The sequence below is a fragment of the Lonchura striata genome, chromosome 3, assembly GCF_050655825.1.
Source record: "Lonchura striata isolate lonStrDom1 chromosome 3, ASM5065582v1, whole genome shotgun sequence".
Classification (NCBI taxonomy): Eukaryota; Metazoa; Chordata; class Aves; order Passeriformes; family Estrildidae; genus Lonchura; species Lonchura striata.
Genome location: NC_140705.1, coordinates 35,204,335 through 35,271,609, shown reverse-complemented (window position 1 = coordinate 35,271,609; position 67,275 = coordinate 35,204,335). Strand labels below are relative to the sequence as shown.

The following is a 67,275-nucleotide window of genomic DNA, read 5'->3' as shown; positions in this document are numbered from 1 at the left end:
GGTCTCCTCGTTTTCCTTCAAAAGCAGTTTTTTCTCACAGTGCTTGCATTTAAAGACAGAGAACTGAGATTATTTTATGAATATATTTGCTTATTTGAAATACTGATTAAAAAATTGCACAGACTTTTCCATTAACAGAAGATGAGTTGTTTAGTCAGTGGGAGCAGATGCTTGTATTTCAGGCAGAACATAAATGGAGAAATGTTTGTGAATATGACCCTTAGATAGCATTGTTTGGCATATCTGTGTTTCAATTTCTCTTTCACCTCTGACTAACATGGCTGATGTCCTGATTTTACTCCAGTAAGGGGTTTACTGATGATTTTACTAGGCACATTCACTGAATGGTAGGTCAAAGTCCTTTAAATTTGGTTTGCTTTTTCAAGGTCAAAAAAATTGTTGCTCAAAGAACTTCTTACAGCCTTGAGCATGTCTGTGTTAAAGCTTGTGACAGGTGACTAAGTAGCCACAGAGATGTTAAGGCACTGAGTAAGACTTTGAAAACCAATCTTATGGGAAAAAAAAAACATTTCAGTGTATGAATATACTTGTTGCTATCTTTCAGAAGCTGATTAGGAAATTGCAACCCACAGCATTTGTTTTGACTTAAAACAGTGATTGACTTAAAGCAGTGCATTTTACATTATGTGGTGAAGTGTCTTATATCCCAAATGGTACCTTCCACCCCCACTGTCCCATACAAATGTCCAAAGAAGGAGTAATGGGAATATCAGTCCACAGCACCTCCAGCCAGCAGGTTGACACCAGCAGTGTTGAGGCAGGAGAACACACAGTGTGGGAAGTTGGAACTGGGCAGGATCATTCAACTCCTGCTCCCCTTTGTTGTTAATGGGAGGTGCTGGACTGAGACATCCATTTATCATGCTGGCTGTTAATTAGAAGTTGGCAGTAGGATTCCCTATTTGACCCCCCATGGGGCTGTGTTCCCAGCTGTACTCATCACTGCTGCTCCTACTGCTGCTTTCCGTTGCAAGACAACATAAGAAACTGAAACCTGACCTCGAGGTGAAACAAACAGAGCCTTTCAGCAAAAGATTTGGTACAATAGTCACAAAAAAATGCCTGGGGTCTCTTGCTAAAAGGTTGACCATTTTAAAGAATAGTTACATTTACTCCCTAAGGCTTTCTGGGTTTCACTCCCTCAGAGAGTGAGAGTCTTGAGGTTATATTTAATTTGAGAGATTTATCTCATGATTAAATGAATCTCATCTGCTGTCACTCCTAATGCAAACAACTTTTTTATTTTTCTTGCTGCAGGGAAATTGTAAGTCAGGCAGAGTATCCTCTTCTTTCACCTTACAGCCTATGTTAGTGAATGATTGCTTTATGGAAGCTCTTTCTAATTGAAAAGGAGAAGAACAAATTAAACCCCACATAATGCTGTGACTCATGGAAAACAAATAAAGGTATCTTGTTATGGACTGTCATTTCAGGCCACAGGTTACAGAAATTGTTAATTTTTATTAAACACGTATGCAAGACTACAGTTGTTGTTTGATTATAATAATAAAATGTAAACATGAAATTTATATTATATTATATTATATTATATTATATTATATTATATTATATTATATTAATCATATCATATATCACATCACATTACATTACATTACATTACATTACATTATATTAATTATATCATATTGCAAATACTGTAGCATAGGGCTCATGGCCCACCTATGCCTTCCTGCTAAGACACTCTTACATGTCTTTGCTAATAAAAGTACTTGTGTCCCATGAAGAAAGCTTTCTTCAGTGTAATTAGCAAACAAAATTGAATGTATTATAGATATCTCTCTATGTCTTAATTGTCATAGAAATCAGAGGCACTGAATAAGTGCAATTAAAATACAATGATTCAGAAATTGTTTCCTTTTTCTGGTGATTTTTCTGCTTTTTACACTTTATGTTGTTTCTTTTGTATCACCATAGAATCACAAATCACCCATCCACCTACCACTAAGATGTATAAAATCTAAGATAAAGAGACATTTATCTAATTCTCTCTGCCAGATAACTTCTGATTATGTGCAGGCTGCCTTCTTTAACTGCAAATGAATTGGAAAGAAATACTGAAAATAATGGTATAAATATAGGGAAAAAAAAGTCACAGGCTCCAAACACTCTGCCTATAAATGTTTATTTTTGGCAAGTATATGTGGCAGTCTTTCAACCCCATTCATTTAAGAGATCCCAGCTGAGCCGCTGACTGCAGCATGAGCTTAGCTGCAAGCAAGCCTCTGGACACCTGTGTTTGGAGACTTAAATCCTGTGTCTGCATCCTGAACCATATTCAACCCCAAAGACAGATGAGATTAATCCAGAACCACAAATCAGGGTGGTTTTTTTTTTTTACCTTTTGTGACCTCATTAGGTAATAAAGTTTCTTCCACCTTTTCCTCAGCTTATGACACATTTTCTATCTTAAAACTCACAGAATGGGTTTGTTCATGTTTCTCTGTATCTGGAGCAATATGGAAAATGCATTTATGTCTTAAATCTTAGAAGAATATAAGTCTTCCTCACATGCTTAAAACAAATAGATTGTATTAATTCCAAGTCCATGTTCTCAGTCTTTCAGGCAAAGAAGGGCAGGAGGCAGCACCACAGACTCCCATAGATACATGATGGACCTGATGTCAGTGCTGTCTGCAGTAGTAGTTTTATTAAAAACCATTGCAGAGTTGTGTCTTCTCACTTCTGCCTCTGAGAGTCAGATACATTGCTTCCACCAGTTCTCAGTTCCAACCTGGAATTTATCCTCACTGAAAACTGGTGTCTAAGACAAATGGACAGATCCTTGCCTGTGGGAATCTCTCTTCCTCTCAGCTTTGACCACAGTGGGGGCCTAGACACTAGACTGAGCTAGATATCTCAGTTCTAGGTGAGTGAGTGAGCTTGGCCCCACAGGAGGTATCTCCAGTTGTGAGCACAGAAGAATCAGCCCAGCTGTGCTGCTGCTGCAAATGATTGCCCCTAGAAATGTGTTTGACTTGAGAGCGTTAGTGATTTCTTATGTCATTAAGATCAAATCCTGCCCCGTTGTGCTATCAATAGCACACAGCAAAGCAAAGCATAAATAACCCTTCAGATGGATGTGAATGCCTTGCACAAATTCCTTACACTCAATAGAATGTCAGGAAGAATTTGTCCATTAATGCACATTGAGACAATTCCATGTTTATATTTATAGGATTGCAGGATAGCTGAAGCTACCTGGTTGGATTGTATTGTAAATATATAAGTCAAAGTCTGCTAAAGAAATCCTAAACTTTACACTTGAGAATAACTATGTTTTGAGTATTGAAGTTCTACTTATGATGTAGACTGCAAAACAAATTTGCACTTCTAATTAAGGCTGCCTAAAGACAGAGTAATACTAAATAATAATATTAGCACAGAAATATTAGTAATATTAGTAAAGAAAATTTACTTTAAAAGAAGTTGGCAAATCAGTAGAGAAGGCAAAGATTAATCCTGATGCAAAGAAACAAAATATGCAGTAACTTTAAAGTAGCAGAAAACAAAAGAAGGGAAGACATATCAAAAGATAAAAGTAATTACTTGAGAAAAGCAAGACTCGTTACTGTACCAAAGCCTACTCACTGTCTGATATTCTTATTAAAAAGAATTTCTTAACTTGCACACGTTTTTACATTGACAAGAGTAGGAATTTTTTTCAGCTATGAAAAGGGGATAAAATTTTTTGAATCAATAATACAGCAATAATTGCACTTAACAATTTGTCCCTAACCCTAGATGTAAATACAAATTGTAGTGTCTCTCAAGTCATGTTTTGTTTCACAATACCACAAATACTGCATCACTGTGTGATGAAGAATAACATCAAAATATGAAAAAAGCTGTGAAGCCTTTAATCAAATGTTGAAATTATGAAGTGAAAAGATAGTAAAAAATTGCACAGAAGTTCAAATTGGAAATTGCTATATATAAGAATGAAAATATAATTTGAAAGCTTCAGGTTTTCTTGGGAAAAAAACTGTTTTGACCAAATGGAGATGAGTAATTAACATTTGGAAATTTCTTATTTTAATTTGCTACTGTGCTTCCTAATTATTCAGATAAATTACAGAAACAAATTTGGAGCAACAGTAAAACATTCTTTTTCTTTTGACATTTTAGCCTTAGCAAGAGTAAAGGTTTCTTAAACTGCCTAGACCTGTCTTTCCTCCATGTCTGGGCAGTGGCAGTCATGCTTGGTGGAGGAGCAGTCTCTTTTGGCATTATGGGAGAGAGGGATTATGGGAGGAAAGAGAGTCAAATACAACCCTCCAGAGCTCTCTGCTCACAGATTTTTCCTTTTCTCCTTCTTATGGCCATTATGACTCAACTAAACTCTGAAGTTTCCCAGCCTTAGGCTGACTGGGAATTCAAAATTTAGACAAATCAACAATAGCATGGGTGAAATGGACAGGAATAGCTTACTCTTTTTACTAATACAAGAACACAGACACATTTGCTAATTGAGCTCAACAGAGTTTAACAAAAGGAGTATTTCTTTCACCTGGTATGTAATATATAATTATATAATAATATAATATATAATATATAATATATAATATATAATGTAATATATTATATATTATATATTATATAATATATAATATATTACATATATTATATATTATATATTATATTACATTATATATTATATATTATATATTATATATTATATATTATATATTATATATTATATATATAATATATAATTATAATTGTAATATATAATAGCTGAAAAGGTAACAAATATAAATGAGTTCATGAAAAAAAGTGACACCATCTATACACTATTATGCTCTGAGATCCCTAAGATTCATATGCCTGTAAGAAAATCCAGTACCCCCACCTTGCTCCGTTATCTTTCCCCAAGGATTCACTGTTTTCTGCTGCCAGAGATATGCTCCTGGGCAAAAAGACCCAGTAGAGCACTGCTTATGCCCTTGAGCTAGTGGACTGGTCATCAGGATAGAGAATGAGCATTTTTCTTGTAATTATTAATGGAAATAAGGGTTTTTTCCTGCTATGCAGTCCCTTCTCCCAGGACTATGTAACTCCAGTGCTGGAGCCTGCATGATCCAAATGCCTCTACTAGCTCTTGCAAAGTGTCATGAAGAAAGCAGCCAGAAAATGTAGGAGACTGATGGAGTGAGTGGAATCATTAAGTCCTGGTGATTTTCTGATGACATTAGGAGATCCAGAAGCAAAGTAGATTAATAAAGCAGGTACAGCTGGGACAGAAAGGTGAGGGGAGAAGGAGGCAAATGTTGAGAACCTTGTTTGCTTACATAGGGGGCTTGCAGCTGGTCACTGTGGAATAAGTGCATCCATTTATGAGTGAAAGGCAGCCTACCCTAATTTTTCCAATACCCATAACAGTGGAAACTGGATGGTACTTGATGTATAAGCACTGTGGCCTTTTCTACCACTTTTTGCACCACCAGGCACTTCTGAACCTGTGTGAACTCTGTCACAGAGCAAACTCACCTCCTGTCAGACAGTGAGGACCATAAAGCCTCAAATTTAGACTATTTTAGATCCAAAAGAGGATCCTTTCTCATTTATCTTTTTAAAAACAAGTACTCTGCAAATGTACATATTCTGATTTGGTGTTCCATTTATTTCAAGTGTCAGGAATGGTATGAGATAGCTTAGGCTGAAATTGCAGGACACAATTTTCACTTACAGATTATTGAATCATTACTGGGATTTTGTTCATTTTTAAAGGAATGACTCTTTAATTCATCTATATGCATAGTTTTATTTTCAGCTGTATTCACCCCTGTCAGTAGGAAAACATGTATAAACCAGAGGCTAGGATCAGTGTTGAGATATCAAAAGGTTAGCATCCCATGTTGGAAACAAGTGTCAGCATTAAGGATCAGTCATTCTTTTTCTCTCTTCCACTTTTATTCTTTTTAATGATGAGTTAGTCTGTATTTCCTCTTCAACAGTTTTACATCCCGAGTTGGGCTGAAGAAATTTGCTCTCATTTCAGTATGGCAGAGTGAGTAGTAAACTTCATTGATGTCTATTTGGTTTACATCAGCCTAAATGATAGCTCATAAAAATGCTTTAGCTCAGCTAGGAAATATCCACAAAAATTAGGCTAGATTGAGTTAAATCAATAAAAATAGCTGCATTCAATCTCATTTATATTGCTGAGTCAGAATTTGTGGCACTAGGGGAAAGGAACTTACCTTTTTTTTTTCCAAATAAAGATTCTGAGTTACTGATTCTATAAGGCCATAAAATGAAATCTGTACAAGTAGTTGCTTTTGGTAGACAGCAAAATATGCAATCTATATCTTCAATATAAAAAATGAGGATTTTTCCTGGTAGTACTTCTAGCTGAAGTTTGCCTCTTAGTATGAAAACCTTGTGAGGGCCAAACACAAGTAATTTTTGCTTTTACATAATTTGATGAATAGGCCATATGATGTTAATTAATTACACAAGGTCATAAAAAATGTTAAAAATAAACCTGTTTGCTACTGGAAAGTAATGCAAAAAGATAGATTAAGTCTTTGATACAAGGTTTTGTTCTCCAGTTAGACAGAACACCTTAAGACCATACCAGTAAATATATGTCTAGATGACATAAAAAATGCTTTCAAGTTCATCTGTATCTGTCTTTTGCTGCACTACAAAATCGAAATAACTCACACATGCACGTTAGATGCAGAAGAGGGAAAAAAAGTAAAAAGAGTAAGTTTATTTTCTGACTCTGCAATATATAGAATTCTAAAGGTGACAGTGGATTGGAGGGTGAAATTTTCACCTCTCCAACCACACTGGTTAAACTAACAGTCCATCAATTCTCTCTTCTTACAAAGAAGAATGTAAAACAATCATTATTTACATGGACAGCATGAGAAAACTCCAGTAGAAATATGTAAACATTAGAAGGTATAGAAAACTTTTAGAAGAACTTTAAAACTTTCAAAAGAACAGGACGACAGTCTTTGTCTTGAGGCCTTTGCTTTTTTGAAGGGATTACCCCAGCTTCCTGCACATTGGTGCAATTTCGGTGTGACCATAGCAGATTTCCAGGCATCAGCCTGGAAGCTCAGTTTAGAAGTTGCCAGTGGCACTTTCAGCCACAGGGGGACTCCAGGGCCCAGAGCCATCAATGATCAGCACCATGGACAGCTTCAAACCACACGCAAGAGCCAAATTTTTCTCCAAGGGGCTGGAAAAATCTAATCCCAAGGGAAGAGCTGGATCCACCAGCAGTGTACACGTGCAGAGCCATTGCCAGCTGCTTCATTCCCTTGATCCACTCCTTCTGTGTGGAATCATTTCTATGAAGGCACAGCCCCTGAAGTTTTCTCAGTAAATAGGACTCACAATCCGGGCACCCTTGGTTCTGTGAACAGCACAGTTTCTTGCTAGCAAACACACGGCCATCGGTTTTCTGAGGTCTGGCAGGCAGGTGGCAGGGCTGCCTCTGGAGAGTTTGAGGAGGATTGTCAGGATCAGGCTTTGTGTGCATCCCTGGGGGAACGTGAGATCGTTTCAATATCATCAGCCCATTCGTGTTCCTGCCTGGCACAGCACTCAGTGATCTCGCATGCAGATTGAACTAGACATCAGATGGTGTTTGTGTTTTTTCCTATTTCGTCATTTATTTTAAACATGTACTGTTTCAATGAGGTCCTGAGGAGCAGCAAGACTAAGGAGATGAATGTTGTCTTTAGTGGGCTGTAAACAAGAAATCATCCTGATTTCTCAGAGAGGTCAGGGACATGGATCTGTCACTTCCTATTCCTGTGCCTCATCAAAGGACCTTAGTAGAGAGGTCTTAGAAGAGTGCATGACTTATCTAGCAAAAAATGTTGCTTACAGTGAATTCACACAATAGTTTTTGTTTTGTTTAAAATGTCTCTACGTTTTTTTTATCTACCTGGTAGTTGGCAGACTTTCAGTTTAGATGCAGCATTGTTATGCTCGAATGCAGCAAATTTCAATCTTTTGTTCTTGAGCAGAGGGGAGGCCATGAAAATAGGGAGGAGAAGGTTCAAAACACAACAGTAATTTTTATTGATTAAGCTTTCAAAATTGTTATACTTTTTGGTATAGTTTTACATATATCAACAAATTATTAAAGGTTAGAACTATTTTTCAGTAGGCTGTATTAACATTTTAATGTTAAGAGCTGGTAAATACAGATGAAAAATTCACCTTTTATTTGCCTTGAGTGCAAAGTCTAATTTTAGATCATTGAGGGATTTGTTTTAAGGCATTTAGTGGAAAGTGTTCAAAGATTTATTTTCATGAAAGTTTCATGGCAAAATCTAATATGATGGTAAGTCTTTCAGAAACTTAATAAACACCTTATATTGCAAACGAATCTGTAATGCTCTGATCACTCAGCCTTTTTATTTCTCTGGCAAAAAAGTTAACTGGAATCTTAAAATAAAAAGTAGTGACATTAAGTTATTATCACCTTGCCAAGGATACAGTGTTATTTGTTGGGGGTTTTCAGGGGTTTTTTAGAAGTCTTGATGTCTATAGCATCCATTTCTTTTTTAGGTGACTGCTGACAAACTTGGGATCTGCAAAATACACCTCCTGAGACCTGATATTTGATCTCAGCAAACAGGAAATTGCTATTTCCATTCACAAATAGCAACATAATTGCATTATCATAAAAGTCACATTGCTGTTGGCTGTATTGCAAGTGCCCATGAAAGTCCTCTTGACCCCAAAGGTGGCATCTAATGTAAAAGATTTTTATATAACTGAAATAACTGCCTCTGCTCATGTCTGCAGGAAGCAACAAAAATCAAACCATAACTATACTTTAACATCAGTAAAACCACCATTCAAAGGATCTTAAAATGTTTATTTTGTTTTAAGGTCACAGTAACATAGAGAAAATGGTTACCAGTAAATAGAAAGGAAAAGTTTCTAATCTCAGCTACTGGTGTGAAAATTCAGACTCACTCCAATAAAACAAGCGGAAATGTTCCACTGTCCAGTGCTGCAGCTGGAATCAGAATTGGGATCAAAATTCAAACTGCATCTTTTAAAAATCATGAGCAACAGCAAAACCAGAAATTATAATTTTTAGCCTGCTTTCCTGAGGAGAGAAAGCTCACAGAAGACCTCTTGTATCTTCTGTCCCATCCTCAATAACCTGGAGGCCACTATTTTAAGGAGATTTAACAAAATAGTATGAATTTCAAAGATGTTGTGTCTCTGCTGTGTTTTCCTGAAATTAGACAAATCAGATGTTTAACCCCAGCCAGCAACTAAGTACCATGCAGCCACTTACTCAGTCACCCCCCAAACCCAGTGAGGAGAATCAGAAAGGAAGTAAAACTCATAGGTAGAAATAAGAACAATTTAATAATTGAAACAAAATAAAATATTATAATGACAAGATAATAACTATCATAATTATAAGATAATAATAATCATAGTAATGACAAACAGAGAGGCAGAGGAGTAAAACTCAAGAAAACAAGTGATGCATGGTAGTTTTTCAATACACTCTGACTGATACCCAGCTCATTCCTGAGCAGTAATCATCCTTTCCCAGCCAATTCCACCTGGTTTATATACTGAATGTGAGATTCTGTGGTACAGAAAATCCTTTGGCCAGTTCAAGACATCCAACCCTGACCATGTTTCCTCATGATCTTTAAAGGCTCATGGCTCATGACCTCATGGCTTCTTGGACACCTGCTCCATGCAGAGCATGGGAAACCAAAAAGGCCCTGACATGGTAAGCACTACTGAGCAAAACCTGAAACACCAGTGTGTTATCAGCATGATTCTCCTACTGAATCCAAAACACAGCATTGTACCAATTAAGAAGAAAATTAACTCTATCTAAGCCAAAACCAGATCAGTGTGTTACACAGGACCTAATAAAGGTGCAGTCAGCAGCGGAGTTGGAACATAAATGTAGAAGCTCAAGTCACAGCCCGCAAGCTACAGGCAAACTATTTCATTAATTCCTCATGAGCTGCTGTGGGAGAGAAGTTTGTGATTTGTGAGAAAAATGGAAAAGTGCACAGAAATTTTCAGCAAGACTGATATATGGCAGTCAATAAAAATCCTGTAAAAGCAGCACTCATAATGTATTTCTGGCAGCACTTGGTGGCCCTTCTTAGCTACAGTTCAATACGCACAGCCCAGATCTTTCTTTTTCCAGGGAGTTTGGGGTTTACAGCAGCAGCACCGATAGGACTCCCTGCACAGTGCAATGCACTTCATGCCTCAGCAATAAACAAAAAAGACCTGTTAACCTCCAGGATGTTGTGCTGGTTTCCAACCCTTTTCAAATCTCCTCTTGGTTTTGCCACAAGCAGGGGTGCTGCAGGGATTTGTAAACCCCTATCCTCAGACAGGGAATTCTCAGTTTTGCATTGCCTTCCAGGACTTGGTTCAGCTCCCCTAGGGAAAAGCTCTGCCCCTGTCCTAAAGCACAACTTTGTTCCCAGCATGAGGGAAAGCACTGCACTGCAGCTCCTTGTGTGCCACCACAGGCAGCTCTCGTGGACTCATTCCCTGCAGTGGAGGTGCAGAAATCATTCCCAGACATCTTAGTGCTGCTGTTTGGTGATGTAAATCAGGACTGGAGATGTAAATCAGAGCTGTCGCTCTGCCACGGCGGCAGGGCTGTGCTCGCAGCTGGAGGTGTGCCCCGGCACCGAGCGAGTCCCATCCTTGCTGCTCCACCCGGGCGGCCGCAGCACTCCCGGGGACCTGCCAGCAGTTCTGCTAACAGTGTGCAGCTTCTTCTGTGGCTGCTGCTAGATAATTTCTGCTGTACATACACCTGTCTCTGACTCCTGCAAGAATGGAAATTAGTTTATTTCCCAGAACAGACGCCAGAGAATTATAATTAGCAAGTGACTATGGGGTCACTTGCTCCGTATGACTTAATTTAGTCAATTATTGTCTACGCTGTATCCAGCAATTACTTAATAAAAATACTCTATTTATTGAAAAGGCTTTGTTCTATGATTTTTATTTTTTTTTTTTCAGTCCTAAGATCTGATGCCCTTCCTCAGTTTGAGCTCAGTGGCTGCCCTTATGGTAGTGATCACCATGTCCTGACTAGCCTCTTCCCTTGCTGCCTGATGAGGGATAAAGCATCCCACTCTTGTTCTTGCATTTCCTCCTGCAGACTGCTGCCCTGGGCAGCTGGAAGAGATGGACAGGAGCAGCCTAAGGTGGGAAAAGGCTGCTTGAGGAAACCAGCTCCCCACCACATGTGAGGGAGTGGAGCTAAAACCAGGAGCTTTGCAGCTGGGGACCAGTAATAGTGCAGCAGGCTCATGCAAGAAGTGTTGCCTCCAGTTTCAAACAAGTAGGGCTAATTTGAGTATGATTATATGTATTCATATGCTTTATTTGTTTTCAAAGTGCCTGTGAGACCCTGCTTTATGTTGTGTGCTAAAGGGTACTACCTCTGTCATCTTGTGGAGGGTCAAATGTCCCTGTGTGCCTCAATGACCTGTCTAGTTAGCACAGGTGACACAACCCACAGCCAGCACAACACGAAGTAATAAAATTGCTCACAGCCTGTCCTAGTTTCCATACCCACATTCCACAAGCTCAGGTTTCTCCCAAACACTGTGACATTCTCAGTAGTCTCCAGGGGTTCTGCTCCTGCCAGAAATGACCCCCACTTCCACTTGAAAGGCTAAAACCTTATCACAACCAAAATTTCCCAGAGCTTGTTGGGTGCCATAAATCCCTGCTTACTTTACTCAGGTGGGTGGTAATACTGCTTTTAACACCTTTAGTACTATAAGGAGTGCAAGCAAAGGGCTCTGAGCAACTTATTCCAGTTCAAGATGTCAAATTGAAGGCGGGTTGGGCTAGGTGACCTTTAAAGGTCCTTTCCAAACCAAATTATTCTATTTCTTCACTCAATTTCATATAAGCAAAAAATATGAGCCATTCCAAACCCTACTCTTATTTCTGGCCTTCAGATTAGATGGAAATTTGTGCCCTATATTTAAGATGCAGTGTTGAATTTCTGCCTTTACTATCAGAATAGTCCTGTCAGCTAAAGCATCTCTTGGCATACTACAGCAATTATACATTTATCAGCCAAATCTGATATTTTTTCTCTCAACTGGAAACAGTTGAGAGAAAAAATAGATTTTGCTTGGGAGCTTCAGAGTATTTTAAATAGTTGGGCAATTCCCTAGAATATACAGATGAGCAATTACCACCTTTAAATCATGCACTGTATGTTTCTGCTCCCATGAATAATGTATGTGCCAGCCAGCCAGCATTATAAAATAAAATGGTGCTACATCATAATCTCCTCCAGGTGACCTAAAGATACTGGGATCCTTGACAGAAGGGGGAGAACATAGCACAACCCTCACTCTGCCCATCACCAGGAAGCATTCATAGCAAGGGGAGAGCTCTGCCATCTAATGTCAGATTCTGCAGTGAAGAGGTCTGAGCTGGTACCACTAGCTGGACACTGCCTTTTATAATCACTGAAAATAAGCAATTTCAGGGTGCAATTTCTATGGTCAGTTTAATGTTTTCTTTATGATGACATGGTGCAATGAATCTTATCTACTCACTCTGAAAATGTGTTTTGAGAGAAGGCTCTGAGGAAAGGGCTTACCCTTCTTTTCCAGACCTTTTTTCCCTCTAAATTGCTTGCTTTCCTTTCTTTCCTCACTGACTTCAGGGAAATATCTTTGAACCAGTGGGTTAGGATTTGATTCTTTCCAACAGGTGAGATCTGCCCTGTAGGGACCATGCAGACGAAGCTGTCAGCCACACAGGCTGTTTATCAGCCCTTTGTCCTATACTTCGCACCTTTACTATTTCCCATAGATTGTTTTAAGCAAACAGAAAAATGTAATTTCCTGAGGAATTAAATGGCTTTCCAGTCAGTAAACACACAGCTCACAGAACCCAGGTCTTTTGTTGACCTGCCACACCCAATGCACATGGGTGTGGAGCAGATCCTCAGCTGGTGTAAAGGGAATTGGTGACATAGATATCCCCACTTTGTGATCTGCACAGACATCCTCATAGCACAGATGTCCCCATTCTGTGGTCTGCATGGATATGCCATGGTTTGCATGGGTATCCCCATGTCCTGACCTGCATGGATGTCCCCATATCATGATCTGACAGCATTTCAGTCCCTCGGCAACAGCAGGTTAGCAAGTCCTGCACATCAGGGTGATTTGGCATTGAGAACTCTTGCTGATGTGAAATTCAAATCCTCAAGCAAACAACTAACTTTTGCTTGTGGAAAAGGGACAAATGGATTTCTAGAGAACAATATTCACTGACATTTGTATCATTCAGAGAGCTATCATTTCCTGATGTAATTGCAGTAACAAGGAAAGGAAAAACATCTTTTTCTTGGGAGAGAATCAGAGAACCCAATTAAGGAAAATGCTGTCTGTCGTGGTTTGACATGGAAGTGAATTTTCTCAGGAAATGGGGTCAAATCAATCAGTGGTCAGGTCTGGATATTGGCACCTGGAGTGACCACTGAAGGCATGGACACACCTCTGAGAACTCAGGGGGTTAAAAGCAAGACCTCCCAGGAGAATGGTCTTTGGTTCCAGCCACAGGAGAGAGCAGACCTCCTCTACTCAACCACGGGCTGGGCAGGGGAGGGGAGCCACGTGGCCTGGGGAGGTAGGCCAGGGGGTGAAGGGTCTGGAACCGAGTCAGCTCCTGCGGACAGAAGGGTGGAGGAAGTCTGAGATGTCTTTGTTCCCCCCAGCCCAGAGGGAAAGAGATAGAGAGCCTGAAGGCACCTGGAAGTTTGCCAGCAGAGGAGGAGAAGAGGGGGAAGGTGCTCAGTGTGGGAGTTGGAGTCCTGGGCTGAGATTTCAGCCATCCGGGGAGTCGGGACTTTTAACACTTTCCTGGGAAATGAAAGCTTTGTGAAATATTACTCCTCCTTGATTTGACAGAGAAGAGAGACAGTTTAGGATTTGAGATATTAGGAAAAGAAGGTTGGGGGGCTTTTGGCTGGACTTTTCTTGTTAGCCATAGACTGAACCAAATTCTCCTGCAACAGATACTGCATCTTAGGCGGATGCATGGTGAGCCAAGAGACCTGCTTCAGCAACTACCAGCACAGGAATGGAGTGGACAGAGAAAAGCTGAGGAGGGTGTGATGATGTTGTCTGTCTTCAGGAAGATGAAGATCTCTGTTTGCACCCTCAGCCCCAGGGGAGGAGGAAGATGGGGGGGACTGCAGTCCCAAAATGAGAAACTGAACTGTTGTTTCTTTTGGTTCTTGGCAAAGCATCCTTAAAAAGGAGCCTTAAAAAGCACCCTTAAAGGAGCCCTATGAGCAGTCTGTCCATGCACAGTGGTGAGAGCACTGTGACATGGAGAGGGCAGTGTCACACTGGCAGGATTTCTCTGGGTGGTGCCGTGAGTGACATGGAAACACAAGAGGTGGCAATTGTGTTTCCTGGGGGGTCTACGGTGCAAGAAAGGCTCCCTTGATGAACTGAGCATTGATTATCTGAAGCGTGATGACTTGATTGAGAGTCCAAGTTGTGTCTCATTGTGTTTTGTTGGAGTTTGGGTGGGGGGAAGAGAAATGTTTTGGAAGATTTTCATTGCGGATTTAGTGTGTGTCTTTTATCACAGTAGTAGCTTAATAAAGTTCTTTCTCCTTTATTTCTAAGTTGAGCCTGCTCTGCTCTGTTCCTGATCACATCTCACAACACTTATTTGGGAAGGTGTATTTTCATGGGGATGCTGGCATTGCGCCAGCATCAAACCATGACACTGTCATAAAGGAAGTAATTTTCAATCAAGTAGCCAATCATGCCAAAATGGAAATAAAAGTGTTTAAATGACAGAATAATTAGAGCTGTAATAATTATAGGCTATAGTAGAAATTCTGAAATGTTAAAACATATGAAAAACTCAATTTGTAACAGATTAACATAGTGCTGCACATCAGGTTAGACTAAAAAATAACTTTTCCTGTTCAAACAATGGGTTGTTTTTGAACAGAAGGGAAAGTGTAGGTAACATGAAAAGTCAGGATTTTGGTACAGTCTGAAAGAAGTACTGGTAAAAAAAAAATCTTAAGATGCAAATATTGTCCTTTTGAAAACAGTGCCAAAGGGGTACCAAAGAGGAGGAAAAGGGTCTGGATACTCAAATCCTACAGAAATTCCATTATCTCTGATGCCAGAAATCAGATTTACAAGGACATGTTTGCACTTATCAAACTTCCTTGCTGACTCCCTCTGGAAACTCCAAGCTCCTAATTTTCTAATAAAGCACACAAGGGAGTTTGCACAAGCCTTCTGCAAGTTGAAGACTCCCTCACAACTTTCATGTTCTTCAGTCTTCCTACTGCTCTTTCTTTGTCTCATTAACTTGTATTTCCCCATTGCAGACAGCCTCTCCAAGGACCCCAGACTGGGCAGAAGCTGGGGTAGAAGGTGAAGCACATTGAGTAAATTCACTCTGAAGAAACCAACCATGGCACACATTGGTTTGTGGAGCCTCAGGTGCTCCACAAAACTGATGTAAGCACAAAGGTGAGTGTGCATCATCAGACATCCCTTCTGAAAGAAAAAACCAAGATACAGCCACCACCTCCCACACACACACCTGGTGACCTTCCTGGTCATATTTTAAATTATTGACACAACTGATCAGGAAAAAGGTCAAAATCAATCTCAGGCAAACACAGTAACAAAGTTAATCTCATGCAAAAGTCAAGATTTTCAATTAATGTGTGTGTGTTTGTGTGTTTGTTTGTTTGTTTGTGTAAGTTATCTACTTTTATATCATTTACCCAGTTAAAACAGTGCCATTTCCTGCATCTTCCATTTCTGAACATAATCCACACAATCCACCACAGGAGCGTAACTGTTCAAGGCTTGACCAGTTGATACTATTGACATAAAACCCCACTGCTGCCCTTAGCAGGGCTGTCCTGCACTGCTCATTCAGCCCATTTGCCATGGATTGATGCCATTTTGTGAGTGGAGGTGCTGCCACAGGATACCTCAGTGTGGCTCTGTCTGTGTTTGTCTTCTCAAACAACTCCTCCCTCTAAATTTAGAGCACTGCCAGCCTGCCTTATCAGCTAGACACATAAAAGCTGGGATCAGTTTAATTAACATTCACACAACCGTGCTGCAGAGAGTCCCCAAAGTGATGGGAATCACATGCAGACAGCAAACACACAGATATAAGAGGGAGTTCACTCCTCTTTTTTCTCAGTGTTGGCAGGGTGGTTCTTGCAGCCCCTGTGCCTCATGCACCCCTGATCCCACTCTGGGTTTGGGGTTGTCAGCATCGTGGTGCTTCTCCAGCCTCCCTCCCAGTGGCTGCAGGCAGGGACAGGGTCCAGTCCTGGGGGCCTCTGTGGTATGGGACCAGTCGCAGCAGTGATAGTGACACTGCAATCTTTGCGAGACAAGACAACCAAGAAGGAGATGAAGCATGAAGTATCAGCACTGAGGAAGACCCCAGATTTTAAGGAAATTATGTGTGCTGCCTCAGGGACAAGTTTGGGATGCAGATACAGTGTGTTGTCCGTAGGCAGGCTCATCCTCCTGCCTCAGAAGCTGCTGACATTGGCCAGCCTGCCCTTTTCCTTGGGGCTGCAGCATCCTACCAGGGTTAATAGCCAGGCTGATGGATGCATACAGGCAGGGACAGTGCTTTGCTTCACTTCAGCTCAGGTAGCCCACAGCCCATCCCAAGGCATGATGTGGGTTTGGAGTGATGCTATTTGGTGAAAGCGAAAGTGTCAGGCTGGCTGTCCAGAAGGAGAAAAGAGGAAAGGGTCACCCTACTGCTGTTACTCCCTGCAGCTGATGTCTCCTGCAATAGGGATTGTATCTACGTTTGATGTTGGGATTTGTGAAGTAATCTCGTAATTCTGAATTGCCAAAGAGAAAGTGTTCAGCTATTTCTGTGTAGTAAGGATTTTACACTAATAGCATGGCATTAGGCAATATGACACATGGGTAAAATTATTTTCACTGTTTCATGTGCTCAGTCCAATTTTAAAACCACAATCAACCAAACAGAATGACACAGAGGGGCAAAAATGAATTAAAAAATTAATTCAGAGGGAGCACTTACACCAGGATTAGTGATTTAATTCAATGCAAGAATTACTGTAGGCATGCATAATTCAGAGTCAACTGTGTACTTCAACTCAGAAAGGAAAAAAGAAATTCCAATGCTTGTAGTATGACAAACTGTAGTGAGATGTTCTTAACTTTTGCACTTGAAGTATCGGTACTACTTGAATTTCTTCTGAGACTGGGAGCCAAATGAAGGGCAGGATCTGTGATTTTCAAGATTTCAGAACAGCTCAATGGCCACCAGTGTTATGAACCTGGTTTTCACCAGTGATTTCCATGGATGCAGTGAGTAACTCACAGAGAGAGCTGGGAATGGTATCAGTGGTGCTTTCAATGTGGGCAGTGAGGACTTTGTGAGGTCATCTGGGAGAGACATTATGGGCTGGCAGCAGTCCACAGAATCAACTACTTTAGAAACCACTGATGTAATTTGTAGCATAAATAGGTTTTTTCTGCAGCCTTGTAACCTTTCAGAAAATAAATAACACTTCATTTTATGGATACACCTTACAAATCTTTCCATCAGGCACATGTATTTGGGTTATACAAGATAGGCAGTAATAGCCCTTAAGGGAGCCATCACAACATTAAGTGACTTTTGACACCAAGAGAAGTTTTTATGCCAAAAATAGGAGGTTAAAGTAAGTAAATATTCATCATATCAAACATAAATTGATCCTTAACCTATGAATATTTACTAGTAGCTGCTAAGAGAGTACCAGCTAAGCTATTAGACACAGTAGAGTAAGTGCATGTCAGGAAGGGATGGAAACTTTTCCTCCAATTTTAGTAATCCCTTGAACTCAAAGATTGTGTTTGGAGAGTTGTGTATTGAAGTTACCACCAGTTCCAAATGTGACACCACCATGTCAGCACTAGGGTTTTAATCTATACTGCCAGGCTCTCTGTACTTTTGGATCTAGAAATTCTCTTTTCTCTCTGCTCCTGATACACAAACAGAGGGAGGGAATTTTTTTAATACCAATTACAAAGGAAAATATCATTGTTTAACAGCTTGCCTGAAAGTTCTTTGCAAAAACCAAAAGATCTCTCAAGATCAGGGGAATTTTTATGTCGTTTAGAATTTTATGTAGAATAAAGTAAATAAAGGCTCTGAAGGGAAATGCTGCTAATCTACTTAAAACTGCACAGTTTTACTAAGTGCAGGACCTTTAGTATTTTCTTCCTCTATTTCTGTTTAGTTATTGAGTTAATTTTTAAAAACTGTGAAAGCAGAGGCTGTAGGAAATTTGAAAACAGTTTCATTCTGAAATAATAATAAAAAAAAAATAGCTGTTAATATCTAGCTCTGGTGAAGAACTTCAGAGGCAAGACTTAAATTTCATTGCTTCATTCCCAGAGGAGTCTTAAATCCTTCCTCTTTGTTTTGGTTGTCTGACTTGAGTAAGTACAAGGCTGCTTGTTGGGAAGGATGGATAAATATAATTATTCACAATAGTACAGCCAGGATTAAAACAATCCTCCCTACTGGCTGGACAATACCCTTACCTACAGATAAGTCCAAAAGTCAAATGGACTGTTCCATCTCAACCCCCGAAATGTATAGTTCATCCCACACCTGTAACCCAACCCTGAGACATCAAGTGTCTGTGACCCCATTGGCCCAAGTCTTGTTCCAGCCTACCTTGAAGCCCCCTGATAAAGGGTCTCCGAGGGGCCAGATGCCCTCTTGGAACTTCCCCTCCTCTTGGATCTTCCCCCCTCTTAGGACTTCCACCCTCTCCCAGAGCATCCTCTTGTCTCTCCCCTCCCCCATCCCCTCAAGCCTTGCCATGTGCTGCATCTGGCAGCTCGAAGCAGGACCTCTTCTCCATCCCTAATAAACCTTATATCCCAAGAGCAGCCTTCAGAGATCTCTCGTCTCCATTCATCTAAACCATTCAGGAGCACAGCGCTCCCTACAGCTGCTCAGTCTTCTTATGGAACATGGTTAAAGGAAGAAAACAGAAATCTCCTGGCACCTTTCCTGGGAATGAGATTGGCTTTAGACAGCAGTGGTTCAAGTACCCATTTCCACCTACCAATAAAATGCCTTCAGCACAAGAGGCTGGGTGAACACAGGATCTCCTGGACAAGGGCTGTGGGAGTCATGAGCATGTGGACAAGGACACACAGTGGGGAACCCAGGGCTTTTCATCAAATTCACTTTATGCTACCTTTGAATATAAAAATAGAAGTATTTCAGGATATGAAGTGCCACACTTTGGTGCTCCCAAAACTACATACAACTTGTTGGTAATTTGATTTCTATCAGTCTTTCTCCTATTTGGTGAATTACATTTCTCTTACACCCAGTGTCACACTTTGAAGTAGAGCAGTGGCTTTATATCTAAAAAAATAGTTATGGTCATGAATGAACTTTCTATCATTTCTTCACCTGGGCCACAGTGACACATGTGATCCAGCCAGGCCAGCTCCATTAACAGCCCCAGCAGCAGCACCTTGCTTCATTCCTTCTAGCCCAAAATACTCCTTAGAGGCCATGGAGCAAGGAGCATGCATGAAGATGAAGGTGCTCTCCTCAGCCCTCATCCAGACTCAGGTCTGATGGGGAGCTCAATTTTAAGAGGAACCTTTGCATGGCAGAAAATGTCTCCAGAGTAAAAATAGCAGTTGCTTCCACAAATATAAATCCATTGCAACTTAGACTGCAAGCTGTTGCTCTAAAATGCAGATACATTTTCCAGGACTTGAAAGCAAAAATTCACCTGCTTTTCTTCTCTGTACTAAATTATTTGTAGGAAATCTAATGTGAGCTCTTGGGTTCTCTCCACATGACGCCACACTGGGTGTGGGAACACACCAGGCAAACACAAGTCCCAAGACTTTAGATAACATGTAGGTGCAGTTGATATTGTTTACATACTTTTGTGAATCAGATTTCACAGGTGATTTTCTTGGACAATTTTTGGGGGAAAAAATACCCCAATGACATTTTGACTCACACTAATCACAATAGGTTTTTCTGGTGATCAAAATCTCTGGTCTGGCTGGTGCAGGTGCTGTTTCGGTCCCCCGTAACAAAATTCAAAAGGAAGTCCTTGAGACTTACTTTCTTGCCACTTAAAGAAATATCACGCTGTAATTGTCCTTTTGGCGTTTTGCCTGGAAAATGGGATTTCTCCTCTCTTCAAAGGTTTGCCAGTCCCTAGGTTTGTAGGAAGGAAAGCTGCTAAGTGGAACCCCCAGACTCCACCACAGGAATAAGTTTTGTAGCCCACTGAGGGGTATATCCCCTCCTTTTAATTTTGTCTTGTCAAATGACTTCTCACAAGTAGAACAGCTATAAATTACTATTCTGGTATTTTTCAAAAAGAAATTTAAAAAAAGAATATGCAAACTTCAACCCTTTTAATGCCTTCTTTAATAAGTACTGAATGTTCTCAGCACTTCAGGGGAAGCAAAAGGAGTGGTATATGCAGCCTATTTTTAGACTATCAAATGTTACTTCCATTGCATCCACTAAGGTATTACCAATTTCTGGATGGGAGAACAGCCATTGAACTAATTTGATTTCTCAAAGCCTTTCTAAAATTCAGTAGTTGTCTTCAGCCATTTGAATTTTCACCACTCATGATTAGTCTGTCTGTGCTGAATCTTCCTATCATTTCAGCCAAGCTGCCACTGCTACACAGTGTAAATGCCTTGCAACCCACAGCAGAGAAGGCTCTGATGTGGTGGCAGCTGCATAAATCACCTTCATTTCCCAGCCTATCCTGGAGAGGGTAACTGCTCCTCTCACATTCATCCTTTCTGTTTCATAGGAGGAGGTTACAGGATTACAGGCAATGTTTTCAAAACCCAGTTTCAAGTACTGGCAGGCACACATTGCGAAACATGGTCCAGTTGATATTCAGCACAAAATTTCCTACCGTCTGTTCTAAAAGAAATTGGTCTGCCATGGGTAGAAAGGAAGTTCTTTGTCAGGTTAATACATGATTAATTGTAAGAAGCCAGAGATTAACTATTAAAAACTAGGTTTCTGGCAGAGTGCATGAGGTTCTCTACTGGGACCATTCAATGCATGCTTTACATACCTGCACCAGCCTTTTTTGTATGGGTGTTGACACAGTTCAAAGTGCTGATGGAAAAGGAGTAGCAATATGTGCTACACAGCCTGAAGATAATAAAAAATAAATCAAGATAGTCTAATCTAAAACTGTCTGCAAGAATTGTCACCAGAACACTAAATAAGTGGGCAATAAGCTTGCAGGTGAAATTGAGTGCAAATAAAAGCATAGTCAAATTCAAGAAGAAAATTAGCTTTACTGCACCATCCCCATCCACAGCCTCTGAATTACCCCTTATGAGCCAGAGAAGAGCTCTTGATATCAATGTGACTATTTGTTTGGAAATGTCACTCAGTGCTCAGAGAAAGACAGGTAAACTGTGAGACGTGGTCAGCAGGATGACTGCTGCAAGATGACTGTTGGTATATCTGGATTTAATATATTTTATTAGTGTAGGTAGAAGCAGTAGATGAGTGTTTAGGATGCAGTGTTCAGCCTTTTCTGCATCTCAGGGAGAGAGAAGGAAATGGGAAAAATTATTATACTACCTTATAAAAGCATCTAAAAGCATCTCCAATATTGCCTGCAGTGTCAGTCATCACAGCTTAAAAATATGATACATTTGAAAACTACAGAGATAAGGTATATGGAAAACCTTCTTTTGAGAGCAGAAAAATATAGTTTTAGATTCTTCATCAAGCAGAGAAGGGATCAGACATGGGACTCTGCACAGACAAGAACCAGTGCTACAGTGATAGGGAGAAGTAATAGGGAAAAACAACTGATTTTCATCACAATATAAGGACTGTGAACATCTAATATGATTACTGGGCAGTAGGTCTAAAAACATACAAATGGAAGTGCTTGTTAATGCAATATTTAACTGAATTGTGGAAATCTTTGGAACAATTTAGCACTATTACGTGAGAGAGGGAATCCAGAGCACATAAAATTGTAGGCATATGGGACGATCAGAAGTGTAGGTATCACATTTAAAAGTGAGTGGCTAGAAGAGGGAGCAAACACCAAAATGCCTTGTGTGCACAGGATATTTAGCAAACTGATGAAAAAATTTATCCTGTGAAAGCCCTTGGTGAAGAAAAAGAAAGGATGTTCTTTCAATTAGCTGTATGGCTGCAAGGAGTTAAAACTGACTCTGATATGCTATAAAGCTTAGCAAATCTTCCAACTAAGTTATGGACTATTTTAAAATCTCAAATTTTCTACATTTTTAAGTTCTTTGCTCTGTCGTGAGCCAGTCAGTAATTGCTAGTTTTAGACACAAAACTCCATAATCCATGGACTAATCATAAACAAGCACATATCCCCAGACACCTTTGCCTTGTTTCTCTCACTGATGCAGTTACATTTCTGACTCCTCTGATCCGTATATCTTAGCAGCCTCTGACTTAGCCACAGAATAACTTATTCTTGTGATACTGGTTCTTTGTCGGCTCCAGCTCAGGCTTCTTTTGCAGAGTTATGTCCTGCACAAGTCTGTTTTTTCCAACACTTTTTGCCACATGAGTAGCCGATAAGAGTTTGTGACAGGCAGACCAAGCATGGTGGCTCAAGGACACCTCAAATACACATTTAAGGAGTTTTGCTCTCAGAATTATGTCAGCCTGAGGATTAAAGAAATTGCACGTTCAGCTGACAGAGACATACCAGGAGATGGCCTTGGAGAGACACAGAAATCTTCTTCATGGCAGTTTGCCAGGAGATCTTTTGTCATTCCTCTAAACACCATAAACTCCTCCGGGAAAACAACTCATTCACCAGCATGAAATGTGCAAAAGGGCATTTGCCACTCGAATTTAGTCATTGGACTGAGGTCTCCTCTGGCTGCAGCTCAAGGCAAAGGGTATATGTGGCAGAGAGGAGAGGTCATGGGAGCTAAAGAGAGCTCAGCAGGGGCAGAGATCAAAGAGTAGGAGTTACCCAAGCTGGTCACAGAGTGATCAGCTGCACAGAGTAAATGGGTCCTTGGCAGTCCTTTCCTCCCCAACAACTCTGGAGCAGCTTTTAACTACACACAGCACTGGGTAGAGCAGAGCCTGTGCATGGGACCTCAGCTTGATGCAGTGTTGAAGGGAAATATAGTGCTTCTTCCACTCCTTCACCCCAGCTGCTCTTGCACTTGATAATGACAGGCTATTTGTCCAAGCTGCAGAGATGATGTTTCATGCAGCACTTGCCAAATTAATCATTATGACATCCCAGAGAAATTTTCTTTTTCCACATAATTCAAATAACAGCAGTCCTGGGAGCAACATTTTACTCAGACCAAAGCTCAAGAGCTCTGCAAGAAAGACACTACAGAGCTGTGCCTGCATCAGGTGACGGTTGCTCATCAAGGGGCATAAGCTGCTGCAAAACCCACGAGGTCCCTGGCAGCTGCCTGTCCCCATGTCCCCTGTACTCCTTAGTAGCCTGAACCAGGGTTAGTTGGGTATTTTACAAATGTCTCTGTATTTGGGCCATGGAAGGACTTATGTTCACTCTGGAGACAGTGAAGGTCCTGCTCATCGCAGACACTCTACAGGGCTTTGGCAACGCAGAAATGCATTTGTTGCACATGCAGAACACTGTGCTCTGCTGGAAATGGGAGTTGCCTGCTGGAAATCACCCCCGGGGCCGCCCCTTTCCGCAGCTGCTCCTCAGCCCTGGGAAGTGTCTCCAGGGAATCAATGTCCTCTCAAAGTGGCACGGTGGGAACAGAGATCCTGCCATGCTGAAGCCCCGTGTCACCTCCTGGACATTCGCCACTACACGCCCAAGGGTGTCACTTAGATCCCAGGCGCGACCCCAAAAGCACAGATGTCAGCAGCGAGGCAACCACTTCTATCTCACAGCAGGAGATTTCCAGGAACAAAGCATTCATGAGTGCTGTCACTCAATGTCAGATTGAAAAGGCTTTGGGGGCTTCTGCCTGTTTTGCCAAGGGAACCCCCAGAGTGTCCATTACGACCAGTGGGTCTGCTCTTTGCGCGTGTCAGGTCTTTGGTTGCCAGGGGCCATTAGGAGTCCCAGAGCCGAGGTAGAGCTGGAGGTTGGCGCTGGTCTGGCGTGGCCGGGACGCACTGTGGCACCTGTGACATCAGAGCCCCAGTGTCACAATGGGGGCAGCTGCCATCAGAAGCAGCAGGTAACACAGCCTCAGTACAGCCTCGGCGAGCGGCGAGCATGCACGCAGACAGGAGGCTGTGCTGAACGCGGAACCAGGGCCTCGGCAGCAGCGCGAGTAGCCAGGGAGCAGCTTCTCAGAGGGCATCCAGCAGCCAGTCCCTGGCAGGAGTGCCTCTGCCCAGAGCCTTGGTGCCAGCGCTGGGGCAGAGGCACAGGTCTGGCAGCCTGCCAGTTGCCTGGCCGCCTCTTTCTTGCTTTCAGAAACCCGGGGCTCCTGTCCCCACTTGCCCTAGCAGTAGCTCCCTCTCATCCCCACTGAAGCCCTGCTCACTGCCCGAGACCATGCTTGCCATTCCGCTCCTTCTCTTGCTTGTGCCAGGCCTCATCCTGTACCCGCAGCAGGCCGGGGATGGGCTGGATGAGGCCGCACTGGAGCGCATGCAGCAGCGTGCTGAGTACCTGAACCAGCAGATGACTCGGCTGGTTCAGGAGCTGGAGCAGATGGAGCAGGAGCAGAGCGGTGGGGCCTGGGGAGTCCTGCTCGGATGGCACTTCTGGGCTCTGGCTGGAATCGCTGTCCTTCATTTGGCCCTGCGGTTTGCACTTGTGAAAATGGGACACGATCCAGACAACGGTGGCCACAAGGAGAGGTCCAGCACCAACCTGTTGGAGGAGGAAGAAGGAGGAGGCAACGTGGTTGCAAAGGAAGGAACAGAAAGCAGCGTTGCTGCAAATGCGGAAGACGACAAGAAGGGGCGAAATGAAGAAGGCAGTAACAGCGATGCAAAGGCAGAAAGCAGTGCTGGAAAGGAAGCAAAAGACGGCCACAACACTGCAGAGGAAGAATTGAACCAAGATGAAAAGGCGGGGGAAGCCAATGTGGCCGGAAATGCAGAAGGCAATCAGGAGAAGGCAAACGGAAAAGATGATGACCACAATGCCAAAAGGAAGCTTGGAAGCTGTCTGGAGGAGCGCATGCAGTTGCCTGTTCCGGATCTGGAGAAAGGCTGCCAGCTGATAACGGACCTGATGGACAAACTGACCCACATCTTTGGACAAGGCTTGTCCAACGGTTTCTACCCGGTGCCGCAACAAGCTGTTGGGGTGGGCAGCGCCTTTGAAGGCTGGAGTCCCGGGCATGCACAAGATGTTGTGTACCGTGTGCTTGTACCCCTGAGCCCCCCTCCAGGACATGCCTTCCACCTGGAGCTGGACACTGCAGGGATGCTCCAGAGGAACTTCTGTGTCCGTGTGGAGCTGCTGTGCACCTGCACGAGGGAGAGGCTGGGGGAGGACATGCTGTGTTTCCTCCACCACCCCGAGGAGGAGCTGAGAAGGAGACAGGAGCCCAGCCTCCTGCACACCCTCTGCACCGGCTCCTATCTAGATGCGGAGAAGACTGTCCACTGGTTCTATGGATTTGTGAGAGTAGCCTGGCTGCTCTTGCCTCAATCCCGCCACTGGCGTTTAACATGGCAGCCCTGCAGCCGCTCCTGTAAATTTCAGCTGAGCAAAGACAAGGAGAGCTTCACGGCTGAGATGATCTTTGCAGTGCGCCAAGGAGACTCCGATATCTTTGTGTGCAGCCAGCCTGCAGAAGTAGGCATCCCAAGCACAACATGGCCGGAGACTTACGCCGTGGCGGAGGCAAACTTCTTCAGGCACATTTCCAGGCAGGCCCCCCAGGACAGCTGTCACTGCAAGTGCCTGCAGCTCCTCACGGGCTTCCTGATGGGTGTAGGTTTTTCCAGCTACGCCCTGAAGACTGTGGTGATGCACCTCCTGAACACCGAACCCCTGACGCGGTGGCGCAGGAGGGATTTCGGGCACCGACTGATGGACATCCTGAAGTACCTGCGCTGCTCGCTGGACACAAAACAGCTTCACCACTTTGTCCTTGGCAATGCGAGCTTCCCGGTGGAGATCAGCTTGCCCTCCGGCTTCCGGGTGGCTGAAGCACCCAACCTCTTTGAGCACCTGGCCAGCAGTCCAAATGCCCACAGGAAGGCCGTGCAGGAGTACAATTGCCTGCTGGATCGGCTCAAACAACTGCCGATCCACGGCCATTGAAAGAGATCCTGATGCACAGAGCTGTGCTTGTGGGGCCTCTTGACAGACCCTGTATATATTAACCTCCCATAGTTAGTGCATTTCCAGTATATATTGGTACCCTGTAATTAGTGCTTTTACGCTATTTATTAATACCCCATAAGTACTGCGTTTAAGATATGGAGATATATCGTAGGACACTCTAGTTCGTGAATTTCCACTATATTTATAGGAACACTCTACTTAGTGCTTTTGTATTTACATTGATAGGTCTAGTTAGTGCATTCAGAAACCTCAACCTGTTTTGGATTTGTTTCAATAAACTGGTCTATTCCAGAAGCTGGATTGTGCAAGCTCTTCTCGAACTCGGGCAGACCTAGAGCATTTGTAAATTCTGCTAGTTGTGAATTTGTGGCTGGCAGGGAGCAGACACTGTTAATAGCAAGGCTTTTTTAACTGACGTGTACAATTCTCAGTCTGCCTTGCTCCTCTCAATGGTCTCCCTGGTGCAGCGGACACTGAAGACCACGGTGGCTACAAAGATGATTTTTGCCCTGTGTTGCCCTTGCACTCTCTGTCCATGCTGGCCGTTGCACACGGGCTCTGAAACTCCCTGGCAGCTCTGCCTGGGCAGGGACCAAGCAAGAGGCACCACTGCTGTGCCTCCTTGTGTTCACTGCAGAGACAGTGAAGGTCCTGCTCATCGCAGACACTCTGCGGGGCTTTGGCAACGCAGAAATGCATTTGTTGCACATGCAGAACACTGTGCTCTGCTGGAAATGGGAGTTGCCTGCTGGAAATCACCCCCGGGGCCGCCCCTTTCCGCAGGTGCTCCTCAGGCCTGGGAAGTGTCTCCAGGGAATCAATGTCCTCTCAAAGTGGCACGGTGGGAACAGAGATCCTGCCATGCTGAAGCCCCGTGTCACCTCCTGGACATTCGCCACTACACGCCCAAGGGTGTCACTTAGATCCCAGGCACGACCCCAAAAGAACAGATGTCAGCAGCGAGGCAACCACTTCTATCTCACAGCAGGAGATTTCCAGGAACAAAGCATTCATGAGTGTTGTCACTCAATGTCAGATTGAAAAGGCTTTGGGGGCTTCTGCCTGTTTTGCCAAGGGAACCCCCAGAGTGTCCATTACGACCAGTAGGTCTGCTCTTTGCGCGTGTCAGGTCTTTGGTTGCCAGGGGCCATTAGGAGTCCCAGAGCCGAGGTAGAGCTGGAGGTTGGCGCTGGTCTGGCGTGGCCGGGACACACTGTGGCACCTGTGACATCAGAGCCCCAGTGTCACAATGGGGGCGGCTGCCGTCAGAAGCAGCAGGTAACACAGCCTCTGTACAGCCTCGGCGAGCGGCGAGCGTGCACGCAGACAGGAGGCTGTGCTGAACGCGGAACCAGGGCCTCGGCAGCAGCGCGAGTAGCCAGGGAGCAGCTTCTCAGAGGGCATCCAGCAGCCAGTCCCTGGCAGGAGTGCCTCTGCCCAGAGCCTTGGTGCCATTGCTGGGGCAGAGGCACAGGTCTGGCAGCCTGCCAGTTGCCTGGCCGCCTCTTTCTTGCTTTCAGAAACCCGGGGCTCCTGTCCCCACTTGCCCTAGCAGTAGCTCCCTCTCATCCCCACTGAAGCCCTGCTCACTGCCCGAGACCATGCTTGCCATTCCGCTCCTTCTCTTGCTTGTGCCAGGCCTCATCCTGTACCCGCAGCAGGCCGGGGATGGGCTGGATGAGGCCGCACTGGAGCGCATGCAGCAGCGTGCTGAGTACCTGAACCAGCAGACGACTCGGCTGGTTCAGGAGCTGGAGCAGATGGAGCAGGAGCAGAGCGGTGGGGCCTGGGGAGTCCTGCTCGGGTGGCACTTCTGGGCTCTGGCTGGAATCGCCGTCCTTCACTTGGCCCTGCGGTTTGCACTTGTGAAAATGGGACACGATCCAGACAACGGTGGCCACAAGGAGAGGTCCAGCAGCAACTTGCTGGAGGAGGAAGAAGGAGGAGGCAACGTGGTTGCAAAGGAAGGAACAGAAAGCAGCGTTGCTGCAAATGCGGAAGACGACAAGAAGGGGCAAAATGAAGAAGGCAGTAACAGCGATGCAAAGGCAGAAAGCAGTGCTGGAAATGAAGCAAAAGACGGCCACAACACTGCAAAGGAAGAATTGAACCAAGATGAAAAGACGGGGGAAGCCAATGTGGCCGGAAATGCAGAAGGCAATCAGGAGAAGGCAAACGGAAAAGATGATGACCACAATGCCAAAAGGAAGTTTGGAAGCCGTCTAGAGGAGCGCATGCAGTTGCCTGTTCCGGATCTGGAGAAAGGCTGCCAGCTGATAACGGACCTGATGGACAAACTGGCCCACATCTTTGGACAAGGCTTGTCCAACAGTTTCTACCCGGTGCCGCAACAAGCTGTTGGGGTGGGCAGCGCCTTTGAAGGCTGGAGTCCCGGGCATGCACAAGATGTTGTGTACCGTGTGCTTGTACCCCTGAGCCCCCCTCCAGGACATGCCTTCCACCTGGAGCTGGACACTGCAGGGATGCTCCAGAGGAACTTCTGTGTCCGTGTGGAGCTGCTGTGCACCTGCACGAGGGAGAGGCTGGGGGAGGACATGCTGTGTTTCCTCCACCACCCCGAGGAGGAGCTGAGAAGGAGACAGGAGCCCAGCCTCCTGCACACCCTCTGCACCGGCTCCTATCTAGATGCGGAGAAGACTGTCCACTGGTTCTATGGATTTGTGAGAGTTGCCTGGCTCCTCTTGCCTCAATCCCGCCACTGGCGTTTAACATGGCAGCCCTGCAGCCGCTCCTGTAAATTTCAGCTGAGCAAAGACAAGGAAAGCTTCACGGCTGAGATGATCTTTGCAGTGCGCCAAGGAGACTCCGATATCTTTGTGTGCAGCCAGCCTGCAGAAGTAGGCATCCCAAGCACAACGTGGCCGGAGACTTACGCCGTGGCGGAGGCAAACTTCTTCAGGCACATTTCCAGGCAGGCCCCCCAGGACAGCTGTCACTGCAAGTGCCTGCAGCTCCTCACGGGCTTCCTGATGGGTGTAGGTTTTTCCAGCTACGCCCTGAAGACTGTGGTGATGCACCTCATGAACACCATACCCCTGACGCGGTGGCGCAGGAGGGATTTCGGGCAGCGACTGATGGACATCCTGAAGTACCTGCGCTGCTCGCTGGACACAAAACAGCTTCACCACTTTGTCCTTGGCAATGCGAGCTTCCCGGTGGAGATCAGCTTGCCCTCCGGCTTCCGGGTGGCTGAAGCACCCAACCTCTTTGAGCACCTGGCCAGCAGTCCAAATGCCCACAGGAAGGCCGTGCAGGAGTACAATTGCCTGCTGGATCGGCTCAAACAACTGCCGATCCACGGCCATTGAAAGAGATCCTGATGCACAGAGCTGTGCTTGTGGGGCCTCTTGACAGACCCTGTATATATTAACCTCCCATAGTTAGTGCATTTCCAGTATATATTGGTACCCTGTAATTAGTGCTTTTACGCTATTTATTAATACCCCATAAGTACTGCGTTTAAGATATGGAGATATATCGTAGGACACTCTAGTTCGTGAATTTCCACTATATTTATAGGAACACTCTACTTAGTGCTTTTGTATTTACATTGATAGGTCTAGTTAGTGCATTCAGAAACCTCAACCTGTTTTGGATTTGTTTCAATAAACTGGTCTATTCCAGAAGCTGGATTGTGCAAGCTCTTCTCGAACTCGGGCAGACCTAGAGCATTTGTAAATTCTGCTAGTTGTGAATTTGTGGCTGGCAGGGAGCAGACACTGTTAATAGCAAGGCTTTTTTAACTGACGTGTACAATTCTCAGTCTGCCTTGCTCCTCTCAATGGTCTCCCTGGTGCAGCGGACACTGAAGACCACGGTGGCTACAAAGATGATTTTTGCCCTGTGTTGCCCTTGCACTCTCTGTCCATGCTGGCCGTTGCACACGGGCTCTGAAACTCCCTGGCAGCTCTGCCTGGGCAGGGACCAAGCAAGAGGCACCACTGCTGTGCCTCCTTGTGTTCACTCTGGAGACAGTGAAGGTCCTGCTCATCGCAGACACTCTGCGGGGCTTTGGCAACGCAGAAATGCATTTGTTGCACATGCAGAACACTGTGCTCTGCTGGAAATGGGAGTTGCCTGCTGGAAATCACCCCCCCCGCACCGCCCCTTTCCGCAGGTGCTCCTCAGGCCTGGGAAGTGTCTCCAGGGAATCAATGTCCTCTCAAAGTGGCACGGTGGGAACAGAGATCCTGCCATGCTGAAGCCCCGTGTCACCTCCTGGACATTCGCCACTACACGCCCAAGGGTGTCACTTAGATCCCAGGCACGACCCCAAAAGAACAGATGTCAGCAGCGAGGCAACCACTTCTATCTCACAGCAGGAGATTTCCAGGAACAAAGCATTCATGAGTGTTGTCACTCAATGTCAGATTGAAAAGGCTTTGGGGGCTTCTGCCTGTTTTGCCAAGGGAACCCCCAGAGTGTCCATTACGACCAGTAGGTCTGCTCTTTGCGCGTGTCAGGTCTTTGGTTGCCAGGGGCCATTAGGAGTCCCAGAGCCGAGGTAGAGCTGGAGGTTGGCGCTGGTCTGGCGTGGCCGGGACACACTGTGGCACCTGTGACATCAGAGCCCCAGTGTCACAATGGGGGCGGCTGCCGTCAGAAGCAGCAGGTAACACAGCCTCTGTACAGCCTCGGCGAGCGGCGAGCGTGCACGCAGACAGGAGGCTGTGCTGAACGCGGAACCAGGGCCTCGGCAGCAGCGCGAGTAGCCAGGGAGCAGCTTCTCAGAGGGCATCCAGCAGCCAGTCCCTGGCAGGAGTGCCTCTGCCCAGAGCCTTGGTGCCATTGCTGGGGCAGAGGCACAGGTCTGGCAGCCTGCCAGTTGCCTGGCCGCCTCTTTCTTGCTTTCAGAAACCCGGGGCTCCTGTCCCCACTTGCCCTAGCAGTAGCTCCCTCTCATCCCCACTGAAGCCCTGCTCACTGCCCGAGACCATGCTTGCCATTCCGCTCCTTCTCTTGCTTGTGCCAGGCCTCATCCTGTACCCGCAGCAGGCCGGGGATGGGCTGGATGAGGCCGCACTGGAGCGCATGCAGCAGCGTGCTGAGTACCTGAACCAGCAGACGACTCGGCTGGTTCAGGAGCTGGAGCAGATGGAGCAGGAGCAGAGCGGTGGGGCCTGGGGAGTCCTGCTCGGGTGGCACTTCTGGGCTCTGGCTGGAATCGCCGTCCTTCACTTGGCCCTGCGGTTTGCACTTGTGAAAATGGGACACGATCCAGACAACGGTGGCCACAAGGAGAGGTCCAGCAGCAACTTGCTGGAGGAGGAAGAAGGAGGAGGCAACGTGGTTGCAAAGGAAGGAACAGAAAGCAGCGTTGCTGCAAATGCGGAAGACGACAAGAAGGGGCAAAATGAAGAAGGCAGTAACAGCGATGCAAAGGCAGAAAGCAGTGCTGGAAATGAAGCAAAAGACGGCCACAACACTGCAAAGGAAGAATTGAACCAAGATGAAAAGACGGGGGAAGCCAATGTGGCCGGAAATGCAGAAGGCAATCAGGAGAAGGCAAACGGAAAAGATGATGACCACAATGCCAAAAGGAAGTTTGGAAGCCGTCTAGAGGAGCGCATGCAGTTGCCTGTTCCGGATCTGGAGAAAGGCTGCCAGCTGATAACGGACCTGATGGACAAACTGGCCCACATCTTTGGACAAGGCTTGTCCAACAGTTTCTACCCGGTGCCGCAACAAGCTGTTGGGGTGGGCAGCGCCTTTGAAGGCTGGAGTCCCGGGCATGCACAAGATGTTGTGTACCGTGTGCTTGTACCCCTGAGCCCCCCTCCAGGACATGCCTTCCACCTGGAGCTGGACACTGCAGGGATGCTCCAGAGGAACTTCTGTGTCCGTGTGGAGCTGCTGTGCACCTGCACGAGGGAGAGGCTGGGGGAGGACATGCTGTGTTTCCTCCACCACCCCGAGGAGGAGCTGAGAAGGAGACAGGAGCCCAGCCTCCTGCACACCCTCTGCACCGGCTCCTATCTAGATGCGGAGAAGACTGTCCACTGGTTCTATGGATTTGTGAGAGTTGCCTGGCTCCTCTTGCCTCAATCCCGCCACTGGCGTTTAACATGGCAGCCCTGCAGCCGCTCCTGTAAATTTCAGCTGAGCAAAGACAAGGAAAGCTTCACGGCTGAGATGATCTTTGCAGTGCGCCAAGGAGACTCCGATATCTTTGTGTGCAGCCAGCCTGCAGAAGTAGGCATCCCAAGCACAACGTGGCCGGAGACTTACGCCGTGGCGGAGGCAAACTTCTTCAGGCACATTTCCAGGCAGGCCCCCCAGGACAGCTGTCACTGCAAGTGCCTGCAGCTCCTCACGGGCTTCCTGATGGGTGTAGGTTTTTCCAGCTACGCCCTGAAGACTGTGGTGATGCACCTCATGAACACCATACCCCTGACGCGGTGGCGCAGGAGGGATTTCGGGCAGCGACTGATGGACATCCTGAAGTACCTGCGCTGCTCGCTGGACACAAAACAGCTTCACCACTTTGTCCTTGGCAATGCGAGCTTCCCGGTGGAGATCAGCTTGCCCTCCGGCTTCCGGGTGGCTGAAGCACCCAACCTCTTTGAGCACCTGGCCAGCAGTCCAAATGCCCACAGGAAGGCCGTGCAGGAGTACAATTGCCTGCTGGATCGGCTCAAACAACTGCCGATCCACGGCCATTGAAAGAGATCCTGATGCACAGAGCTGTGCTTGTGGGGCCTCTTGACAGACCCTGTATATATTAACCTCCCGTAGTTAGTGCATTTCCAGTATATATTGGTACCCTGTAATTAGTGCTTTTACGCTATTTATTAATACCCCATAAGTACTGCGTTTAAGATATGGAGATATATCGTAGGACACTCTAGTTCGTGAATTTCCACTATATTTATAGGAACACTCTACTTAGTGCTTTTGTATTTACATTGATAGGTCTAGTTAGTGCATTCAGAAACCTCAACCTGTTTTGGATTTGTTTCAATAAACTGGTCTATTCCAGAAGCTGGATTGTGCAAGCTCTTCTCGAGCTCGGGCAGACCTAGAGCATTTGTAAATTCCGCTAGTTGTGAATTTGTGGCTGGCAGGGAGCAGACACTGTTAATAGCAAGGCTTTTTTAACTGACGCATACAATTCTCAGTCTGCCTTGCTCCTCTCAATGGTCTCCCTGGTGCAGCGGACACTGAAGACCACGGTGGTGCAAAGATGATTTTTGCCCTGTGTTGCCCTTGCACTCTCTGTCCATGCTGGCCGTTGCACACGGGCTCTGAAACTCCCTGGCAGCTCTGCCTGGGCAGGGACCAAGCAAGAGGCACCACTGCTGTGCCTCCTTGTGTTCACTCTGGAGACAGTGAAGGTCCTGCTCATCGCAGACACTCTGCGGGGCTTTGGCAACGCAGAAATGCATTTGTTGCACATGCAGAACACTGTGCTCTGCTGGAAATGGGAGTTGCCTGCTGGAAATCACCCCCCCCGCACCGCCCCTTTCCGCAGGTGCTCCTCAGGCCTGGGAAGTGTCTCCAGGGAATCAATGTCCTCTCAAAGTGGCACGGTGGGAACAGAGATCCTGCCATGCTGAAGCCCCGTGTCACCTCCTGGACATTCGCCACTACATGCCCAAGGGTGTCACTTAGATCCCAGGCGCGACCCCAAAAGCACAGATGTCAGCAGCGAGGCAACCACTTCTATCTCACAGCAGGAGATTTCCAGGAACAAAGCATTCATGAGTGCTGTCACTCAATGTCAGATTGAAAAGGCTTTGGGGGCTTCTGCCTGTTTTGCCAAGGGAACCCCCAGAGTGTCCATTACGACCAGTAGGTCTGCTCTTTGCGCGTGTCAGGTCTTTGGTTGCCAGGGGCCATTAGGAGTCCCAGAGCCGAGGTAGAGCTGGAGGTTGGCGCTGGTCTGGCGTGGCCGGGACGCACTGTGGCACCTGTGACATCAGAGCCCCAGTGTCACAATGGGGGCAGCTGCCGTCAGAAGCAGCAGGTAACACAGCCTCAGTACAGCCTCGGCAAGCGGCGAGCGTGCACGCAGACAGGAGGCTGTGCTGAACGCGGAACCAGGGCCTCGGCAGCAGCGCGAGTAGCCAGGGAGCAGCTTCTCAGAGGGCATCCAGCAGCCAGTCCCTGGCAGGAGTGCCTCTGCCCAGAGCCTTGGTGCCATTGCTGGGGCAGAGGCACAGGTCTGGCAGCCTGCCAGTTGCCTGGCCGCCTCTCTCTTGCTTTCAGAAACCCGGGGCTCCTGTCCCCACTTGCCCTAGCAGTAGCTCCCTCTCATCCCCACTGAAGCCCTGCTCACTGCCCGAGACCATGCTTGCCATTCCGCTCCTTCTCTTGCTTGTGCCAGGCCTCATCCTGTACCCGCAGCAGGCCGGGGATGGGCTGGATGAGGCTGCACTGGAGCGCATGCAGCAGCATGCTGAGTACCTGAACCAGCAGACGACTCGGCTGGTTCAGGAGCTGGTGCAGATGGAGCAGGAGCAGAGCGGTGGGGCCTGGGGAGTCCTGCTCGGATGGCACTTCTGGGCTCTGGCTGGAATCGCTGTCCTTCATTTGGCCCTGCGGTTTGCACTTGTGAAAATGGGACACGATCCAGACAACGGTGGCCACAAGGAGAGGTCCAGCACCAACTTGTTGGAGGAGGAAGAAGGAGGAGGCAACGTGGTTGCAAAGGAAGGAACAGAAAGCAGCGTTGCTGCAAATGCGGAAGACAACAAGAAGGGGCGAAATGAAGAAGGCAGTAACAGCGATGCAAAGGCAGAAAGCAGTGCTTGAAAGGAAGCAAAAGACGGCCACAACACTGCAGAGGAAGAATTGAACCAAGATGAAAAGGCGGGGGAAGCCAATGTGGCCGGAAATGCAGAAGGCAATCAGAAGGCAAACGGAAAAGATGATGACCACAATGCCAAAAGGAAGCTTGGAAGCCATCTGGAGGAGCGCATGCAGTTGCCTGTTCCGGATCTGGAGAAAGGCTGCCAGCTGATAACGGACCTGATGGACAAACTGACCCACATCTTTGGACAAGGCTTGTCCAACGGTTTCTACCCGGTGCCGCAACAAGCTGTTGGGGTGGGCAGCGCCTTTGAAGGCTGGAGTCCCGGGCATGCACAAGATGTTGTGTACCGTGTGCTTGTACCCCTGAGCCCCCCTCCAGGACATGCCTTCCACCTGGAGCTGGACACTGCAGGGATGCTCCAGAGGAACTTCTGTGTCCGTGTGGAGCTGCTGTGCACCTGCACGAGGGAGAGGCTGGGGGAGGACATGCTGTGTTTCCTCCACCACCCCGAGGAGGAGCTGAGAAGGAGACAGGAGCCCAGCCTCCTGCACACCCTCTGCACCGGCTCCTATCTAGATGCGGAGAAGACTGTCCACTGGTTCTATGGATTTGTGAGAGTAGCCTGGCTGCTCTTGCCTCAATCCCGCCACTGGCGTTTAACATGGCAGCCCTGCAGCCGCTCCTGTAAATTTCAGCTGAGCAAAGACAAGGAAAGCTTCACGGCTGAGATGATCTTTGCAGTGCGCCAAGGAGACTCCGATATCTTTGTGTGCAGCCAGCCTGCAGAAGTAGGCATCCCAAGCACAACGTGGCCGGAGACTTACGCCGTGGCGGAGGCAAACTTCTTCAGGCACATTTCCAGGCAGGCCCCCCAGGACAGCTGTCACTGCAAGTGCCTGCAGCTCCTCACAGGCTTCCTGATGGGTGTAGGTTTTTCCAGCTACGCCCTGAAGACTGTGGTGATGCACCTCCTGAACACCGAACCCCTGACGCGGTGGCGCAGGAGGGATTTCGGGCAGCGACTGACGGACATCCTGAAGTACCTGTGCTGCTCGCTGGACACAAAACAGCTTCACCACTTTGTCCTTGGCAATGCGAGCTTCCCGGTGGAGATCAGCTTGCCCTCCGGCTTCCGGGTGGCTGAAGCACCCAACCTCTTTGAGCACCTGGCCAGCAGTCCAAATGCCCACAGGAAGGCCGTGCAGGAGTACAATTGCCTGCTGGATCGGCTCAAACAACTGCCGATCCACGGCCATTGAAAGAGATCCTGATGCACAGAGCTGTGCTTGTGGGGCCTCTTGACAGACCCTGTATATATTAACCTCCCGTAGTTAGTGCATTTCCAGTATATATTGGTACCCTGTAATTAGTGCTTTTACGCTATTTATTAATACCCCATAAGTACTGCGTTTAAGATATAGAGATATCTCTTAGGACCCTCTAGTTAGTGAATTTACACTATATTTATAGGAACACTCTAGTTAGTGCTTTTGTATTTACATTAATAGGTCTAGTTAGTGCATTCAGAAACCTCAACCTGTTTTGGATTTGTTTCAATAAACTGGTCTATTCCAGAAGCTGGATTGTGCAAGCTCTTCTTGAGCTCGGGCAGACCTAGAGCATTTGTAAATTCCGCTAGTTGTGAATTTGTGGCTGGCAGGGAGCAGACACTGTTAATAGCAAGGCTTTTTTAACTGACGCGTACAATTCTCAGTCTGCCTTGCTCCTCTCAATGGTCTCCCTGGTGCAGCGGACACTGAAGACCACGGTGGTGCAAAGATGATTTTTGCCCTGTGTTGCCCTTGCACTCTCTGTCCATGCTGGCCGTTGCACACGGGCTCTGAAACTCCCTGGCAGCTCTGCCTGGGCAGGGACCAAGCAAGAGGCACCACTGCTGTGCCTCCTTGTGTTCACTGCAGAGACAGTGAAGGTCCTGCTCATCGCAGACACTCTGCGGGGCTTTGGCAACGCAGAAATGCATTTGTTGCACATGCAGAACACTGTGCTCTGCTGGAAATGGGAGTTGCCTGCTGGAAATCACCCCCGGGGCCGCCCCTTTCCGCAGCTGCTCCTCAGCCCTGGGAAGTGTCTCCAGGGAATCAATGTCCTCTCAAAGTGGCACGGTGGGAACAGAGATCCTGCCATGGTGAAGCCCCGTGTCACCTCCTGGACATTCGCCACTACACGCCCAAGGGTGTCACTTAGATCCCAGGCGCGACCGCAAAAGCACAGATGTCAGCAGCGAGGCAACCACTTCTATCTCACAGCAGGAGATTTCCAGGAACAAAGCATTCATGAGTGCTGTCACTCAATGTCAGATTGAAAAGGCTTTGGGGGCTTCTGCCTGTTTTGCCAAGGGAACCCCCAGAGTGTCCATTACGACCTGTAGGTCTGCTCTTTGCGCGTGTCAGGTCTCTGGTTGCCAGGGGCCATTAGGAGTCCCAGAGCCGAGGTAGAGCTGGAGGTTGGCGCTGGTCTGGCGTGGCCGGGACGCACTGTGGCACCTGTGACATCAGAGCCCCAGTGTCACAATGGGGGTGGCTGCCGTCAGAAGCAGCAGGTAACACAGCCTCAGTACAGCCTCGGCGAGCGGCGAGCGTGCACGCAGACAGGAGGCTGTGCTGAACGCGGAACCAGGGCCTCGGCAGCAGCGCGAGTAGCCAGGGAGCAGCTTCTCAGAGGGCATCCAGCAGCCAGTCCCTGGCAGGAGTGCCTCTGCCCAGAGCCTTGGTGCCAGCGCTGGGGCAGAGGCACAGGTCTGGCAGCCTGCCAGTTGCCTGGCCGCCTCTCTCTTGCTTTCAGAAACCCGGGGCTCCTGTCCCCACTTGCCCTAGCAGTAGCTCCCTCTCATCCCCACTGAAGCCCTGCTCACTGCCCGAGACCATGCTTGCCATTCCGCTCCTTCTCTTGCTTGTGCCAGGCCTCATCCTGTACCCGCAGCAGGCCGGGGATGGGCTGGATGAGGCCGCACTGGAGCGCATGCAGCAGCGTGCTGAGTACCTGAACCAGCAGACGACTCGGCTGGTTCAGGAGCTGGAGCAGATGGAGCAGGAGCAGAGCGGTGGGGCCTGGGGAGTCCTGCTCGGGTGGCACTTCTGGGCTCTGGCTGGAATCGCTGTCCTTCATTTGGCCCTGCGGTTTGCACTTGTGAAAATGGGACACGATCCAGACAACGGTGGCCACAAGGAGAGGTCCAGCACCAACTTGTTGGAGGAGGAAGAAGGAGGAGGCAACGTGGTTGCAAAGGAAGGAACAGAAAGCAGCGTTGCTGCAAATGCGGAAGACGACAAGAAGGGGCGAAATGAAGAAGGCAGTAACAGCGATGCAAAGGCAGAAAGCAGTGCTGGAAAGGAAGCAAAAGACGGCCACAACACTGCAGAGGAAGAATTGAACCAAGATGAAAAGGCGGGGGAAGCCAATGTGGCCGGAAATGCAGAAGGCAATCAGGAGAAGGCAAACGGAAAAGATGATGACCACAATGCCAAAAGGAAGCTTGGAAGCCGTCTGGAGGAGCGCATGCAGTTGCCTGTTCCGGATCTGGAGAAAGGCTGCCAGCTGATAACGGACCTGATGGACAAACTGACCCACATCTTTGGACAAGGCTTGTCCAACGGTTTCTACCCGGTGCCGCAACAAGCTGTTGGGGTGGGCAGCGCCTTTGAAGGCTGGAGTCCCGGGCATGCACAAGATGTTGTGTACCGTGTGCTTGTACCCCTGAGCCCCCCTCCAGGACATGCCTTCCACCTGGAGCTGGACACTGCAGGGATGCTCCAGAGGAACTTCTGTGTCCGTGTGGAGCTGCTGTGCACCTGCATGAGGGAGAGGCTGGGGGAGGACATGCTGTGTTTCCTCCACCACCCCGAGGAGGAGCTGAGAAGGAGACAGGAGCCCAGCCTCCTGCACACCCTCTGCACCGGCTCCTATCTAGATGCGGAGAAGACTGTCCACTGGTTCTGTGGATTTGTGAGAGTAGCCTGGCTGCTCTTGCCTCAATCCCGCCACTGGCGTTTAACATGGCAGCCCTGCAGCCGCTCCTGTAAATTTCAGCTGAGCAAAGACAAGGAAAGCTTCACGGCTGAGATGATCTTTGCAGTGCGCCAAGGAGATTCCGATATCTTTGTGTGCAGCCAGCCTGCAGAAGTAGGCATCCCAAGCACAAAGGGGCCGGAGACTTACGCCGTGGCGGAGGCAAACTTCTTCAGGCACATTTCCAGGCAGGCCCCCCAGGACAGCTGTCACTGCAAGTGCCTGCAGCTCCTCACAGGCTTCCTGATGGGTGTAGGTTTTTCCAGCTACGCCCTGAAGACTGTGGTGATGCACCTCCTGAACACCGAACCCCTGACGCGGTGGCGCAGGAGGGATTTCGGGCAGCGACTGATGGACATCCTGAAGTACCTGCGCTGCTCGCTGGACACAAAACAGCTTCACCACTTTGTCCTTGGCAATGCGAGCTTCCCGGTGGAGATCAGCTTGCCCTCCGGCTTCCGGGTGGCTGAAGCACCCAACCTCTTTGAGCACCTGGCCAGCAGTCCAAATGCCCACAGGAAGGCCGTGCAGGAGTACAATTGCCTGCTGGATCGGCTCAAACAACTGCCGATCCACGGCCATTGAAAGAGATCCTGATGCACAGAGCTGTGCTTGTGGGGCCTCTTGACAGACCCTGTATATATTAACCTCCCGTAGTTAGTGCATTTACAGTATATATTGGTACCCTGTAATTAGTGCTTTTACGCTATTTATTAATACCCCATAAGTACTGCGTTTAAGATATAGAGATATCTCTTAGGACCCTCTAGTTAGTGAATTTACACTATATTTATAGGAACACTCTAGTTAGTGCTTTTGTATTTACATTAATAGGTCTAGTTAGTGCATTCAGAAACCTCAACCTGTTTTGGATTTGTTTCAATAAACTGGTCTATTCCAGAAGCTGGATTGTGCAAGCTCTTCTTGAGCTCGGGCAGACCTAGAGCATTTGTAAATTCTGCTAGTTGTGAATTTGTGGCTGGCAGGGAGCAGACACTGTTAATAGCAAGGCTTTTTTAACTGACGCGTACAATTCTCAGTCTGCCTTGCTCCTCTCAATGGTCTCCCTGGTGCAGCGGACACTGAAGACCACGGTGGTGCAAAGATGATTTTTGCCCTGTGTTGCCCTTGCACTCTCTGTCCATGCTGGCCGTTGCACACGGGCTCTGAAACTCCCTGGCAGCTCTGCCTGGGCAGGGACCAAGCAAGAGGCACCACTGCTGTGCCTCCTTGTGTTCACTCTGGAGACAGTGAAGGTCCTGCTCATCGCAGACACTCTGCGGGGCTTTGGCAACGCAGAAATGCATTTGTTGCACATGCAGAACACTGTGCTCTGCTGGAAATGGGAGTTGCCTGCTGGAAATCACCCCCGGGGCCGCCCCTTTCCGCAGCTGCTCCTCAGCCCTGGGAAGTGTCTCCAGGGAATCAATGTCCTCTCAAAGTGGCACGGTGGGAACAGAGATCCTGCCATGCTGAAGCCCCGTGTCACCTCCTGGACATTCGCCACTACACGCCCAAGGGTGTCACTTAGATCCCAGGCGCGACCCCAAAAGCACAGATGTCAGCAGCGAGGCAACCACTTCTATCTCACAGCAGGAGATTTCCAGGAACAAAGCATTCATGAGTGCTGTCACTCAATGTCAGATTGAAAAGGCTTTGGGGGCTTCTGCCTGTTTTGCCAAGGGAACCCCCAGAGTGTCCATTACGACCAGTAGGTCTGCTCTTTGCGCGTTCCAGGTCTTTGGTTGCCAGGGGCCATTAGGAGTCCCAGAGCCGAGGTAGAGCTGGAGGTTGGCGCTGGTCTGGCGTGGCCGGGACGCACTGTGGCACCTGTGACATCAGAGCCCCAGTGTCACAATGGGGGCAGCTGCCATCAGAAGCAGCAGGTAACACAGCCTCAGTACAGCCTCGGCAAGCGGCGAGCGTGCACGCAGACAGGAGGCTGTGCTGAACGCGGAACCAGGGCCTCGGCAGCAGCGCGAGTAGCCAGGGAGCAGCTTCTCAGAGGGCATCCAGCAGCCAGTCCCTGGCAGGAGTGCCTCTGCCCAGAGCCTTGGTGCCAGCGCTGGGGCAGAGGCACAGGTCTGGCAGCCTGCCAGTTGCCTGGCCGCCTCTTTCTTGCTTTCAGAAACCCGGGGCTCCTGTCCCCACTTGCCCTAGCAGTAGCTCCCTCTCATCCCCACTGAAGCCCTGCTCACTGCCCGAGACCATGCTTGCCATTCCGCTCCTTCTCTTGCTTGTGCCAGGCCTCATCCTGTACCCGCAGCAGGCCGGGGATGGGCTGGATGAGGCCGCACTGGAGCGCATGCAGCAGCGTGCTGAGTACCTGAACCAGCAGATGACTCGGCTGGTTCAGGAGCTGGAGCAGATGGAGCAGGAGCAGAGCGGTGGGGCCTGGGGAGTCCTGCTCGGGTGGCACTTCTGGGCTCTGGCTGGAATCGCTGTCCTTCATTTGGCCCTGCGGTTTGCACTTGTGAAAATGGGACACGATCCAGACAACGGTGGCCACAAGGAGAGGTCCAGCACCAACCTGTTGGAGGAGGAAGAAGGAGGAGGCAACGTGGTTGCAAAGGAAGGAACAGAAAGCAGCGTTGCTGCAAATGCGGAAGACGACAAGAAGGGGCGAAATGAAGAAGGCAGTAACAGCGATGCAAAGGCAGAAAGCAGTGCTGGAAAGGAAGCAAAAGACGGCCACAACACTGCAAAGGAAGAATTGAACCAAGATGAAAAGGCGGGGGAAGCCAATGTGGCCGGAAATGCAGAAGGCAATCAGGAGAAGGCAAACGGAAAAGATGATGACCACAATGCCAAAAGGAAGCTTGGAAGCCGTCTGGAGGAGCGCATGCAGTTGCCTGTTCCGGATCTGGAGAAAGGCTGCCAGCTGATAACGGACCTGATGGACAAACTGACCCACATCTTTGGACAAGGCTTGTCCAACGGTTTCTACCCGGTGCCGCAACAAGCTGTTGGGGTGGGCAGCGCCTTTGAAGGCTGGAGTCCCGGGCATGCACAAGATGTTGTGTACCGTGTGCTTGTACCCCTGAGCCCCCCTCCAGGACATGCCTTCCACCTGGAGCTGGACACTGCAGGGATGCTCCAGAGGAACTTCTGTGTCCGTGTGGAGCTGCTGTGCACCTGCACGAGGGAGAGGCTGGGGGAGGACATGCTGTGTTTCCTCCACCACCCCGAGGAGGAGCTGAGAAGGAGACAGGAGCCCAGCCTCCTGCACACCCTCTGCACCGGCTCCTATCTAGATGTGGAGAAGACTGTCCACTGGTTCTATGGATTTGTGAGAGTTGCCTGGCTGCTCTTGCCTCAATCCCGCCACTGGCGTTTAACATGGCAGCCCTGCAGCCGCTCCTGTAAATTTCAGCTGAGCAAAGACAAGGAAAGCTTCACGGCTGAGATGATCTTTGCAGTGCGCCAAGGAGACTCCGATATCTTTGTGTGCAGCCAGCCTGCAGAAGTAGGCATCCCAAGCACAACGTGGCCGGAGACTTACGCCGTGGCGGAGGCAAACTTCTTCAGGCACATTTCCAGGCAGGCCCCCCAGGACAGCTGTCACTGCAAGTGCCTGCAGCTCCTCACAGGCTTCCTGATGGGTGTAGGTTTTTCCAGCTACGCCCTGAAGACTGTGGTGATGCACCTCCTGAACACCGAACCCCTGACGCGGTGGCGCAGGAGGGATTTCGGGCAGCGACTGATGGACATCCTGATGTACCTGCGCTGCTCGCTGGACACAAAACAGCTTCACCACTTTGTCCTTGGCAATGCGAGCTTCCCGGTGGAGATCAGCTTGCCCTCCGGCTTCCGGGTGGCTGAAGCACCCAACCTCTTTGAGCACCTGGCCAGCAGTCCAAATGCCCACAGGAAGGCCGTGCAGGAGTACAATTGCCTGCTGGATCGGCTCAAACAACTGCCGATCCACGGCCATTGAAAGAGATCCTGATGCACAGAGCTGTGCTTGTGGGGCCTCTTGACAGACCCTGTATATATTAACCTCCCGTAGTTAGTGCATTTACAGTATATATTGGTACCCTGTAATTAGTGCTTTTACGCTATTTATTAATACCCCATAAGTACTGCGTTTAAGATATGGAGATATATCGTAGGACACTCTAGTTCGTGAATTTCCACTATATTTATAGGAACACTCTACTTAGTGCTTTTGTATTTACATTGATAGGTCTAGTTAGTGCATTCAGAAACCTCAACCTGTTTTGGATTTGTTTCAATAAACTGGTCTATTCCAGAAGCTGGATTGTGCAAGCTCTTCTCGAACTCGGGCAGACCTAGAGCATTTGTAAATTCTGCTAGTTGTGAATTTGTGGCTGGCAGGGAGCAGACACTGTTAATAGCAAGGCTTTTTTAACTGACGTGTACAATTCTCAGTCTGCCTTGCTCCTCTCAATGGTCTCCCTGGTGCAGCGGACACTGAAGACCACGGTGGCTACAAAGATGATTTTTGCCCTGTGTTGCCCTTGCACTCTCTGTCCATGCTGGCCGTTGCACACGGGCTCTGAAACTCCCTGGCAGCTCTGCCTGGGCAGGGACCAAGCAAGAGGCACCACTGCTGTGCCTCCTTGTGTTCACTGCAGAGACAGTGAAGGTCCTGCTCATCGCAGACACTCTGCGGGGCTTTGGCAACGCAGAAATGCATTTGTTGCACATGCAGAACACTGTGCTCTGCTGGAAATGGGAGTTGCCTGCTGGAAATCACCCCCGGGGCCGCCCCTTTCCGCAGGTGCTCCTCAGGCCTGGGAAGTGTCTCCAGGGAATCAATGTCCTCTCAAAGTGGCACGGTGGGAACAGAGATCCTGCCATGCTGAAGCCCCGTGTCACCTCCTGGACATTCGCCACTACACGCCCAAGGGTGTCACTTAGATCCCAGGCACGACCCCAAAAGAACAGATGTCAGCAGCGAGGCAACCACTTCTATCTCACAGCAGGAGATTTCCAGGAACAAAGCATTCATGAGTGTTGTCACTCAATGTCAGATTGAAAAGGCTTTGGGGGCTTCTGCCTGTTTTGCCAAGGGAACCCCCAGAGTGTCCATTACGACCAGTAGGTCTGCTCTTTGCGCGTGTCAGGTCTTTGGTTGCCAGGGGCCATTAGGAGTCCCAGAGCCGAGGTAGAGCTGGAGGTTGGCGCTGGTCTGGCGTGGCCGGGACACACTGTGGCACCTGTGACATCAGAGCCCCAGTGTCACAATGGGGGCGGCTGCCGTCAGAAGCAGCAGGTAACACAGCCTCTGTACAGCCTCGGCGAGCGGCGAGCGTGCACGCAGACAGGAGGCTGTGCTGAACGCGGAACCAGGGCCTCGGCAGCAGCGCGAGTAGCCAGGGAGCAGCTTCTCAGAGGGCATCCAGCAGCCAGTCCCTGGCAGGAGTGCCTCTGCCCAGAGCCTTGGTGCCATTGCTGGGGCAGAGGCACAGGTCTGGCAGCCTGCCAGTTGCCTGGCCGCCTCTTTCTTGCTTTCAGAAACCCGGGGCTCCTGTCCCCACTTGCCCTAGCAGTAGCTCCCTCTCATCCCCACTGAAGCCCTGCTCACTGCCCGAGACCATGCTTGCCATTCCGCTCCTTCTCTTGCTTGTGCCAGGCCTCATCCTGTACCCGCAGCAGGCCGGGGATGGGCTGGATGAGGCCGCACTGGAGCGCATGCAGCAGCGTGCTGAGTACCTGAACCAGCAGACGACTCGGCTGGTTCAGGAGCTGGAGCAGATGGAGCAGGAGCAGAGCGGTGGGGCCTGGGGAGTCCTGCTCGGGTGGCACTTCTGGGCTCTGGCTGGAATCGCCGTCCTTCACTTGGCCCTGCGGTTTGCACTTGTGAAAATGGGACACGATCCAGACAACGGTGGCCACAAGGAGAGGTCCAGCAGCAACTTGCTGGAGGAGGAAGAAGGAGGAGGCAACGTGGTTGCAAAGGAAGGAACAGAAAGCAGCGTTGCTGCAAATGCGGAAGACGACAAGAAGGGGCAAAATGAAGAAGGCAGTAACAGCGATGCAAAGGCAGAAAGCAGTGCTGGAAATGAAGCAAAAGACGGCCACAACACTGCAAAGGAAGAATTGAACCAAGATGAAAAGACGGGGGAAGCCAATGTGGCCGGAAATGCAGAAGGCAATCAGGAGAAGGCAAACGGAAAAGATGATGACCACAATGCCAAAAGGAAGTTTGGAAGCCGTCTAGAGGAGCGCATGCAGTTGCCTGTTCCGGATCTGGAGAAAGGCTGCCAGCTGATAACGGACCTGATGGACAAACTGGCCCACATCTTTGGACAAGGCTTGTCCAACAGTTTCTACCCGGTGCCGCAACAAGCTGTTGGGGTGGGCAGCGCCTTTGAAGGCTGGAGTCCCGGGCATGCACAAGATGTTGTGTACCGTGTGCTTGTACCCCTGAGCCCCCCTCCAGGACATGCCTTCCACCTGGAGCTGGACACTGCAGGGATGCTCCAGAGGAACTTCTGTGTCCGTGTGGAGCTGCTGTGCACCTGCACGAGGGAGAGGCTGGGGGAGGACATGCTGTGTTTCCTCCACCACCCCGAGGAGGAGCTGAGAAGGAGACAGGAGCCCAGCCTCCTGCACACCCTCTGCACCGGCTCCTATCTAGATGCGGAGAAGACTGTCCACTGGTTCTATGGATTTGTGAGAGTTGCCTGGCTCCTCTTGCCTCAATCCCGCCACTGGCGTTTAACATGGCAGCCCTGCAGCCGCTCCTGTAAATTTCAGCTGAGCAAAGACAAGGAAAGCTTCACGGCTGAGATGATCTTTGCAGTGCGCCAAGGAGACTCCGATATCTTTGTGTGCAGCCAGCCTGCAGAAGTAGGCATCCCAAGCACAACGTGGCCGGAGACTTACGCCGTGGCGGAGGCAAACTTCTTCAGGCACATTTCCAGGCAGGCCCCCCAGGACAGCTGTCACTGCAAGTGCCTGCAGCTCCTCACGGGCTTCCTGATGGGTGTAGGTTTTTCCAGCTACGCCCTGAAGACTGTGGTGATGCACCTCATGAACACCATACCCCTGACGCGGTGGCGCAGGAGGGATTTCGGGCAGCGACTGATGGACATCCTGAAGTACCTGCGCTGCTCGCTGGACACAAAACAGCTTCACCACTTTGTCCTTGGCAATGCGAGCTTCCCGGTGGAGATCAGCTTGCCCTCCGGCTTCCGGGTGGCTGAAGCACCCAACCTCTTTGAGCACCTGGCCAGCAGTCCAAATGCCCACAGGAAGGCCGTGCAGGAGTACAATTGCCTGCTGGATCGGCTCAAACAACTGCCGATCCACGGCCATTGAAAGAGATCCTGATGCACAGAGCTGTGCTTGTGGGGCCTCTTGACAGACCCTGTATATATTAACCTCCCGTAGTTAGTGCATTTCCAGTATATATTGGTACCCTGTAATTAGTGCTTTTACGCTATTTATTAATACCCCATAAGTACTGCGTTTAAGATATGGAGATATATCGTAGGACACTCTAGTTCGTGAATTTCCACTATATTTATAGGAACACTCTACTTAGTGCTTTTGTATTTACATTGATAGGTCTAGTTAGTGCATTCAGAAACCTCAACCTGTTTTGGATTTGTTTCAATAAACTGGTCTATTCCAGAAGCTGGATTGTGCAAGCTCTTCTCGAGCTCGGGCAGACCTAGAGCATTTGTAAATTCCGCTAGTTGTGAATTTGTGGCTGGCAGGGAGCAGACACTGTTAATAGCAAGGCTTTTTTAACTGACGCATACAATTCTCAGTCTGCCTTGCTCCTCTCAATGGTCTCCCTGGTGCAGCGGACACTGAAGACCACGGTGGTGCAAAGATGATTTTTGCCCTGTGTTGCCCTTGCACTCTCTGTCCATGCTGGCCGTTGCACACGGGCTCTGAAACTCCCTGGCAGCTCTGCCTGGGCAGGGACCAAGCAAGAGGCACCACTGCTGTGCCTCCTTGTGTTCACTCTGGAGACAGTGAAGGTCCTGCTCATCGCAGACACTCTGCGGGGCTTTGGCAACGCAGAAATGCATTTGTTGCACATGCAGAACACTGTGCTCTGCTGGAAATGGGAGTTGCCTGCTGGAAATCACCCCCCCCGCACCGCCCCTTTCCGCAGGTGCTCCTCAGGCCTGGGAAGTGTCTCCAGGGAATCAATGTCCTCTCAAAGTGGCACGGTGGGAACAGAGATCCTGCCATGCTGAAGCCCCGTGTCACCTCCTGGACATTCGCCACTACATGCCCAAGGGTGTCACTTAGATCCCAGGCGCGACCCCAAAAGCACAGATGTCAGCAGCGAGGCAACCACTTCTATCTCACAGCAGGAGATTTCCAGGAACAAAGCATTCATGAGTGCTGTCACTCAATGTCAGATTGAAAAGGCTTTGGGGGCTTCTGCCTGTTTTGCCAAGGGAACCCCCAGAGTGTCCATTACGACCAGTAGGTCTGCTCTTTGCGCGTGTCAGGTCTTTGGTTGCCAGGGGCCATTAGGAGTCCCAGAGCCGAGGTAGAGCTGGAGGTTGGCGCTGGTCTGGCGTGGCCGGGACGCACTGTGGCACCTGTGACATCAGAGCCCCAGTGTCACAATGGGGGCAGCTGCCGTCAGAAGCAGCAGGTAACACAGCCTCAGTACAGCCTCGGCAAGCGGCGAGCGTGCACGCAGACAGGAGGCTGTGCTGAACGCGGAACCAGGGCCTCGGCAGCAGCGCGAGTAGCCAGGGAGCAGCTTCTCAGAGGGCATCCAGCAGCCAGTCCCTGGCAGGAGTGCCTCTGCCCAGAGCCTTGGTGCCAGCGCTGGGGCAGAGGCACAGGTCTGGCAGCCTGCCAGTTGCCTGGCCGCCTCTCTCTTGCTTTCAGAAACCCGGGGCTCCTGTCCCCACTTGCCCTAGCAGTAGCTCCCTCTCATCCCCACTGAAGCCCTGCTCACTGCCCGAGACCATGCTTGCCATTCCGCTCCTTCTCTTGCTTGTGCCAGGCCTCATCCTGTACCCGCAGCAGGCCGGGGATGGGCTGGATGAGGCTGCACTGGAGCGCATGCAGCAGCATGCTGAGTACCTGAACCAGCAGACGACTCGGCTGGTTCAGGAGCTGGTGCAGATGGAGCAGGAGCAGAGCGGTGGGGCCTGGGGAGTCCTGCTCGGATGGCACTTCTGGGCTCTGGCTGGAATCGCTGTCCTTCATTTGGCCCTGCGGTTTGCACTTGTGAAAATGGGACACGATCCAGACAACGGTGGCCACAAGGAGAGGTCCAGCACCAACTTGTTGGAGGAGGAAGAAGGAGGAGGCAACGTGGTTGCAAAGGAAGGAACAGAAAGCAGCGTTGCTGCAAATGCGGAAGACAACAAGAAGGGGCGAAATGAAGAAGGCAGTAACAGCGATGCAAAGGCAGAAAGCAGTGCTTGAAAGGAAGCAAAAGACGGCCACAACACTGCAGAGGAAGAATTGAACCAAGATGAAAAGGCGGGGGAAGCCAATGTGGCCGGAAATGCAGAAGGCAATCAGAAGGCAAACGGAAAAGATGATGACCACAATGCCAAAAGGAAGCTTGGAAGCCATCTGGAGGAGCGCATGCAGTTGCCTGTTCCGGATCTGGAGAAAGGCTGCCAGCTGATAACGGACCTGATGGACAAACTGACCCACATCTTTGGACAAGGCTTGTCCAACGGTTTCTACCCGGTGCCGCAACAAGCTGTTGGGGTGGGCAGCGCCTTTGAAGGCTGGAGTCCCGGGCATGCACAAGATGTTGTGTACCGTGTGCTTGTACCCCTGAGCCCCCCTCCAGGACATGCCTTCCACCTGGAGCTGGACACTGCAGGGATGCTCCAGAGGAACTTCTGTGTCCGTGTGGAGCTGCTGTGCACCTGCACGAGGGAGAGGCTGGGGGAGGACATGCTGTGTTTCCTCCACCACCCCGAGGAGGAGCTGAGAAGGAGACAGGAGCCCAGCCTCCTGCACACCCTCTGCACCGGCTCCTATCTAGATGCGGAGAAGACTGTCCACTGGTTCTCTGGATTTGTGAGAGTAGCCTGGCTGCTCTTGCCTCAATCCCGCCACTGGCGTTTAACATGGCAGCCCTGCAGCCGCTCCTGTAAATTTCAGCTGAGCAAAGACAAGGAAAGCTTCACGGCTGAGATGATCTTTGCAGTGCGCCAAGGAGACTCCGATATCTTTGTGTGCAGCCAGCCTGCAGAAGTAGGCATCCCAAGCACAACGTGGCCGGAGACTTACGCCGTGGCGGAGGCAAACTTCTTCAGGCACATTTCCAGGCAGGCCCCCCAGGACAGCTGTCACTGCAAGTGCCTGCAGCTCCTCACAGGCTTCCTGATGGGTGTAGGTTTTTCCAGCTACGCCCTGAAGACTGTGGTGATGCACCTCCTGAACACCGAACCCCTGACGCGGTGGCGCAGGAGGGATTTCGGGCAGCGACTGACGGACATCCTGAAGTACCTGTGCTGCTCGCTGGACACAAAACAGCTTCACCACTTTGTCCTTGGCAATGCGAGCTTCCCGGTGGAGATCAGCTTGCCCTCCGGCTTCCGGGTGGCTGAAGCACCCAACCTCTTTGAGCACCTGGCCAGCAGTCCAAATGCCCACAGGAAGGCCGTGCAGGAGTACAATTGCCTGCTGGATCGGCTCAAACAACTGCCGATCCACGGCCATTGAAAGAGATCCTGATGCACAGAGCTGTGCTTGTGGGGCCTCTTGACAGACCCTGTATATATTAACCTCCCGTAGTTAGTGCATTTACAGTATATATTGGTACCCTGTAATTAGTGCTTTTACGCTATTTATTAATACCCCATAAGTACTGCGTTTAAGATATAGAGATATCTCTTAGGACCCTCTAGTTAGTGAATTTACACTATATTTATAGGAACACTCTAGTTAGTGCTTTTGTATTTACATTAATAGGTCTAGTTAGTGCATTCAGAAACCTCAACCTGTTTTGGATTTGTTTCAATAAACTGGTCTATTCCAGAAGCTGGATTGTGCAAGCTCTTCTTGAGCTCGGGCAGACCTAGAGCATTTGTAAATTCCGCTAGTTGTGAATTTGTGGCTGGCAGGGAGCAGACACTGTTAATAGCAAGGCTTTTTTAACTGACGCGTACAATTCTCAGTCTGCCTTGCTCCTCTCAATGGTCTCCCTGGTGCAGCGGACACTGAAGACCACGGTGGTGCAAAGATGATTTTTGCCCTGTGTTGCCCTTGCACTCTCTGTCCATGCTGGCCGTTGCACACGGGCTCTGAAACTCCCTGGCAGCTCTGCCTGGGCAGGGACCAAGCAAGAGGCACCACTGCTGTGCCTCCTTGTGTTCACTCTGGAGACAGTGAAGGTCCTGCTCATCGCAGACACTCTGCGGGGCTTTGGCAACGCAGAAATGCATTTGTTGCACATGCAGAACACTGTGCTCTGCTGGAAATGGGAGTTGCCTGCTGGAAATCACCCCCGGGGCCGCCCCTTTCCGCAGCTGCTCCTCAGCCCTGGGAAGTGTCTCCAGGGAATCAATGTCCTCTCAAAGTGGCACGGTGGGAACAGAGATCCTGCCATGGTGAAGCCCCGTGTCACCTCCTGGACATTCGCCACTACACGCCCAAGGGTGTCACTTAGATCCCAGGCGCGACCGCAAAAGCACAGATGTCAGCAGCGAGGCAACCACTTCTATCTCACAGCAGGAGATTTCCAGGAACAAAGCATTCATGAGTGCTGTCACTCAATGTCAGATTGAAAAGGCTTTGGGGGCTTCTGCCTGTTTTGCCAAGGGAACCCCCAGAGTGTCCATTACGACCTGTAGGTCTGCTCTTTGCGCGTGTCAGGTCTTTGGTTGCCAGGGGCCATTAGGAGTCCCAGAGCCGAGGTAGAGCTGGAGGTTGGCGCTGGTCTGGCGTGGCCGGGACGCACTGTGGCACCTGTGACATCAGAGCCCCAGTGTCACAATGGGGGTGGCTGCCGTCAGAAGCAGCAGGTAACACAGCCTCAGTACAGCCTCGGCGAGCGGCGAGCGTGCACGCAGACAGGAGGCTGTGCTGAACGCGGAACCAGGGCCTCGGCAGCAGCGCGAGTAGCCAGGGAGCAGCTTCTCAGAGGGCATCCAGCAGCCAGTCCCTGGCAGGAGTGCCTCTGCCCAGAGCCTTGGTGCCAGCGCTGGGGCAGAGGCACAGGTCTGGCAGCCTGCCAGTTGCCTGGCCGCCTCTCTCTTGCTTTCAGAAACCCGGGGCTCCTGTCCCCACTTGCCCTAGCAGTAGCTCCCTCTCATCCCCACTGAAGCCCTGCTCACTGCCCGAGACCATGCTTGCCATTCCGCTCCTTCTCTTGCTTGTGCCAGGCCTCATCCTGTACCCGCAGCAGGCCGGGGATGGGCTGGATGAGGCCGCACTGGAGCGCATGCAGCAGCGTGCTGAGTACCTGAACCAGCAGACGACTCGGCTGGTTCAGGAGCTGGAGCAGATGGAGCAGGAGCAGAGCGGTGGGGCCTGGGGAGTCCTGCTCGGGTGGCACTTCTGGGCTCTGGCTGGAATCGCTGTCCTTCATTTGGCCCTGCGGTTTGCACTTGTGAAAATGGGACACGATCCAGACAACGGTGGCCACAAGGAGAGGTCCAGCACCAACTTGTTGGAGGAGGAAGAAGGAGGAGGCAACGTGGTTGCAAAGGAAGGAACAGAAAGCAGCGTTGCTGCAAATGCGGAAGACGACAAGAAGGGGCGAAATGAAGAAGGCAGTAACAGCGATGCAAAGGCAGAAAGCAGTGCTGGAAAGGAAGCAAAAGACGGCCACAACACTGCAGAGGAAGAATTGAACCAAGATGAAAAGGCGGGGGAAGCCAATGTGGCCGGAAATGCAGAAGGCAATCAGGAGAAGGCAAACGGAAAAGATGATGACCACAATGCCAAAAGGAAGCTTGGAAGCCGTCTGGAGGAGCGCATGCAGTTGCCTGTTCCGGATCTGGAGAAAGGCTGCCAGCTGATAACGGACCTGATGGACAAACTGACCCACATCTTTGTACAAGGCTTGTCCAACGGTTTCTACCCGGTGCCGCAACAAGCTGTTGGGGTGGGCAGCGCCTTTGAAGGCTGGAGTCCCGGGCATGCACAAGATGTTGTGTACCGTGTGCTTGTACCCCTGAGCCCCCCTCCAGGACATGCCTTCCACCTGGAGCTGGACACTGCAGGGATGCTCCAGAGGAACTTCTGTGTCCGTGTGGAGCTGCTGTGCACCTGCATGAGGGAGAGGCTGGGGGAGGACATGCTGTGTTTCCTCCACCACCCCGAGGAGGAGCTGAGAAGGAGACAGGAGCCCAGCCTCCTGCACACCCTCTGCACCGGCTCCTATCTAGATGCGGAGAAGACTGTCCACTGGTTCTGTGGATTTGTGAGAGTAGCCTGGCTGCTCTTGCCTCAATCCCGCCACTGGCGTTTAACATGGCAGCCCTGCAGCCGCTCCTGTAAATTTCAGCTGAGCAAAGACAAGGAAAGCTTCACGGCTGAGATGATCTTTGCAGTGCGCCAAGGAGATTCCGATATCTTTGTGTGCAGCCAGCCTGCAGAAGTAGGCATCCCAAGCACAACGTGGCCGGAGACTTACGCCGTGGCGGAGGCAAACTTCTTCAGGCACATTTCCAGGCAGGCCCCCCAGGACAGCTGTCACTGCAAGTGCCTGCAGCTCCTCACAGGCTTCCTGATAGGTGTAGGTTTTTCCAGCTACGCCCTGAAGACTGTGGTGATGCACCTCCTGAACACCGAACCCCTGACGCGGTGGCGCAGGAGGGATTTCGGGCAGCGACTGACGGACATCCTGAAGTACCTGCGCTGCTCGCTGGACACAAAACAGCTTCACCACTTTGTCCTTGGCAATGCGAGCTTCCCGGTGGAGATCAGCTTGCCCTCCGGCTTCCGGGTGGCTGAAGCACCCAACCTCTTTGAGCACCTGGCCAGCAGTCCAAATGCCCACAGGAAGGCCGTGCAGGAGTACAATTGCCTGCTGGATCGGCTCAAACAACTGCCGATCCACGGCCATTGAAAGAGATCCTGATGCACAGAGCTGTGCTTGTGGGGCCTCTTGACAGACCCTGTATATATTAACCTCCCGTAGTTAGTGCATTTACAGTATATATTGGTACCCTGTAATTAGTGCTTTTACGCTATTTATTAATACCCCATAAGTACTGCGTTTAAGATATAGAGATATCTCTTAGGACCCTCTAGTTAGTGAATTTACACTATATTTATAGGAACACTCTAGTTAGTGCTTTTGTATTTACATTAATAGGTCTAGTTAGTGCATTCAGAAACCTCAACCTGTTTTGGATTTGTTTCAATAAACTGGTCTATTCCAGAAGCTGGATTGTGCAAGCTCTTCTTGAGCTCGGGCAGACCTAGAGCATTTGTAAATTCCGCTAGTTGTGAATTTGTGGCTGGCAGGGAGCAGACACTGTTAATAGCAAGGCTTTTTTAACTGACGCGTACAATTCTCAGTCTGCCTTGCTCCTCTCAATGGTCTCCCTGGTGCAGCGGACACTGAAGACCACGGTGGTGCAAAGATGATTTTTGCCCTGTGTTGCCCTTGCACTCTCTGTCCATGCTGGCCGTTGCACACGGGCTCTGAAACTCCCTGGCAGCTCTGCCTGGGCAGGGACCAAGCAAGAGGCACCACTGCTGTGCCTCCTTGTGTTCACTGCAGAGACAGTGAAGGTCCTGCTCATCGCAGACACTCTGCGGGGCTTTGGCAACGCAGAAATGCATTTGTTGCACATGCAGAACACTGTGCTCTGCTGGAAATGGGAGTTGCCTGCTGGAAATCACCCCCGGGGCCGCCCCTTTCCGCAGCTGCTCCTCAGCCCTGGGAAGTGTCTCCAGGGAATCAATGTCCTCTCAAAGTGGCACGGTGGGAACAGAGATCCTGCCATGCTGAAGCCCCGTGTCACCTCCTGGACATTCGCCACTACACGCCCAAGGGTGTCACTTAGATCCCAGGCGCGACCCCAAAAGCACAGATGTCAGCAGCGAGGCAACCACTTCTATCTCACAGCAGGAGATTTCCAGGAACAAAGCATTCATGAGTGCTGTCACTCAATGTCAGATTGAAAAGGCTTTGGGGGCTTCTGCCTGTTTTGCCAAGGGAACCCCCAGAGTGTCCATTACGACCAGTAGGTCTGCTCTTTGCGCGTGTCAGGTCTTTGGTTGCCAGGGGCCATTAGGAGTCCCAGAGCCGAGGTAGAGCTGGAGGTTGGCGCTGGTCTGGCGTGGCCGGGACGCACTGTGGCACCTGTGACATCAGAGCCCCAGTGTCACAATGGGGGCAGCTGCCGTCAGAAGCAGCAGGTAACACAGCCTCAGTACAGCCTCGGCAAGCGGCGAGCGTGCACGCAGACAGGAGGCTGTGCTGAACGCGGAACCAGGGCCTCGGCAGCAGCGCGAGTAGCCAGGGAGCAGTTTCTCAGAGGGCATCCAGCAGCCAGTCCCTGGCAGGAGTGCCTCTGCCCAGAGCCTTGGTGCCATTGCTGGGGCAGAGGCACAGGTCTGGCAGCCTGCCAGTTGCCTGGCCGCCTCTTTCTTGCTTTCAGAAACCCGGGGCTCCTGTCCCCACTTGCCCTAGCAGTAGCTCCCTCTCATCCCCACTGAAGCCCTGCTCACTGCCCGAGACCATGCTTGCCATTCCGCTCCTTCTCTTGCTTGTGCCAGGCCTCATCCTGTACCCGCAGCAGGCCGGGGATGGGCTGGATGAGGCCGCACTGGAGCGCATGCAGCAGCGTGCTGAGTACCTGAACCAGCAGACGACTCGGCTGGTTCAGGAGCTGGAGCAGATGGAGCAGGAGCAGAGCGGTGGGGCCTGGGGAGTCCTGCTCGGGTGGCACTTCTGGGCTCTGGCTGGAATCGCTGTCCTTCATTTGGCCCTGCGGTTTGCACTTGTGAAAATGGGACACGATCCAGACAACGGTGGCCACAAGGAGAGGTCCAGCACCAACTTGTTGGAGGAGGAAGAAGGAGGAGGCAACGTGGTTGCAAAGGAAGGAACAGAAAGCAGCGTTGCTGCAAATGCGGAAGACGACAAGAAGGGGCGAAATGAAGAAGGCAGTAACAGCGATGCAAAGGCAGAAAGCAGTGCTGGAAAGGAAGCAAAAGACGGCCACAACACTGCAGAGGAAGAATTGAACCAAGATGAAAAGGCGGGGGAAGCCAATGTGGCCGGAAATGCAGAAGGCAATCAGGAGAAGGCAAACGGAAAAGATGATGACCACAATGCCAAAAGGAAGCTTGGAAGCCGTCTGGAGGAGCGCATGCAGTTGCCTGTTCCGGATCTGGAGAAAGGCTGCCAGCTGATAACGGACCTGATGGACAAACTGACCCACATCTTTGGACAAGGCTTGTCCAACGGTTTCTACCCGGTGCCGCAACAAGCTGTTGGGGTGGGCAGCGCCTTTGAAGGCTGGAGTCCCGGGCATGCACAAGATGTTGTGTACCGTGTGCTTGTACCCCTGAGCCCCCCTCCAGGACATGCCTTCCACCTGGAGCTGGACACTGCAGGGATGCTCCAGAGGAACTTCTGTGTCCGTGTGGAGCTGCTGTGCACCTGCATGAGGGAGAGGCTGGGGGAGGACATGCTGTGTTTCCTCCACCACCCCGAGGAGGAGCTGAGAAGGAGACAGGAGCCCAGCCTCCTGCACACCCTCTGCACCGGCTCCTATCTAGATGCGGAGAAGACTGTCCACTGGTTCTGTGGATTTGTGAGAGTAGCCTGGCTGCTCTTGCCTCAATCCCGCCACTGGCGTTTAACATGGCAGCCCTGCAGCCGCTCCTGTAAATTTCAGCTGAGCAAAGACAAGGAAAGCTTCACGGCTGAGATGATCTTTGCAGTGCGCCAAGGAGATTCCGATATCTTTGTGTGCAGCCAGCCTGCAGAAGTAGGCATCCCAAGCACAACGTGGCCGGAGACTTACGCCGTGGCGGAGGCAAACTTCTTCAGGCACATTTCCAGGCAGGCCCCCCAGGACAGCTGTCACTGCAAGTGCCTGCAGCTCCTCACAGGCTTCCTGATGGGTGTAGGTTTTTCCAGCTACGCCCTGAAGACTGTGGTGATGCACCTCCTGAACACCGAACCCCTGACGCGGTGGCGCAGGAGGGATTTCGGGCAGCGACTGATGGACATCCTGAAGTACCTGCGCTGCTCGCTGGACACAAAACAGCTTCACCACTTTGTCCTTGGCAATGCGAGCTTCCCGGTGGAGATCAGCTTGCCCTCCGGCTTCCGGGTGGCTGAAGCACCCAACCTCTTTGAGCACCTGGCCAGCAGTCCAAATGCCCACAGGAAGGCCGTGCAGGAGTACAATTGCCTGCTGGATCGGCTCAAACAACTGCCGATCCACGGCCATTGAAAGAGATCCTGATGCACAGAGCTGTGCTTGTGGGGCCTCTTGACAGACCCTGTATATATTAACCTCCCGTAGTTAGTGCATTTACAGTATATATTGGTACCCTGTAATTAGTGCTTTTACGCTATTTATTAATACCCCATAAGTACTGCGTTTAAGATATAGAGATATCTCTTAGGACCCTCTAGTTAGTGAATTTACACTATATTTATAGGAACACTCTAGTTAGTGCTTTTGTATTTACATTAATAGGTCTAGTTAGTGCATTCAGAAACCTCAACCTGTTTTGGATTTGTTTCAATAAACTGGTCTATTCCAGAAGCTGGATTGTGCAAGCTCTTCTTGAGCTCGGGCAGACCTAGAGCATTTGTAAATTCCGCTAGTTGTGAATTTGTGGCTGGCAGGGAGCAGACACTGTTAATAGCAAGGCTTTTTTAACTGACGCGTACAATTCTCAGTCTGCCTTGCTCCTCTCAATGGTCTCCCTGGTGCAGCGGACACTGAAGACCACGGTGGTGCAAAGATGATTTTTGCCCTGTGTTGCCCTTGCACTCTCTGTCCATGCTGGCCGTTGCACACGGGCTCTGAAACTCCCTGGCAGCTCTGCCTGGGCAGGGACCAAGCAAGAGGCACCACTGCTGTGCCTCCTTGTGTTCACTCTGGAGACAGTGAAGGTCCTGCTCATCGCAGACACTCTGCGGGGCTTTGGCAACGCAGAAATGCATTTGTTGCACATGCAGAACACTGTGCTCTGCTGGAAATGGGAGTTGCCTGCTGGAAATCACCCCCGGGGCCGCCCCTTTCCGCAGCTGCTCCTCAGCCCTGGGAAGTGTCTCCAGGGAATCAATGTCCTCTCAAAGTGGCACGGTGGGAACAGAGATCCTGCCATGCTGAAGCCCCGTGTCACCTCCTGGACATTCGCCACTACACGCCCAAGGGTGTCACTTAGATCCCAGGCGCGACCCCAAAAGCACAGATGTCAGCAGCGAGGCAACCACTTCTATCTCACAGCAGGAGATTTCCAGGAACAAAGCATTCATGAGTGCTGTCACTCAATGTCAGATTGAAAAGGCTTTGGGGGCTTCTGCCTGTTTTGCCAAGGGAACCCCCAGAGTGTCCATTACGACCAGTAGGTCTGCTCTTTGCGCGTTCCAGGTCTTTGGTTGCCAGGGGCCATTAGGAGTCCCAGAGCCGAGGTAGAGCTGGAGGTTGGCGCTGGTCTGGCGTGGCCGGGACGCACTGTGGCACCTGTGACATCAGAGCCCCAGTGTCACAATGGGGGCAGCTGCCATCAGAAGCAGCAGGTAACACAGCCTCAGTACAGCCTCGGCAAGCGGCGAGCGTGCACGCAGACAGGAGGCTGTGCTGAACGCGGAACCAGGGCCTCGGCAGCAGCGCGAGTAGCCAGGGAGCAGCTTCTCAGAGGGCATCCAGCAGCCAGTCCCTGGCAGGAGTGCCTCTGCCCAGAGCCTTGGTGCCAGCGCTGGGGCAGAGGCACAGGTCTGGCAGCCTGCCAGTTGCCTGGCCGCCTCTTTCTTGCTTTCAGAAACCCGGGGCTCCTGTCCCCACTTGCCCTAGCAGTAGCTCCCTCTCATCCCCACTGAAGCCCTGCTCACTGCCCGAGACCATGCTTGCCATTCCGCTCCTTCTCTTGCTTGTGCCAGGCCTCATCCTGTACCCGCAGCAGGCCGGGGATGGGCTGGATGAGGCCGCACTGGAGCGCATGCAGCAGCGTGCTGAGTACCTGAACCAGCAGATGACTCGGCTGGTTCAGGAGCTGGAGCAGATGGAGCAGGAGCAGAGCGGTGGGGCCTGGGGAGTCCTGCTCGGGTGGCACTTCTGGGCTCTGGCTGGAATCGCTGTCCTTCATTTGGCCCTGCGGTTTGCACTTGTGAAAATGGGACACGATCCAGACAACGGTGGCCACAAGGAGAGGTCCAGCACCAACCTGTTGGAGGAGGAAGAAGGAGGAGGCAACGTGGTTGCAAAGGAAGGAACAGAAAGCAGCGTTGCTGCAAATGCGGAAGACGACAAGAAGGGGCGAAATGAAGAAGGCAGTAACAGCGATGCAAAGGCAGAAAGCAGTGCTGGAAAGGAAGCAAAAGACGGCCACAACACTGCAAAGGAAGAATTGAACCAAGATGAAAAGGCGGGGGAAGCCAATGTGGCCGGAAATGCAGAAGGCAATCAGGAGAAGGCAAACGGAAAAGATGATGACCACAATGCCAAAAGGAAGCTTGGAAGCCGTCTGGAGGAGCGCATGCAGTTGCCTGTTCCGGATCTGGAGAAAGGCTGCCAGCTGATAACGGACCTGATGGACAAACTGACCCACATCTTTGGACAAGGCTTGTCCAACGGTTTCTACCCGGTGCCGCAACAAGCTGTTGGGGTGGGCAGCGCCTTTGAAGGCTGGAGTCCCGGGCATGCACAAGATGTTGTGTACCGTGTGCTTGTACCCCTGAGCCCCCCTCCAGGACATGCCTTCCACCTGGAGCTGGACACTGCAGGGATGCTCCAGAGGAACTTCTGTGTCCGTGTGGAGCTGCTGTGCACCTGCACGAGGGAGAGGCTGGGGGAGGACATGCTGTGTTTCCTCCACCACCCCGAGGAGGAGCTGAGAAGGAGACAGGAGCCCAGCCTCCTGCACACCCTCTGCACCGGCTCCTATCTAGATGTGGAGAAGACTGTCCACTGGTTCTATGGATTTGTGAGAGTTGCCTGGCTGCTCTTGCCTCAATCCCGCCACTGGCGTTTAACATGGCAGCCCTGCAGCCGCTCCTGTAAATTTCAGCTGAGCAAAGACAAGGAAAGCTTCACGGCTGAGATGATCTTTGCAGTGCGCCAAGGAGACTCCGATATCTTTGTGTGCAGCCAGCCTGCAGAAGTAGGCATCCCAAGCACAACGTGGCCGGAGACTTACGCCGTGGCGGAGGCAAACTTCTTCAGGCACATTTCCAGGCAGGCCCCCCAGGACAGCTGTCACTGCAAGTGCCTGCAGCTCCTCACAGGCTTCCTGATGGGTGTAGGTTTTTCCAGCTACGCCCTGAAGACTGTGGTGATGCACCTCCTGAACACCGAACCCCTGACGCGGTGGCGCAGGAGGGATTTCGGGCAGCGACTGATGGACATCCTGATGTACCTGCGCTGCTCGCTGGACACAAAACAGCTTCACCACTTTGTCCTTGGCAATGCGAGCTTCCCGGTGGAGATCAGCTTGCCCTCCGGCTTCCGGGTGGCTGAAGCACCCAACCTCTTTGAGCACCTGGCCAGCAGTCCAAATGCCCACAGGAAGGCCGTGCAGGAGTACAATTGCCTGCTGGATCGGCTCAAACAACTGCCGATCCACGGCCATTGAAAGAGATCCTGATGCACAGAGCTGTGCTTGTGGGGCCTCTTGACAGACCCTGTATATATTAACCTCCCGTAGTTAGTGCATTTACAGTATATATTGGTACCCTGTAATTAGTGCTTTTACGCTATTTATTAATACCCCATAAGTACTGCGTTTAAGATATAGAGATATCTCTTAGGACCCTCTAGTTAGTGAATTTACACTATATTTATAGGAACACTCTAGTTAGTGCTTTTGTATTTACATTAATAGGTCTAGTTAGTGCATTCAGAAACCTCAACCTGTTTTGGATTTGTTTCAATAAACTGGTCTATTCCAGAAGCTGGATTGTGCAAGCTCTTCTTGAGCTCGGGCAGACCTAGAGCATTTGTAAATTCTGCTAGTTGTGAATTTGTGGCTGGCAGGGAGCAGACACTGTTAATAGCAAGGCTTTTTTAACTGACGCGTACAATTCTCAGTCTGCCTTGCTCCTCTCAATGGTCTCCCTGGTGCAGCGGACACTGAAGACCACGGTGGTGCAAAGATGATTTTTGCCCTGTGTTGCCCTTGCACTCTCTGTCCATGCTGGCCGTTGCACACGGGCTCTGAAACTCCCTGGCAGCTCTGCCTGGGCAGGGACCAAGCAAGAGGCACCACTGCTGTGCCTCCTTGTGTTCACTCTGGAGACAGTGAAGGTCCTGCTCATCGCAGACACTCTGCGGGGCTTTGGCAATGCAGAAATGCATTTGTTGCACATGCAGAACACTGTGCTCTGCTGGAAATGGGAGTTGCCTGCTGGAAATCACCCCCGGGGCCGCCCCTTTCCGCAGCTGCTCCTCAGCCCTGGGAAGTGTCTCCAGGGAATCAATGTCCTCTCAAAGTGGCACGGTGGGAACAGAGATCCTGCCATGCTGAAGCCCCGTGTCACCTCCTGGACATTCGCCACTACACGCCCAAGGGTGTCACTTAGATCCCAGGCGCGACCCCAAAAGCACAGATGTCAGCAGCGAGGCAACCACTTCTATCTCACAGCAGGAGATTTCCAGGAACAAAGCATTCATGAGTGCTGTCACTCAATGTCAGATTGAAAAGGCTTTGGGGGCTTCTGCCTGTTTTGCCAAGGGAACCCCCAGAGTGTCCATTACGACCAGTAGGTCTGCTCTTTGCGCGTGTCAGGTCTTTGGTTGCCAGGGGCCATTAGGAGTCCCAGAGCCGAGGTAGAGCTGGAGGTTGGCGCTGGTCTGGCGTGGCCGGGACGCACTGTGGCACCTGTGACATCAGAGCCCCAGTGTCACAATGGGGGCAGCTGCCATCAGAAGCAGCAGGTAACACAGCCTCAGTACAGCCTCGGCGAGCGGCGAGCGTGCACGCAGACAGGAGGCTGTGCTGAACGCGGAACCAGGGCCTCGGCAGCAGCGCGAGTAGCCAGGGAGCAGCTTCTCAGAGGGCATCCAGCAGCCAGTCCCTGGCAGGAGTGCCTCTGCCCAGAGCCTTGGTGCCATTGCTGGGGCAGAGGCACAGGTCTGGCAGCCTGCCAGTTGCCTGGCCGCCTCTCTCTTGCTTTCAGAAACCCGGGGCTCCTGTCCCCACTTGCCCTAGCAGTAGCTCCCTCTCATCCCCACTGAAGCCCTGCTCACTGCCCGAGACCATGCTTGCCATTCCACTCCTTCTCTTGCTTGTGCCAGGCCTCATCCTGTACCCGCAGCAGGCCGGGGATGGGCTGGATGAGGCCGCACTGGAGCGCATGCAGCAGCGTGCTGAGTACCTGAACCAGCAGACGACTCGGCTGGTTCAGGAGCTGGAGCAGATGGAGCAGGAGCAGAGCGGTGGGGCCTGGGGAGGCCTGCTCGGGTGGCACTTCTGGGCTCTGGCTGGAATCGCTGTCCTTCATTTGGCCCTGCGGTTTGCACTTGTGAAAATGGGACACGATCCAGACAACGGTGGCCACAAGGAGAGGTCCAGCACCAACTTGTTGGAGGAGGAAGAAGGAGGAGGCAACGTGGTTGCAAAGGAAGGAACAGAAAGCAGCGTTGCTGCAAATGTGGAAGATGACAAAAAGAGGGGAAATGAAGAAGGCAGTAACAGCGATGCAAAGGCAGAAAGCAGTGCTGGAAAGGAAGCAAAAGACGGCCACAACACTGCAGAGGAAGAATTGAACCAAGATGAAAAGGCGGGGGAAGCCAATGTGGCCGGAAATGCAGAAGGCAATCAGGAGAAGGCAAACAGAAAAGATGATGACCACAATGCCAAAAGGAAGCTTGGAAGCCATCTGGAGGAGCGCATGCAGTTGCCTGTTCCGGATCTGGAGAAAGGCTGCCAGCTGATAACGGACCTGATGGACAAACTGGCCCACATCTTTGGACAAGGCTTGTCCAACAGTTTCTACCCGGTGCCGCAACAAGCTGTTGGGGTGGGCAGCGCCTTTGAAGGCTGGAGTCCCGGGCATGCACAAGATGTTGTGTACCGTGTGCTTGTACCCCTGAGCTCCCCTCCAGGACATGCCTTCCACCTGGAGCTGGACACTGCAGGGATGCTCCAGAGGAACTTCTGTGTCCGTGTGGAGCTGCTGTGCACCTGCACGAGGGAGAGGCTGGGGGAGGACATGCTGTGTTTCCTGCACCACCCCGAGGAGGAGCTGAGAAGGAGACAGGAGCCCAGCCTCCTGCACACCCTCTGCACCGGCTCCTATCTAGATGTGGAGAAGACTGTCCACTGGTTCTATGGATTTGTGAGAGTAGCCTGGCTGCTCTTGCCTCAATCCCGCCACTGGCGTTTAACATGGCAGCCCTGCAGCCGCTCCTGTAAATTTCAGCTGAGCAAAGACAAGGAAAGCTTCACGGCTGAGATGATCTTTGCAGTGCGCCAAGGAGATTCCGATATCTTTGTGTGCAGCCAGCCTGCAGAAGTAGGCATCCCAAGCACAACGTGGCCGGAGACTTACGCCGTGGCGGAGGCAAACTTCTTCAGGCACATTTCCAGGCAGGCCCCCCAGGACAGCTGTCACTGCAAGTGCCTGCAGCTCCTCACAGGCTTCCTGATGGGTGTAGGTTTTTCCAGCTACGCCCTGAAGACTGTGGTGATGCACCTCCTGAACACCGAACCCCTGACGCGGTGGCGCAGGAGGGATTTCGGGCAGCGACTGATGGACATCCTGATGTACCTGCGCTGCTCGCTGGACACAAAACAGCTTCACCACTTTGTCCTTGGCAATGCGAGCTTCCCGGTGGAGATCAGCTTGCCCTCCGGCTTCCGGGTGGCTGAAGCACCCAACCTCTTTGAGCACCTGGCCAGCAGTCCAAATGCCCACAGGAAGGCCGTGCAGGAGTACAATTGCCTGCTGGATCGGCTCAAACAACTGCCGATCCACGGCCATTGAAAGAGATCCTGATGCACAGAGCTGTGCTTGTGGGGCCTCTTGACAGACCCTGTATATATTAACCTCCCGTAGTTAGTGCATTTACAGTATATATTGGTACCCTGTAATTAGTGCTTTTACGCTATTTATTAATACCCCATAAGTACTGCGTTTAAGATATAGAGATATATCTTAGGACCCTCTAGCTAGTGAATTTACACTATATTTATAGGAACACTCTAGTTAGTGCTTTTGTATTTACATTAATAGGTCTAGTTAGTGCATTCAGAAACCTCAACCTGTTTTGGATTTGTTTCAATAAACTGGTCTATTCCAGAAGCTGGATTGTGCAAGCTCTTCTTGAGCTCGGGCAGACCTAGAGCATTTGTAAATTCCGCTAGTTGTGAATTTGTGGCTGGCAGGGAGCAGACACTGTTAATAGCAAGGCTTTTTTAACTGACGCGTACAATTCTCAGTCTGCCTTGCTCCTCTCAATGGTCTCCCTGGTGCAGCGGACACTGAAGACCACGGTGGTGCAAAGATGATTTTTGCCCTGTGTTGCCCTTGCACTCTCTGTCCATGCTGGCCGTTGCACACGGGCTCTGAAACTCCCTGGCAGCTCTGCCTGGGCAGGGACCAAGCAAGAGGCACCACTGCTGTGCCTCCTTGTGTTCACTCTGGAGACAGTGAAGGTCCTGCTCATCGCAGACACTCTGCGGGGCTTTGGCAACGCAGAAATGCATTTGTTGCACATGCAGAACACTGTGCTCTGCTGGAAATGGGAGTTGCCTGCTGGAAATCACCCCCGGGGCCGCCCCTTTCCGCAGCTGCTCCTCAGCCCTGGGAAGTGTCTCCAGGGAATCAATGTCCTCTCAAAGTGGCACGGTGGGAACAGAGATCCTGCCATGCTGAAGCCCCGTGTCACCTCCTGGACATTCGCCACTACACGCCCAAGGGTGTCACTTAGATCCCAGGCGCGACCCCAAAAGCACAGATGTCAGCAGCGAGGCAACCACTTCTATCTCACAGCAGGAGATTTCCAGGAACAAAGCATTCATGAGTGCTGTCACTCAATGTCAGATTGAAAAGGCTTTGGGGGCTTCTGCCTGTTTTGCCAAGGGAACCCCCAGAGTGTCCATTACGACCAGTAGGTCTGCTCTTTGCGCGTGTCAGGTCTTTGGTTGCCAGGGGCCATTAGGAGTCCCAGAGCCGAGGTAGAGCTGGAGGTTGGCGCTGGTCTGGCGTGGCCGGGACACACTGTGGCACCTGTGACATCAGAGCCCCAGTGTCACAATGGGGGCAGCTGCCGTCAGAAGCAGCAGGTAACACAGCCTCAGTACAGCCTCGGCGAGCGGCGAGCGTGCACGCAGACAGGAGGCTGTGCTGAACGCGGAACCAGGGCCTCGGCAGCAGCGCGAGTAGCCAGGGAGCAGCTTCTCAGAGGGCATCCAGCAGCCAGTCCCTGGCAGGAGTGTCTCTGCCCAGAGCCTTGGTGCCATTGCTGGGGCAGAGGCACAGGTCTGGCAGCCTGCCAGTTGCCTGGCCGCCTCTCTCTTGCTTTCAGAAACCCGGGGCTCCTGTCCCCACTTGCCCTAGCAGTAGCTCCCTCTCATCCCCACTGAAGCCCTGCTCACTGCCCGAGACCATGCTTGCCATTCCGCTCCTTCTCTTGCTTGTGCCAGGCCTCATCCTGTACCCGCAGCAGGCCGGGGATGGGCTGGATGAGGCCGCACTGGAGCGCATGCAGCAGCGTGCTGAGTACCTGAACCAGCAGATGACTCGGCTGGTTCAGGAGCTGGAGCAGATGGAGCAGGAGCAGAGCGGTGGGGCCTGGGGAGTCCTGCTCGGGTGGCACTTCTGGGCTCTGGCTGGAATCGCCGTCCTTCACTTGGCCCTGCGGTTTGCACTTGTGAAAATGGGACGCGATCCAGACAACGGTGGCCACAAGGAGAGGTCCAGCAACAACTTGATTTTTTTGACAAGGGGAAAGGGTCTGTGTTATAGTTTGTTTTTGTAAAACCTGCCTTTGTCCTTACCTTGCCATTTTCCTTCTTTTCCCAGAGCAGCATGGCATGTGTCTTCTCCTGCAGGAGCTGTGAGCTGTGAGGCCCTGGGTGTTTTGGCTGCTCCTTGGACAGGAGGCCCAAATGGGGCAATATTTAGTTGGTGGCCATAGTTATACAGCTCTCTAATACACCACGGAGGGGTGAGCTTGAAAGCTTCTTCCCCATGCAGCTGTTTGCGCCCCCCGGTCTGTAGTCTGAAATCCCTTACATTTCACATAGCACCTCTTGAAACTGTAGGTCAGAGAAGCATCAGTTCAAATATCTGCCTTTAATTCTTCTAAAGAAAGGGCCCCAAAATTTTCACTACAGAGCAACATCTTCATACTAGAGTTTTTCTGTGGCTTTTTTATCTGCTCACAGGAGAGGTGTGTGAAACACATTCCTGGAACTGGGTGTCTGTAAAAATTACCTTTTGTAATGACTTTTCCCTCCCATGAAGTCTAGATTGAATTTTGAGTATGATACACTCAACTTACAAGTGAAAGACTTACAAGAAAACCAAAAGAATATATTGATTGGTAGGACTTAAATTCAAATGGTTTAAAAAAATTATCAAAGATCATGCATTCATAACATTTACCTTTTCTCAGCTATAACAGACATACATGACTGCAAACACCAAGGAGTCCCACGGGCCTTTTCCTGATTTAAACAGCTTGTGAAAGAAAATGTGTAAAGGTGAGAGAAGTTTTTCCAATTTGTAAGTTTGGAAGAGAAATATTAAGAGACAAGGTGTAAAAATAAAGTCTGAAAAATAAAGAAGAGGAAAGGAAGAGGGTGTGCTGCATCTCTTAGAAACTTCAATGCAATGCTAGCCTGGAAAAAAGGGCAGGAGAAACACAAGTTTTGCTAAGAAATAAGAAAGGCAGCCTCAAGTGTAGACAGTATGTCTGCACTGAGTCTGTAGTGAGATCCTCATTGCAGTCTACAGTTATGAGAGAAAAGTTACCCATCCACTGGAAAAAGATTGAGGAAGTCATAGCTACAAAATTAAATTCCTTCAGCTGCACCCTATTTGGTTTACTCTTTCACTGAAGAAAATTGTTTCCTATTAAGCCTAGTGCAGCAAACTCCTTTTCTAGTAGGTTAGCTTCAACTCTTCTTGACCTGGGAACCACAGATTAAAGAAATCCTTCTGAAAATGAGTTTAATTTACCTGCCGCGGGGAGCCGCGTCCCCGCCCCAGCCCCCTGTCCTCAGCCCCGGCTAGCTCTCCTGCGGGGCGAGTGGAAGCACCTCCGCTGTACCCGGCTGGGCTTTGGAGAGTGCTTGGTGGGTCCTGAGGTCGCTGCCGATTCCAACAGTGAGGAAATGAGGAGAGGCGCTTGTTGGGGGCAAAAATCCGATGTTTATTGGGGTCCTGTGGATCCAAAAGCACCGGAGGGGGCCAGCCAACAAATGCAACTCGGGGGTGCTGGCAACAGGTTACACAGGGAGAGGGAGGGGGCCGATCAGCCAGTGGGGAACAGACAGGAGTGACTCTGTGGGGATTGACATCTGGGGGATCCAGTGAGGGATGGACAGGGCAGGGGTCCCAGGACCTCATCCAATCACTCGGTGCCGTGGATGGAAGTTTCCAGAGGGAGGGGAAGGGGCACCGAGTGACAGACAAGGCACCTGGGAGGGGGCAGGGGAATGACTTGGCACCTTCCAGGGAAACCGACACTTGGGGAAAGGCGGGAAAACAGGGAGAAACCAATACAGTATGGGGGTACACTGGAACAAACCATGACAGAATAAAGATGTAATAAAACATATAAAACCGCAACTCCACATTTACCTCTACTGTTTTGGACAGACCAGTAACATTTTGAAGGAATTTTATGCTCTTATTCACATCATAATGTCTTCCCTATAGGAATTATTTAAAGGTGGACATAAATGGCACAGCTGCATCCTCAGGAAACTGGTGGGTCTGGATATAAATGCTGATATGTGTGTGCATGTTCAGAGGGTGAGGAGCTGGAAACAGTGTGAAGTTAATGGTCCT

General features: G+C 50.1%; 12 protein-coding genes and 1 long non-coding RNA gene across 13 annotated transcripts in view; 12 read left to right on the top strand and 1 right to left on the bottom strand.

Moving 5' to 3' along the window:
* Positions 1–1,563, bottom strand: part of LOC146767855 (uncharacterized) — a 7,678-nt gene extending 6,115 nt beyond the window's left edge. The window contains exon 1 of the long non-coding RNA XR_014953666.1: positions 1–1,563. This exon is cut by the window's left edge and continues 5,095 nt beyond it. This is a non-coding gene — a long non-coding RNA (uncharacterized LOC146767855).
* Positions 1,564–25,255: 23,692 nt separating this feature from the next.
* Positions 25,256–26,498, top strand: LOC144246088 (inositol 1,4,5-trisphosphate receptor-interacting protein-like 1). The gene has a single exon (XM_085574810.1). The coding sequence runs from the start codon at positions 25,271–25,273 to the stop codon at positions 26,363–26,365; it is 1,095 nt and encodes a 364-aa protein (XP_085430936.1). The 5' UTR covers positions 25,256–25,270; the 3' UTR covers positions 26,366–26,498.
* A 2,125-nt stretch (positions 26,499–28,623) lies between these two features.
* LOC146767854 (inositol 1,4,5-trisphosphate receptor-interacting protein-like 1) lies at positions 28,624–29,851 on the top strand. Its single transcript, XM_085577289.1, has one exon. The coding sequence runs from the start codon at positions 28,624–28,626 to the stop codon at positions 29,716–29,718; it is 1,095 nt and encodes a 364-aa protein (XP_085433415.1). The 3' UTR covers positions 29,719–29,851.
* A 2,127-nt stretch (positions 29,852–31,978) lies between these two features.
* LOC144246089 (inositol 1,4,5-trisphosphate receptor-interacting protein-like 1) lies at positions 31,979–33,073 on the top strand. The gene has a single exon (XM_077782523.2). The coding sequence runs from the start codon at positions 31,979–31,981 to the stop codon at positions 33,071–33,073; it is 1,095 nt and encodes a 364-aa protein (XP_077638649.2).
* A 1,842-nt stretch (positions 33,074–34,915) lies between these two features.
* On the top strand, positions 34,916–36,514 carry LOC144246090 (inositol 1,4,5-trisphosphate receptor-interacting protein-like 1). Its single transcript, XM_077782524.2, has one exon. The coding sequence runs from the start codon at positions 35,330–35,332 to the stop codon at positions 36,422–36,424; it is 1,095 nt and encodes a 364-aa protein (XP_077638650.2). The 5' UTR covers positions 34,916–35,329; the 3' UTR covers positions 36,425–36,514.
* A 1,663-nt stretch (positions 36,515–38,177) lies between these two features.
* On the top strand, positions 38,178–41,074 carry LOC146767853 (inositol 1,4,5-trisphosphate receptor-interacting protein-like 1). The gene has a single exon (XM_085574808.1). The coding sequence runs from the start codon at positions 38,208–38,210 to the stop codon at positions 39,774–39,776; it is 1,569 nt and encodes a 522-aa protein (XP_085430934.1). The 5' UTR covers positions 38,178–38,207; the 3' UTR covers positions 39,777–41,074.
* An 819-nt stretch (positions 41,075–41,893) lies between these two features.
* Positions 41,894–43,276, top strand: LOC146767852 (inositol 1,4,5-trisphosphate receptor-interacting protein-like 1). The gene has a single exon (XM_085574809.1). The coding sequence runs from the start codon at positions 42,034–42,036 to the stop codon at positions 43,126–43,128; it is 1,095 nt and encodes a 364-aa protein (XP_085430935.1). The 5' UTR covers positions 41,894–42,033; the 3' UTR covers positions 43,129–43,276.
* A 2,110-nt stretch (positions 43,277–45,386) lies between these two features.
* On the top strand, positions 45,387–46,481 carry LOC146767851 (inositol 1,4,5-trisphosphate receptor-interacting protein-like 1). Its single transcript, XM_085576214.1, has one exon. The coding sequence runs from the start codon at positions 45,387–45,389 to the stop codon at positions 46,479–46,481; it is 1,095 nt and encodes a 364-aa protein (XP_085432340.1).
* A 1,842-nt stretch (positions 46,482–48,323) lies between these two features.
* On the top strand, positions 48,324–50,811 carry LOC146767850 (inositol 1,4,5-trisphosphate receptor-interacting protein-like 1). The gene has a single exon (XM_085574807.1). It carries the CDS (start codon positions 48,738–48,740, stop codon positions 49,830–49,832), a length of 1,095 nt encoding a protein of 364 aa, XP_085430933.1. The 5' UTR covers positions 48,324–48,737; the 3' UTR covers positions 49,833–50,811.
* A 774-nt stretch (positions 50,812–51,585) lies between these two features.
* Positions 51,586–54,558, top strand: LOC146767849 (inositol 1,4,5-trisphosphate receptor-interacting protein-like 1). The gene has a single exon (XM_085577288.1). The coding sequence runs from the start codon at positions 51,616–51,618 to the stop codon at positions 53,182–53,184; it is 1,569 nt and encodes a 522-aa protein (XP_085433414.1). The 5' UTR covers positions 51,586–51,615; the 3' UTR covers positions 53,185–54,558.
* Positions 54,559–54,937: 379 nt separating this feature from the next.
* Positions 54,938–57,834, top strand: LOC146767848 (inositol 1,4,5-trisphosphate receptor-interacting protein-like 1). Its single transcript, XM_085574804.1, has one exon. It carries the CDS (start codon positions 54,968–54,970, stop codon positions 56,534–56,536), a length of 1,569 nt encoding a protein of 522 aa, XP_085430930.1. The 5' UTR covers positions 54,938–54,967; the 3' UTR covers positions 56,537–57,834.
* An 819-nt stretch (positions 57,835–58,653) lies between these two features.
* Positions 58,654–60,528, top strand: LOC146767847 (inositol 1,4,5-trisphosphate receptor-interacting protein-like 1). Its single transcript, XM_085574805.1, has one exon. It carries the CDS (start codon positions 58,794–58,796, stop codon positions 59,886–59,888), a length of 1,095 nt encoding a protein of 364 aa, XP_085430931.1. The 5' UTR covers positions 58,654–58,793; the 3' UTR covers positions 59,889–60,528.
* A 1,556-nt stretch (positions 60,529–62,084) lies between these two features.
* Positions 62,085–64,677, top strand: LOC146767846 (inositol 1,4,5-trisphosphate receptor-interacting protein-like 1). The gene has a single exon (XM_085574803.1). The coding sequence runs from the start codon at positions 62,146–62,148 to the stop codon at positions 63,238–63,240; it is 1,095 nt and encodes a 364-aa protein (XP_085430929.1). The 5' UTR covers positions 62,085–62,145; the 3' UTR covers positions 63,241–64,677.
* The last annotated feature ends 2,598 nt before the right edge of the window (positions 64,678–67,275 follow it).

What these genes read in the sequence shown, in the direction of transcription:
- LOC144246088 (XM_085574810.1), top strand. Translation starts at nt 25,271, where the DNA reads ATGCAGTTGCCTGTTCCGGATCTGGAGAAAGGCTGCCAGCTGATAACG.
- LOC146767854 (XM_085577289.1), top strand. Translation starts at nt 28,624, where the DNA reads ATGCAGTTGCCTGTTCCGGATCTGGAGAAAGGCTGCCAGCTGATAACG.
- LOC144246089 (XM_077782523.2), top strand. Translation starts at nt 31,979, where the DNA reads ATGCAGTTGCCTGTTCCGGATCTGGAGAAAGGCTGCCAGCTGATAACG.
- LOC144246090 (XM_077782524.2), top strand. Translation starts at nt 35,330, where the DNA reads ATGCAGTTGCCTGTTCCGGATCTGGAGAAAGGCTGCCAGCTGATAACG.
- LOC146767853 (XM_085574808.1), top strand. Translation starts at nt 38,208, where the DNA reads ATGGAGCAGGAGCAGAGCGGTGGGGCCTGGGGAGTCCTGCTCGGGTGG.
- LOC146767852 (XM_085574809.1), top strand. Translation starts at nt 42,034, where the DNA reads ATGCAGTTGCCTGTTCCGGATCTGGAGAAAGGCTGCCAGCTGATAACG.
- LOC146767851 (XM_085576214.1), top strand. Translation starts at nt 45,387, where the DNA reads ATGCAGTTGCCTGTTCCGGATCTGGAGAAAGGCTGCCAGCTGATAACG.
- LOC146767850 (XM_085574807.1), top strand. Translation starts at nt 48,738, where the DNA reads ATGCAGTTGCCTGTTCCGGATCTGGAGAAAGGCTGCCAGCTGATAACG.
- LOC146767849 (XM_085577288.1), top strand. Translation starts at nt 51,616, where the DNA reads ATGGAGCAGGAGCAGAGCGGTGGGGCCTGGGGAGTCCTGCTCGGGTGG.
- LOC146767848 (XM_085574804.1), top strand. Translation starts at nt 54,968, where the DNA reads ATGGAGCAGGAGCAGAGCGGTGGGGCCTGGGGAGTCCTGCTCGGGTGG.
- LOC146767847 (XM_085574805.1), top strand. Translation starts at nt 58,794, where the DNA reads ATGCAGTTGCCTGTTCCGGATCTGGAGAAAGGCTGCCAGCTGATAACG.
- LOC146767846 (XM_085574803.1), top strand. Translation starts at nt 62,146, where the DNA reads ATGCAGTTGCCTGTTCCGGATCTGGAGAAAGGCTGCCAGCTGATAACG.